The following is a 72,089-nucleotide window of genomic DNA, read 5'->3' as shown; positions in this document are numbered from 1 at the left end:
ACCCATAAATGGATCATTTTAGCTTGCATACCTTAGAACCATCTTGGGATTCAAAACCCCTAGGTTGTTCTATGAAAATGTTTTCATCAATGTTTCCATTAAAAAAAGTTGTTTTGACATCTATTTGCTAAATCTCATAATCATAGTATGCAGCTATGGCTAATAAAATTCTAATTGATTTAAGCATGGCAATAGGCGAGAAAGTATCCTTATAGTCGATTCCTTACCTTTAGCAAAACCCTTTCGCAACTAGCCTTGCTTTATAGGTTTCTACCTTTCCATCAGAACCAATTTTCTTCTTGAAAATGCATTTATTCCCTATAGGTACAGTACCTTCAGGTGGGTCAATAAGGTCCCAAACTTTGTTCTTATACATGGAATCAATTTCGAATTTCATAGGTTCAATCCATTTTAAAGAGTCTATATCTAATATAGCTTCTTCATAGGTAAGAGGATCATCTCCATGGTCTATTTCTTCATGAGTAAACAACTCTTGTTCATCTTCATTATCGACACCATATTTTGGCCGATCCCCGAAAACAATAAACTTTGAAACCGATCCCCTGCACTGAGTCTCCCTTTGCCAGCCAATCACATTTTTGATCTCTCCTCAAAAGGAATCGAATCAATACTAAGTCCCCATATCATTTAAAGCCTCACCAATCTCTCAAACCAATTGTCAAGTCTCCTAACCAGTCAATTACATTTCCGATCTCTATTGTCAAACGAAATTAAACCAACATCAGGCCTTCATGCCACCATTCTTATTGCCGATCTCCCTTTTAAAAGTTTGGGGATAATCATCTGATAAAGTTAAGGTTTCAATCCGTTTAATGATGATTCCGATCTTAAGTGTTCAAATCAAGTTCCCAATTTTAATCAAGTCCCGTTTAGCATTTGTTCTCAGCTGATCTCATGCTTACAATGTTTTCCGACCTTTTACACTTGGATTAATAATCACTTTTAGTTGTTGTAAAATGTTCAGACAATCAAGTGCTTATTCAATTCAGATACTTTCCGATCCCATCCATTCATTGAACAAAAAAGGAATTTCATTTCATTTCAAATTAAAATTTATACAAGTCATTCGGCTGGAGGATCACCCCCAGCCTGTTCTACATTTTGTTCGCTTCCTCTCTCACCTTCAGCCTCCTTCTCGCTATCCTCTTCATCTTGGGGATCCAGGTCCACCATCCAGGAGAAGTCCTCCTCGGGATAACGCTTTCTGAGCTCAGCCAAGAGATCACCATGAGCGTTCACATAAGCACCGGCCTCCCTTGTCACTGCCTCTTCTTCTTTTGCTTTAAGCTTCTCAGTGAGGCGAGCGACTTCAGCAGCTCGGAACACCTGAACCTCTTCAAGAACATGAGCCTGCTCGGCCAGCTTATCCTCGTAGAATTTCATCCGCCCCTCAATTTCAGATATGTAGTTTTGGGCGGACGAAAGTTGAGATCGGAGGGAAGCAGCTTCCTGACCCACCTTCTCGACATCCTGCCTCAAGCGGTGAGCCTTCTCCCGGATAATATGTTGGTTCACCAGACTCTCCACGCTCAGGCTCATAGTTTGTGTCAGGATATCGTCGAGGCTGTTCGGGGTTAGCCTATCTCGGTCCTCCCGAAGGCAGATGGAGGACCCCAAGACCTTAGCAAAACCCGGGTTCTCTCGAACCGTGTGGTTCTTCTCTAGCGAGTGGATCAGGATTTGGGCGCCGCGGGAAAGGGTCCTCACAGGTGGTTGGGAAGGACCCCCTTCCGCACTCGAAGCAACTGGAGGGGGTGGTGGCGGCTCTTCTTGACGAGGAGGAGACCGGACCACTTCTATGTCGGGGATCGGCTATCCCGAGGGTTGAGACGAGCCTCCTTGCATCTCCCCGGGACCATGCCTGGGCGTCCGAAGCAGCTCGGAACGCTTCATCTCCCCCACCTTTCGGGAGACCTCTCTCTTCCGCTTCCGGCTCTCCTTAGAAGCCTCACCGCTTGCCATACCTGCACAGATAAAAGGTCAGTGAGATCACCAAGGCCCAAAGATCAGAGATATAGAAAGTACCGAAGCCGAGGTCAGAGAGCTGAAGCCCGCATTCTTGGCCGGTGACCAACTGCATAGTCCAATGATGTAGTTCGGCTGTCACTGCATCTAAACAAGAGAATTTCTGTCTGGCCGCTTGATCTTTCAGTTCCATCACCATTAGGCCCTCTTCTCTATTTAGGGTGATGCGCTTCGAAATTAACGGGCCTTGATGCAGCCAGCTGCGTGGGAAACCCTCAAAGCTGTTCTGAATTTTGCTCCTCAGAATAAAGAAGCGATTCTTCCAATTCTTCAGGAGGAGGCGGATCGGTAAAAAGCCCACAATGTGGCTTCGCCTGGAAGAACCAATACTCATCGTCCTTTCGATGAGTTAGCCTATGTAGTTCGGCGAACACCTTAGCTGTAGGACTGAGTCCTTTGGCTCGGCAAAGGCCTCTAAAGACCACTAGGATTCGCCATGAGTTCTTGTGAACATGGGCTATGCACACTTGGTGAAATTTTAGAACTTCCTTGAAGAAGTCGTCAAGAGGGAACCGCAGCCCGGCTTTTAATTGCTCTTCGTATACCATGATCATATCATTCTCTTCGAAGAAGTGATCGGCTTGAAGATCATCGTGACACTTAATGAGTTCGTATGAATCGGCTGAATGTTATACTCTTGGCTGAACGACTGCAGGTCGGTTTCTTGAAGAATTGATGGCAGCTCGTCCATGGGGAGCTTTTTCTCCCCAAGAATGTGTTTGCCTCGAGGGTGCCGCTGATCGCAGTGGAATAGAGGTCCTAGGAGGTTCAGACGCTCGCTTATTCCGACTACCTCTACCTCATCTGACGACCACGAGACCTGAACGGAAGGGGGGCTTGCCGCTCTCTGACCCTCGGCGCCGCTCATTTTCAAAGAAAAGAGGAAATTTAAACTAAAAGAAATATCAAAACCCTTACTGGAGTGTGATCGGGGCGCCGCGGGAAAGGGTCCTCACAGGTGGTTGGGAAGGACCCCCTTCCGCACTCGGCAACCGAGGGGGGTGGTGGCGGCTCTTCTTGACGAGGAGGAGACCGGACCACTTCTATGTCGGGGATCGGCTATCCCGAGGGTTGAGACGAGCCTCCTTGCATCTCCCCGGGACCATGCCTGGGCGTCCGAAGCAGCTCGGAACGCTTCATCTCCCCCACCTTTTGGGAGACCTCTCTCTTCCGCTTCCGGCTCTCCTTAGAAGCCTCACCGCTTGCCATACCTGCACAGATAAAAGGTCAGTGAGATCACCAAGGCCCAAAGATCAGAGATATAGAAAGTACCGAAGCCGAGGTCAGAGAGCTGAAGCCCGCATTCTTGGCCGGTGACCAACTGCATAGTCCAATGATGTAGTTCGGCTGTCACTGCATCTAAACAAGAGAATTTCTGTCTGGCTGCTTGATCTTTCAGTTCCATCACCATTAGGCCCTCTTCTCTATTCAGGGTGATGCGCTCAAATTAACTGCCTTGATGCGCCAACCGTGGGAAACCCTCAAAGCTGTTCTGAATTTTGCTCCTCATAATAAAGAAGCGATTCTTCCAATTCTTCAGGGAGGAGGGCAGATCGGTAAAAAGCCCACAATGTGGCTTCGCCTGGAAGAACCAATACTCATCGTCCTTTCGATGAGTTAGCCTATGTAGTTCGGCGAACACCTTAGCTGTAGGACTGAGTCCTTTGGCTCGGCAAAGGCCTCTAAAGACCACTAGGATTCGCCATGAGTTCGGGTGAACATGGGCTATGCACACTTGGTGAAATTTTAGAACTTCCTTGAAGAAGTCGTCAAGAGGGAACCGCAGCCCGGCTTTTAATTGCTCTTCGTATACCATGATCATATCATTCTCTTCGAAGAAGTGATCGGCTTGAAGATCATCGTGACACTTAATGAGTTCGTATGAATCGGCTGAATGTTATACTCTTGGCTGAACGACTGCAGGTCGGTTTCTTGAAGAATTGATGGCAGCTCGTCCATGGGGAGCTTTTCTCTCCCTGAAGAATGTGTTTGCCTCGAGGGTGCTGCTTGACTGCAGGCTGGAATAGAGGTCCTAGGAGGTTCAGATCGCCCGCTTATTCCGACTACCTCTACCTCATCTGACGACCACGAGACCTAAACAGAAGGGGGGCTTGCCGCTCTCTGACCCTCGGCGCCGCTCATTTTCAAAGAAAAGAGGAAATTTAAACTAAAAGAAATATCAAAACCCTTACTGGAGTGTGATCGGGGCGCCGCGGGAAAGGGTCCTCACAGGTGGTTGGGAAGGACCCCCTTCCGCACTCGAAGCAACTGGAGGGGGTGGTGGCGGCTCTTCTTGACGAGGAGGAGACCGGACCACTTCTATGTCGGGGATCGGCTATCCCGAGGGTTGAGACGAGCCTCCTTGCATCTCCCCGGGACCATGCCAAGGCGTCCGGGCGCTTAACGCTTCATCTCCCCACCTTCGGAGACCTCTCTTCCGCTCCGCCTCCCAGAAGCCTCACCGCTTGCCATACCTGCACAGATAAAAGGTCAGTGAGATCACCAAGGCCCAAAGATCAGAGATATAGAAAGTACCGAAGCCGAGGTCAGAGAGCTGAAGCCCGCATTCTTGGCCGGTGACCAACTGCATAGTCCAATGATGTAGTTCGGCTGTCACTGCATCTAAACAAGAGAATTTCTGTCTGGCCGCTTGATCTTTCAGTTCCATCACCATTAGGCCCTCTTCTCTATTCAGGGTGATGCGCTTCGAAATTAACGGGCCTTGATGCAGCCAGCTGCGTGGGAAACCCTCAAAGCTGTTCTGAATTTTGCTCCTCAGAATAAAGAAGCGATTCTTCCAATTCTTCAGGGAGGAGGGCAGATCGGTAAAAAGCCCACAATGTGGCTTCGCCTGGAAGAACCAATACTCATCGTCCTTTCGATGAGTTAGCCTATGTAGTTCGGCGAACACCTTAGCTGTAGGACTGAGTCCTTTGGCTCGGCAAAGGCCTCTAAAGACCACTAGGATTCGCCATGAGTTCGGGTGAACATGGGCTATGCACACTTGGTGAAATTTTAGAACTTCCTTGAAGAAGTCGTCAAGAGGGAACCGCAGCCCGGCTTTTAATTGCTCTTCGTATACCATGATCATATCATTCTCTTCGAAGAAGTGATCGGCTTGAAGATCATCGTGACACTTAATGAGTTCGTATGAATCGGCTGAATGTTATACTCTTGGCTGAACGACTGCAGGTCGGTTTCTTGAAGAATTGATGGCAGCTCGTCCATGGGGAGCTTTTCTCTCCCTGAAGAATGTGTTTGCCTCGAGGGTGCTGCTTGACTGCAGGCTGGAATAGAGGTCCTAGGAGGTTCAGATCGCCCGCTTATTCCGACTACCTCTACCTCATCTGACGACCACGAGACCTGAACGGAAGGGGGGCTTGCCGCTCTCTGACCCTCGACGCCGCTCATTTTTAAAGAAAAGAGGAAATTTAAACTAAAAGAAATATCAAAACCCTTACTGGAGTGTGATCGGTGTCGGAAGAACTTGAAAAAATGAGAGGATTTTGGAATCGCTCGCGAAAGGCTGAAAATGACATAAGGGGACAACTAGCGGACTCATCCCCTATTTATACTAGTTTGAGCATTTAATGCTCATGGTGTCCCAAGCGGCGCATCAGTTAGTGGGATTCACCAGCTTTTTCTGACACATCTCACGAATATTCCAGAAATTCCGTAATAAGGAAAGATCGGCTAGTTAGAGATCGGTGAATTAAGGTGGATGTTTGGAAGTGCGGATCGGTTAAGGGCTGTTCAGTTAGGAACCGGATCGGATAAACACATCAGTGATCGGAAAATAATCAATGCAATAATAATAAAAATGATAGTTGTCAAAATAAAATTTTATTTCCGAAAGTTCAGATTACATCATTTGGGCGATCTCTAGAGATCGGATTACATTAAAAGTCGGATTACATCATTTGGGCGATCTCTAGAGATCGGATTACATTAAAGGTCTGATTACATCACCAAGGCGATCTTTAGAGATCAGTGGAACATCCTATCTAATAAAGGCCTATGTCAAAGCCTAGTCTCGTGGCTGAATCAAAAGATTTGTCCGGCCATAGACAGCTGATAGACGTACAGCTCAGATGGGGTGATTATGACTCTCATGAGGATGGAGAGTCATCTCCGCTGTCATCGACCAGAACCGAGCTGTAGTCGGGACGCCCAATGGGGTGAGGAGCCAAATGAACTTCAGGGGGCAGTCACCGATGTTAGGAGGGAAATTAGCATTCTTCTCGCCCGAAATCCGTTCGTCGATCATATCGATCGAACTATTCGAGATCGACACGATCGAGGTCCTCGATCCAGGTAGGCAAATTAGTCCAGTTCTCTCACTGTCATCAGAGGTAGCCATAATAATTCTCTGATCACTGTGATCATAAATTTTCAGTCGAGGAATAAAGAGGATAATCGGAAAAAGATCAAAAGCAACTATCATGGCCGGGATTATTTTCGGAGTGGTTAGAACAGGAGATGTGAGAAGGAAAGAGGAGAAAATCAAATACGGAGGGGTTTCCCATTGAAGGCATATATATAGGGAAAGTCTGAGCATTTATTGCGAGCAGAAAATGAAGAGGATGCCTCGGAAATCGAAGGAATAAATTCTTTGACTGAATCGGACCGGATAAAGGAGAAGACCGGAGTAGGAGAGGTCGGAAGAGGGGAGCCCGGCATGAGAGATCGAAAAAGGATCGTGTTAAAAAGATCGGAAGGGAGGGGAGGTCGGAAAACAAAGGGAATAAGACAACTTCTGCTAACTGTCGTCATAATCAGAGCCGAGGTAGTTAAAGCATTGCAAACAAGATCTCCACTGCACGCCTCAGAATCACCCACATTACTGACAGTTGCCATAGTATGTCATGACAGTGCTGTATATCCCAATCTCCACCGTTGATCTTGCTTGTAAAGACAAGTCCAGAGCCCTTGGATCAAAGAACAAGACGACAAGACCGGCGCTCTTTATTCTCAGCCTTCGGATCGCCCTTGACAAGAAAATTCTGAGCCGTCATATTAGAAAGGAGAAAAGACAAATATGCAGAAAAGGATCTCGGTCGTTCGTTTTGATTCTCTTTAATTCCCAACCATCAGATCGTGTCCTTTAAAATCCAAACCTTCCATTCCCTCAAAGGGAATCCTGACCCTTCATTGGGAGCACACGTTCCCTATAAATACCTGCATGAAAACTGTTGAAAAAAAGGAAGAAAAAGGGTGGTGATTATAGTGGAAAGGCTCTGAAAATTGATTCAGTCTTGCTACTCTGCTATTTTTAAGCTAGAAAGACTTTAGAAACCAGTTTTCTAAAGTATTTTCTTTGAAGAAATATTGGACACTGAAACTATTGATTTTCAGTTTGTTCATTGCTCTGCGACACCCTTTCTTAAGTTTCAATTCTGTCTTCACCACCTTTATATCCACTTTTATTTTCTGAAGCTCAATCTCATTCATTATCATTCCGGTTTGATTACATGCTAACTAGGCATTCGTCATTTCAAGGCAAGCATTAGTCTCCAGACTATTAGCCCGAAACTCTGCAACATTCGTGACTCCATAGTTAGTTCAATAGGTTCAACTTCCTGCAAGTGAGTGTCTGAACCGTTGCCTCATCCAGTGTTTGCTTTTATTTTCTTTTTACGCTCGTAATTTTCGTTAAAGTTTGTTTTATGTTAGAAGGTCCCACGTGGGTGGTTATTCTCGAGTTTATCTTTGATATCAGTTCATGTTATTTATTTGTTCTTGGATTTTTATTATTATCTCCTAATGTAGGTGTTCTGTTTACGAGTAACGTACAGATAGTTTGATAAAACGTTGGTAACAGTGTCTTAACATAAGAGTTTTTTTAAATAAACATTCGGATAATAAATCAGAGAGTTATGAAGGTGAACTACTAGACTAGCTCGAGAATATGACTGGGTAAGGTGGGGGGAGGTCGAAGTAAAATCAAGTTTTGGAATAGCAAATGAAATAGAGCAAATGTTGCCTGCCGAAAGGTATTTGTAAGGCGATCACATAGGAGGTCGGTAAAATTCAGTCTGGTATCCCCTATCTAGTCACGAGGTACCAATGAGATAAAAGATGTCTTATTCAGGTCCCCGGTATCTTTGAATGCCGGAACCCTTAGTCTTAGACTCTTATGATGTGTAGATGTAATCAGATTTCAAGAGGTCGAAAAAGTCCTTATCCAACTCTCATTCAAGTAAAAGAGATCGAAGAAGAGTTCTTATCCGATTCTCAATCAAAAAAAAAACTTTAATAAATATCTAAAAGAGATTGGAGGAGAGTTCTTATCTGATTCTCAATCCAAAAAAACTTTAATAAATATCTAAAAGAGATCGGAGGAGAGTTCTTATCCGATTCTCAATCCAAAAAAACTTTAATAAATATCTAAAAGAGATCGGAGGAGAGTTCTTATCCGATTCTCAATCCAAAAAAACTTTAATAAATATCTAAAAGAGATTAGAGGAGAGTTCTTATCCGATTCTCAATCCAAAAAAAAAAAAAAAACTTTAATAAATATCTAAAGGAGATCGGAGGAGAGTTCTTATCCGATTCTCAACCAAAATTTTAATAAATATTTAAAAGAGATCGGAGGAGAGTTCTTATCTAATTCTCAATCCAAAAATTCTAATAAATATTTAAAAGAGATCGGAGGAGAGTTTTTATCCGATTCTCAATCAAAAATTCTCATAAATATCTAAAAGAGATCGGAGGAGAGTTCTTATCCTATCTCCAATCAAAATTTTAATCTAAAAGGGATCGGAGGAGAGTTCTTATCCGATTCTCAAATCGAATATGCAAAATAACCCCTTAAACAAAACCAATACGTAACAGCAGCTCACTAAGGGTCGTCTCATTTATTTATGTATCTCGGTAACCCGAATTAGTGAAAAATCAAATATTCCCTTTTACCAAAAGGATTAACATCTCCGTTCGAACCTCCTAACTATTGATTTTAATTTATAAAGAGCTTAAAGTTAAATCTGCTCACCCTCATTGAGGAACGAGGTGGGGTGCCTAACACCTTTCCCACCCGTTTACGAACCCCAAACCTAGAATCTCTGTTTTTGAAGTGGTTTCATTTTAACTTATTTTCACAAATGGTTTTCTTTAATTTCCCTTAAAATTAAAGTGGCGACTCCTCACTCTTTCCCACTTTAGTGAGTGTTCGTCCAGGCAACTGCAAAAACACCTTGCGACATTCATGAAGAAAACCATATCTCTCTGGTGGGTGAGATATCCTGGTCTATCTGCGAGGAATTAATATAGATGTTTCATCAATAGGTGTAGGTTAACTAGATGGATCTATATCCATTTGATCTATTGGTTGGTCAAAATTCTCAAATTCTAACTCTATTTACCTTCCTTTGCCACCTTCTTGAATAAACTATTGTTCAAGAAATATGGCATCTCTGCTTACCACAACCTTTTGTGATGTATACAAATAAAAATAATATCCAAAACTTTCTTTTGGATATCCAACAAATTGACCTTTTTTTTATCTGGTTTTCAATTTATTAGTGTTCAGCTTTTTAATATAAACTAGATAACCCTAAATCTTAACATGCTTGAGACTCAGTTTTCTTCCATGCCATATCTTATAAAGTGTGAAAGATATTGATTTTGATGGAATCCTATTCAGAATATGGAAAGTTGATTCTAATGTAAATCCCCAAAAGGAGATTGGCATATCAGTATAGCTCATCATACTGCGTACCATATCTAATAGGGTATGATTTCTCCTTTCAGATACACCATTCAGTTGTGGCATTCCTGGAGTAGTCAGTTGAGAGACAATGCCATGCTCTTTCAAGTATTCATCAAATTCAATACTTAAATATTCACCTCCATGATCTGATTGAAGAGTTTTAATACTTTTTCCTGTTTGATTTTCAACTTCACATATAAATTCTTTGAACTTTTCAAAGGATTCATGTTAATATTTCATCAAATACAAATACCCAAACCTTGATTTATCATCAGTAAAGGTAATAAAGTAATGAAAACCGCCTCTAGCCATTTCCTTAAATGGACCACTTACATTACTATGTATAAGTTCCAAAATATTTTCAGCTCTTAACCCTTGTCCACTAAAAGGTGATTTAGTCATTTTTCCTTCAAGGCAGGATTCACAAGTTAGAGTTGGTTCAGAACCCAATGAGGATAAAATTCCTATTTTCTCCAGCTTTGCAATCCTATATTTTGCAATATGACCTAATCTGAAGTGTCAAATATATTTTGAACTTGAGTTGATTTTCATCATGGCATTACATTCATTTATATTGCTTACATTAGATTTGTATTTAACATTATTATCTAAATAATGAAGTCCATCATGCATATAACCCGAGCCAACATATTTATTTCTAAAATAAATATTGCAAACATCATTTGTGAACTAAAATTCATAGCCATTTCTAGTCAAACTAGCTATAGAAATGATGTTCTTAAAAGCATTAGGTACATGTAAAACATTATTTAAATTCAAAATATGTCCATTCATGTATAATGATTTAGATCCTATGGCTAAAGCTTCAACAGTTGAGCCATTGCCAACCCGGAGTCTAATATCTCATGACTGCAAGCTGCTACTACTTACTAGTTCCTGCATATCAAAAGTAATATGAGAACTAGCACCAATATCTAAAACCCAAGCTGTAGATGAACTATGAGTATCATCAGAATCTAAATAACAAGACATAAACATACCTTCTGAAGGTCTATCCTTCTTGTCCTTCAGAAAAGCAAGATACTCTGGGTAGTTCCTTTTCCAGTGCCCATCCTTCTGGCAATGGAAACACTTTCCCTTGCCTTTGTCAGCTTCAGTCTTGCCCTTCTGTTTGGCTATCTTCTTGGAAGGTCTAGGAATTTGAGGTTTCTTATTCTTATTGCCCTTCTTCTTTTTGGACTTTCCAGTAGAAGAAGAAGATGCAATCAAAGCCACCTCTTTTCCTTTATTACCCGATATATTCTTTTGGGCAATAACCAGCATGTTAAGCAACCCAGCCAAAGTACACTCTTGCTTTGTCATATGAAAATTTGTCACAAAATTCCCAAATGACTCAGGCAGGAACTGAAGGATCAGATCCATCTGCAGTTGGAAATCCATGTGAAAATCAAGATGTTCTAGCTGCTCAATAAGCCGAATCATCTTGTGGACATGATCTCCTACATTCTGTCCCTCAGACAGCCTCATGTGGAATAGCTGTCTAGATATCTCATACTTAGCATTCCTGCTGTGCTCACCATACAACTCTTACAGGTGAAGGAGGATCTCACTTGCATTCTGCATATTTTCATGCTGCTTTTGTAACTCATTAGTCATAGAAGCAAGCATGTAAGATTTGGCTCTCATATCATGCTCCTTCCACTTGTCCAAAGTGTCTAGTTCCTCTTGAGTGGCCTCTAGAAGTAAGGGACCAGGAACCTTTGAGTCTAAAACATATCCAATATATTCTAAATTCTGGACAAGTTTTAAATTTCTGAGCCAATCAGAAAGATTATGTCTCGTCAAACTATTGTGATCAAGTATGCTCGCAAGGATATTGGATGGTGGTTGTTGTTGTGTGCTCATTATTATCAGAAAAATTAACTGCAAAAAATAACTAGATTAATTAGTAAATATATCAAGTAATTAATCAAAATGATTATGGTTTTTTAATTAAATTGGTCCTCCTACTAACTTGGCGAATCCTACACTTCCAAAGTAGGAAACGAAAATCCTAGTTGGATGGATTTCTAGTGGGTGATTAAATTCTTATAGTCTTATTGATCATCCTCAGGCACATTCATTATTGGAATTACAATAAACTATAAGTGAGCAACTCCTTGCCTATCACATCTCATGTGAGGCTCAATCATTTATTTAGCCCCTAATACTTAAAATCTCAAGCACATCCATTATTGATTTATCTTGCATTAGTTAAGTTGATCCCATTGAGCCAGTAAACATGCAAATAATTTTAATGTCCTCAAAAACTATGGGCCTTAAAATACACAACAATTACATAATGTCCCCAAAAACTAAGCCCAAACTCCAAACACACCTTTGGGGCGTGTTTCACAATCATGCCGCCCCTTTTGAGCATCCAACCAGGTTTGAATCAATCCAAATTTGATCCAATCACACAATTAAACCTCATATACAATCTTAATGGCAAATATAGTGGCTCTGATACCAATTGAAGGAGTGGAAACGTGATTATTGGGCATTAAAACCTTGAATTTCAAAAATTATTTCTAAGGTTACCATACCAAGTTTCTTATGAACCTAATCAATTTTCAATGCCCAATTTCATACCAAAACATATTTTAGCATGCATTAAAATTTCATTTGCCATTAAAGATTATGAATTAACATTTAATTCAATTAAACCCTAACTAAAAGAGGGCTTTTTAGATACTAACCTCTTGATGCACAATTAATGCAATCTTAGGATGTTCTTAGAACTCCAAATGTTGTCCCTCTAGTTTGTCCACCACAAGCACACACCAAAGTAGCAATGGCAGCCCTAGATTGGCTTCTCAAGCCTTGTTAATCAATTTTGAGATGGGGTTTATGCTTTGTAAAGGTTGAATGAATGTATTGCGTGTTAGAAACACTTTTGAATAATTTAATTCAAGAGGAAATCTAAGTTTTTCCCTTTGAATCAATTGAGAAATTAAAGAGGAGAAGAGAACTCCATGTTGCCATCCAACATGAAGAGAGGAAGAAGTGAGTGGCTTATTTTTTCTTTATAACCTTTCTTTATATACTTAGGTCAAACCCTAACTCCCTTGCCCCATGTCATCACAAGATCCCATCTTGTTATTATTTGATTTAATCCTATGAAGCTAAGTGTCAAGCTCTATTTAGATCATGACATGTGGTCTTTCATCATAAGAAGACAAGTGGCAAGATCATATAATGTTATGTGTTACTATCTCATGGTGCCATATGTCACCATATGAAAAGACCAATTTGCCCTTACTCTTTAATTTGAGTTCTCAACCCAAAATTATAATTTCTCCTCTTTAAATCAATTTATATCAAATATAAATTAATTAATTAATTAATCTCCATTAATTAATTTCTCATAATTAAATTCATATTTAATCAAATTAAATAAAAATTTAATTTATACTATACATCCAATAACCTAGATTTGGTTTCAAGTCATGCTAGGGACTTTGCAATCTTATTGCAAATCAAACCTTTTTAATTAATTAATTAAACTCTTTAATTAATTAATTAAATCACATTTTAAATGGTGATTAGCTTGTATAGATATGTGACTTACTAGGCTTATTACTTATTGGCAATGAGAAATGATATTAACTCTTAATATCATTAGAACTCTTTCATATCATAAGTGATTTCTCTAAATCATTTCAGGCGTCTCATAGACCATGGTTGACACCTAGCATAGTATGTCATGGCCACCAATCATTAATAAGGAATACCTTAAATGAACCTTTAATCATATATTATCATGCACTAGAATCTCTCCGTTACAAAATTCCAATTCGAGCTGGAGTCATGGTTAATGTCAAACCCCTTTTGCTATGAACATTATGTTCTCTTTTAATTTCAGTTCTTGATTAATTAGATTTTCTTGTCAGAAACTCTTTTTTGACTAAATCTGTTTGTCTTGGCCAGGAACTTGAAACATCAAGAACAATTAAATGAATATAGGATTTTATCCTTATTTACTTAAGGTAACGGATTTCATTTTGATTAACACCTATCTCCATATATAACTAGTAGGAGCTAACACACGCCCATTTACCCATACACAGTACAAGTATGAAAGAAGTATCAAACTCAAACCACCTATATACAAGATAATTGTGTTATCTTAAGTCTAAAGATTATATGCACTGATATGATATATGACAATGCATTAACAAGAGTAAACTCTATGTGCTTGTCATAAGCATCACTAGTTCGACCTACTTATCATGTATAAGTGCCTATCATGTTTGTTATGTGGCATGAGACTCACCACTCTATCTTATTTATATCTCATATAAATACCTTGGGAACAAATATGATTACAATCTTTCTGGATAAGTCATGTCCTTTGTGAAGTATCCTCGATTGTGAACCAATTTATGATACTTTGTGTGAGAAATATTGTCACTCATATTCTTAACAACTTAAGAATAGAATTTCTAACAAAACATTAATGGAACTTTTCTATTATACATAAATATATTATGTAAACGGAAAAGTAAAATTGCCTTTTATTAATAAGATATGTACAAGATACATACAAAATGATATGCTCTAGGTACTACTAACAAGGAGCAAAAATTTTTATCAACATTTGGACCTTGTAAATATGGTGTTCATAAGCATGGCAAGTGGAAGAAGTAGGGTGCATGCCTAGAATGTAAGTGTTGTGCTCTATTGGATTAAGAGGATTGGGCTTAATTAGGGTGAAGAAGGCCAAGCCTAAATAGGAAATTTTAACTCTAATTTAATATGGCATGTTTGGAAAGTTGAACATTAGAAAAAGGGAAAAATATTTGGCCTTTATTGTCATAAAATTAATGGGTCTCTTTTCATCCATTATTTATTCACTCTTGTAAACTCATATATGGGAGATTTTAGTGTTTTTTATGACTTTTATGTTCCTATATGGGTTGGGAGTCAATTTGGCATGTTTGACAAATAAGATTCTCCTAGATGAAGATGGATTTTAACCATCCAATATAAAGGAAGAATTTTGATGATATTTTAGGGTTTCTTAAAGGATTTGGATTAATTTTGATTCTTATCCTTTAAAAGAGTTTTAAGCTGAAAATCCATCCTTTCCTAAAAACTATACTATATTCAAGAAGATATCAAGATCTTTTCAAATCTAGTTGAAAGAGGATTTCTTACACTTTGTCCATGCATGTGTGGCTTCTACAATATGATTGGTTGGAAGATTGACTTTTTATTATTTTAGATTTATGTTTTATTTTTATGTTTTCAGAATTATAATTATATTTGTTAGTAGTATGCCCTAGAGCCATGCTTGTAATATTGAATATTGTAAATATTTATTCTCATTAATGGCAATTTTATTTCATTTAAATTAAATTATTTATATTTATTTGATTAAGTCCTTTAGTAACTTGTCAGAAATTCTATTCTTAAGAGTTAAGAATATGAATGACGAAACTATCTAACACAAGTAATATAAATTATGGTTCACAATTGAGGATACTTTATTGAACATGATCTATCCGGTTAAACTGTCACCTCTATCTATTTTCATGGATTAGTATAAAATGCTAATAAAAATGGAATGACGAGTATCATGCCATTTGACATTATGATCTGTGACAAGCATAGTGGGCACTTATAAGATAAATAGGTCGAACTAGTGGTGCTTAAATGATAAATAAATGAAATTTTCTCTTGTTCATATATTATCATCTAAATCAAATCAGCGTACATAACCCCTTGACATGAGATGACATGATTATCTTGTGTATAGGAAATTTGAGTTTGATACCACTTCATTACTTATACAATGTATGGGTATACCAGCGTGTGTTGGCTCTGACTAGTTATATATAAAGATAGGTGTTCAATCAAGATGAGATTTGTTACCCTAAGTAAATTGGGATAAAGTCCTATGCTATCTAAATTATTCTTGATAAAGAAAGTTCTTGACCAGTACAGTATAACTAAGTCAAAAAATAATTTATGATTTTAAGTCTTATAAAATTAAGAATTAGAATTAAGATGAGGACATATGATCCAAAATAATTAAGGTTGACATAAACTGTGATCCTAGCTAGGATCGAGACTTTATAATAAACAGATTTTAGTGGATAGAATGTATGATCAAGGTTTTAAGAAATTGGATGATTTATTTCATCACTGATTTGGGTGATCATGATACACTATCATAGGTGTCAACCATGATTTTTGAGAACCAAGAGTAGAGAGAAAATTTTACTCTGGATATGAAAATAGTTCCAATGGTATTAAAGAGTTAATATCATATTTTCATTGCTAATTAGTCATGAACCTAGGAAGTCACACACAATAGAGCTTAAGTGATCAAGATGATATTAATTTGAATAATTAATTAATTTAGTTAATTAATTAGATTAATGAATTAGATTGCAAAATCTCTAGCATGACTTGAAATCAAATTCAAGTACATGGGTAATAACAAGAAAATTGGCTAAAATTTAAAGTGTTAAATATGAGCTTAAAATTAAAGGAGTTTAATTAAGGAGTTTAATTATTATGTGAAGAGCTAATATAACTTATGAAGCCATGAGAGACAATGTGGCTTAGTGGAATATGTAGAGTTTTGGCATGTAATGCCATGTGTCAACACGAGATGTTGACACATCATTAAGTTGACTTGATAAGTGGAAGACAAATGGCAAAAAGTCTTGACCTCATGTCAATTTTGTCTCCTTAGTGGAGAAAGTGTCCACCAACCCTTAGTAGTTTAGGGATATGGAAATTCCTAAACTATAAAAAGGGCTAACTCACATGCAAAAAGTTAAGCTTTTAGAGATTTCTTCTTTTTCCTTTTTCTCACAAAAGAGCGAAGTACTCCTCTTCACCACTTTTATTTTAATCAATCTTTAAGGAAATTAGAATTTGTCACTTTAGAGATTGAAGATTTTACCTATTTACCTAAGCAAATATCCCAAGAAATAAAATACCCACCTTGTATCTTATTGGTTGAACAAGGAAAAAGCACAAAGGAGGGATTTTCAGTTTGAAGGGTTGGACAATTCTTGATCATCGAAACTCGTGTGGATGGATTAGAGGACCTACGCTTGGAGGTCTACTTATCGAAGGGTGGAATAGTGATTTAGCACCTTTTAAGTAAGAAATTACTAAACTTATTTTAGGGTCTTTCTTATCTTTTGGTTCTTAATTCCAAAATGGGCTTGAAGATCAATTGAGGTTACAGGAGTTGTAACCATTTCTTATGCTTGTTGATGTTAAACAATAGTAATAAAATGGATTGCATGAGATGCATGCTGTGTAGGTTAATAATTTTTAAAATTGCCTAATATACGTGGGTACTGTGTTTTTGCACCTTTAAAATTTTTCTAAGGAGATGTAGTACCAATAGGTTTATATTATGTTTTCCTATTAGGATTTCATGTAATAAGTGCCTATATAAAAGCCTCTCATTATATACTTTGTTCTTTAGTTTTCAGTTTAGTTTATTAAGCAATAAAGTGCTGCTTTTTCCTTCTTATTTGTTTCAAGTGTGGTCAATTTCCATGAAACTTCTCAATCTTTGATTGTGGCATCTACCTTTGTTGATTAAGCTTCTTTCGTGGCATCTTATACTTATCAAAAGGACTTAAATTACAAGTCTTGCTAGATGTCTTTATGACGTGTCAATCACTTATCAAAGGAGTTTTTCAAGCTTATCTTGTCTTATTTCTACCTCTCTTATTTTCTTATTTTATTCTTTTTTTTAAGTCTTATTTGTTCATGTTTAATCTTGTTTCGTTTATCCATTCCTACCTTAAAGTTCTACTTTAATTCATATTTTATTTTTCCTTTAGTGTTTAGCTACCAAAATGATAGTCTTAATTCACAATATTCTTTTGGCAAATCATATTCTAATCACTCAAAATTAACCATAAAATCCTTAAATAAATTAAAAGAAAGGAGAATGAAGCTTATCTCGCTTATAGTTAAGGGAGGAGTTTTGTCCATATTGTTAGTAGTATGCCCTAGAGCATATCATTTAGTATGTATCTTGTACATATTTTTATTAATAAAAGGCTTTTTCACTTTTTCGTTTACATAATATATTTATGTGTAATAGAAAAGGTCCATTGATATTTTATTAGAAATATTATTCTTAAGTTATTAAGAATATGAGTGACATTATTTCTAGCACAAAGTATCATAAATAGGTTCACAATCGAGGATACTTTATAATAAGGACATGACTTATCCAGAAATATTGTATTCATGTTTGTCCCTAAGTTATTTATATGAGATATAAATAAGATGGAATGGTGAGTCTCATGCCATATGACAAACATGATAGGTACTTATAAATGATAAGTAGGCCGAACCAGTGACACTTATGATAAGCACATGGAGTTTACTCTTATCAATATTTTGTCATAAATCATATCAGTGCATATAATCTTTAGACCTGAGATAGCACAGTTATCTTGTATATAGGTAGTTTAAGTTTGATACTACTTTTATACTTATACTGTGTATAGGTATATGGGCATATGGTGGCTCCTACTAGTTATATATGGAGGTAGGTGTTGATCAAGATGGAATCTGTTCCTCTAAGTAAATAAAGATAAAATCCTATGTTCATTTAATTGTTCTTGATGTTTTAAGTTCCTGGCCAGGACAGATAGATTTATTCAAAAAAGAGTTTCTGATGAGAAAATCTTTTTAATAAAGAACTAGAATTAAAAGAGAACATAATATTCATAGCAAAAGGAGTTTGACATAAACCATGACTCCAGCTTGAGTTGGGATTTTGTAACAGAGAGATTCTAGTGCATGGTAATATATGATTATAGGTTCATTTAAGGTAAACCTTATTACTAATTGGGTGGTCATGGCATGCTATGCTAGGTGTTAACCATGGTCTATGAGGTGCATAAAATGATTCAGAGAAATCATTTATGGTAAGAAAGAGTTCTGATGATATTAAGAGTTGATATCATATCTCATTACCAATTAGTGATGAGCCTAATAAGTCATACACATACACAAGTTATCACCTAATTAAATATGATTTAATTAATTAATTAAAGAGTTTAATTGATTAATTAAATAGGTTTGGTTTGCAATTAGATTGCAAAGTCCCTAGCATGACTTAAAACCAAATCTAGATTATTGGATGTATAGTACAAGTTAAATTTATATTTAAAGTGTTTAAATATGAATTTAATTAATGAGAAATTAATTAATAGAGATTAATTAATTAATTTATATTTGATATAAATTAATTAGAAGAAGAGAAATAATTATTTTGGATTAAGAACTCAAAATTAAGGCACAGGGGCATTTTGGTCATTTCGCAGTGTGACACGTGGCACCATGAGATGATGACACATGGCATTACACATAAGCTTAACAAATGTCTTTTAATCATGTAAGATGATTAAAATTAAGATTAAATATAGGTTTGACACTTGGCACAATGTGATTGGGTCACTTAAACCTAGAGCTAATCAAAGGGTGACATGTGGCAAGGGTTTAATGTGTTAACCTAGCTATATAAGTGTTGTTATGAGAAAAATAAAATGCAACCAGCAGCCACACTCCTTTGTCATGCCATTTTGAAGCTCTCCCTCTCTTCCTCTTCATCTCTCATCAATTCAAAGAGATTAGCCATCAATCTCTTGAATTAAAAATACTAGAAATTGTTTCTAGTGTCCTGTTTATATCTCTAATCTCTTAAAAGGCAGAACTTGAATTTCTAATTAATAGAAAAAGCTTTAGAAGCTGTTCAAGGGCTGTCATAGGTGTTCTTGGTGTGGACAAGCTAGAGGGACAACATTTGGTGTCCTGAAGACGAATCTCAAAGGCGCAAATACGCTGCAGTACATCAAGAGATTAGTGTAATCGTTCTTGATTTAATCTAGGGTTCTAAAATTAATCTGATTAATTTTAAAATCTTAAATGGCAAATACAGATCCAAAAACATATTGAAAGAGTTTTAATATGTTGTTTATCATTGAAATCAAATAGTTAAAAATAAATCTTGCATGATGCATGTGACCCTAGGCAAAAATTTTTAAATTCAATGGTATAAACTTGTGTTTTTCACGCTTCCGTTCCTTCAATTGGTATCAGAGCCACTATATTTGCCATTTAGATTGTTGATTATATGATTTAATTGTGTGTTATTGATCATGAGATGATTTATCCATTGCTGGTTGTAATGGAGGTGTGGCGGCATGCTTGAAAAACACTATCAGTGGTGCACATGGTTTGGCTTCCATGGGTGGTTCAAGGTTTGGCTTTTAATTTTACAATTGTTGTATGATTTAAGGCCTATTCTTTGACTAATTAAAGTGTTTAATTAGTAGTTTTAATCACACAATTAAATTTTGATTCAAATCAGAATTTTAAAAATTGTTTGAATGTGATTCAAATCTAAATTTTAAAAGTTGTTTGAATGTGATTCAAATCTGAATTTTTAAAGTTGTTTGAATCATATTTAAATCTGATTTTTTAAAGTTGTTTGAATAATATTCAGTTCTGAATTTTTAAAAATTGTTTGAAAGTGATTCAAATATGATTTTTTAAAAATTGTTTGAATATGATTCAAATTTGAATTTTTAAGGTTGTTTGAATGTGATTCAAATCTGAATTTTTAAATTTATTTGAATCATATTTAAATCTGGATTTTTAAGTTGAATATGAGATATTTAATTTAATTTAAGTATGTATATTTTATTTAATTGTTAAATAGAGATATGCATGATGGATAATCATGGACTATAAAAGACCAATGTGATTGAATTTATTTCTTTTATGTTTCTTTGGGATTGTAAATTAATTAATTTATTTTAATTTATTTTGGGCATGTATTATTAAGTTTGTAATAATTTTTGGGTTGTAATTTCATTTATTTAATTTCTTGTAAATTCACCTTGGTATGCCAAGGATTACTATGTAATAATGGATTGCAAGAAGTTCAAGGAGGTCAAGAGCATTGGTGGGACCAGTGAGAGGAATTCAAGATCAAGTGTTGATTATGTACTCCTTCAGCAACTCTTGTAAAATGAATGAATGAAATGCACCTAGGAATGCCCTAATTCAATTCTTGGTGGCTCAGAATTGAATCCCTTAGAAAGTCCATGATCATACCATATTTACTGCTTATACATGAATGCATGAGATGTATGGGAATGTATGCAATTATATGGTATATGCATGCTAAATGGATAATGTGCAAAGTGAGACCTTAATAGTAATTAGGATGACAATAAAATCTTCTAAACAAATGATTAAGTTGGAAATGCTATAATTATAGTAATTATAACATGGGCCCTCCATTGGGGCAATTATTTTAAGAAATTTTAAATAATTGTATAAGATGCAATTAATTTAAGAGATTTTCTTAAGAATAATTATTAAGCATAAGATGTTGTAAATATGTAAATGGTTTGGTGGCCAATATTGGATGTACCTGAGGACATTAACATTATTTGCATAATTACTGGCTCAATAGGATTAACTTAACTAATGTAAGATAAGTCAATAATGGATGTACCTGAGATTTTGAGCATTAAGGGCTAGGTAAAAAATTGAACCTCACATGAGATGTGATGGACAAGGAGTTGCTCACTTATAGTTTATTGTAATTCCAATAATGGATGTACCTGAGGATGATCAATAGAATTATAAGAATTCAATCACCCACTAGAAATCTATCCAACTAGGATTTCCGTTTTCTACTTTGGAAGTGTTAGATTCGCTAAGTTAGTGGGAGGACTAATTTGATTAAAAGACCATAATCATTTTGATTAATTACATGATACATTTACTAATTAATCTGGTTATTTTCTGTAGTTAATTTTCTGATAAAAATGAGCACAGAACAACCACAATCCAATATCCTTGCAAGCATACTTGATCGCAATAGGTTGACAGGACCTAATCTTTCTGATTGGCTAAGAAATTTAAAACTTGTTCTGAACCTTGAACATATAGGATATCTTCTAAACTCAAATGTTCCTAGTCCCTTACCTCCAGAGGCCACTTAAGAGGAACATGAAACTTTGGACAAGTGGAAGGAGCATGATATGAGAGCTAAGTATTACATGCTTGCTTCTATGAGTAATGAGTTACAGAAGCAGCATGAGAACATGCAGAGTGCGAGTGAGATCCTCCTTCACCTACAAGAGTTGTATGGTGAGCATAGTAGGAATGCTAGGTATGAGATATCTAGGCAGCTGTTCCGCATGAGGATGTCTGAGGGACAGAATTTTGGGGATCATATCCACAAGATGATTAGGCTGATTGAGCAGTTGGAACATCTTGACTTCAACATGGATTTCCAACTACAGACGAATTTGAACCTTCAGTCCCTTCCTGAGTCTTTCGGGAATTTTGTGACAAATTTCCATATGACTTAACAGGAATGCACCTTAGCTGGTTTACTCAACATGCTGGTTATTGCCCAAAAGAATATGCCAGGCAATAAAGGAAAAGAGGTAGCTTTGATTGCATCTACTTCTACTGGAAAGTCCAACAAGAAGATGGGCAATAAGAAAAAGAAACCTCAGATTCCTGGTCCTTCTAAGAAAATAGCTAAAAAGAAAGGGAAGACTAAAGCTGAAGGAGGCAAAGGAAAGTGTTTTCACTGCCAGAAAGATGGGCACTGGAAAAGGTACTGCCCAGAGTATCTTGCTTCTCTGAAGGACAAGAAGGATACACCTTCGGAAGGTATGTCCATATCTTGTTATTTAGACTCTGATGATACTCATAGTTCATCTACAGCTTGGGTTTTAAATACTGGTGCCAGTTCTCACATTTCTAATGATATGCAGGAACTAGCAAGTAGTAGCAGCTTGCGTTCTCAAGATGTTAGAGTCCGGATTGGCAATGGCTTAACTGTTGAAGCTTTAGCCATAGGATCTAAATCTTTTTACATATTTGGACATGTTTTGTGTTTGGATAATATTTCATATGTACCTTATGCTTTTAAGAACATCATTTCTATATCTAGTTTGACTAGAAATGGCTATGAATTTCAGTTCACAGATGATGTTTACAATATTTATTTTGAAAATAAATATGTTCGTTCGGGTTATATGAATGATGGTCTTTATTATTTGGATAATAATGACAAACACAAATTGAATGCAAGTGATCTAAAAGAATGCAATGCCATGGTAAAAACCAACTCAAGTTCAAAATATATTTGGCACTTAAGGTTATGTCATGTTGCAGAAGATAGGATTGCAAAATTAGAGAAAATGAGGATTTTATCCTCATTGGGCTCTGAGCCTACTCCTACTTGTGAATCTTGCCTTCAGGGCAAAATGACTAGATCACCCTTTATTGGACAAGGGCTAAGAGCTGAAAATATTTTGGAGCTAATGCATAGTGATGTATGTGGTCCATTTAAGGAAATGGCTAGAGGCGGTTTTTATTATTTTATTACCTTTACTGATGATAAATCAAGGTTTGGGTATTTGTATTTTATGAAATACAAACATAAATCCTTTGAAAAGTTTAAAAAATTTAAATATGAAGTAGAAAATTAAATAGGAAATAGTATTAAAGCTCTTCGATCAGATCGTGGAGGTGAATAATTGAGTACTGAATTTTATGAATACTTGAGAGAGCACGCCATTGTTTCCCAGCTGACTCCTCCAAGAACGCCACGGCTGAATGGTGTATCTGAAAGGAGAAATCGTACCCTATTGGATATGGTACGTAGTATGATGAGCTATACTGATATGCCAATCTCCTTTTGGGGATTTGCATTAGAAACAGCTTTGTATATTCTGAATAGGATTCCATCAAAATCAGTTTCTTCCACACCTTATGAGATATGGCATGGAAGAAAACCAAATCATAAGCATGTTAAGATTTGGGGTTGTCCAGCTTATATCAAAAAGCTGAACACTGATAAATTGGAAACCAGATCAGAAAAAGGTCGATTTGTTAGATATCCAAAAGATAGTTTTGGATATTATTTTTATTTGCCTACTTCACAAAAGCTTGTGATTAGTAGAGATGCCACATTTCTTGAACAATAGTTTGTTCAAGAAAGAGGCAAAGGAAGGCAAATAGAGTTGGAATTGGAGAATTCTGACCAATCAACAGATCAAATGGAAATAGATCCATCTAGTCAACCTATACCCATTGATGAAACATCTACAGCTGTTCCTTGTAGAACAACAAGGGTATCTCACCCACCAGAGAGATATGGTTTCCTTTATGAAGAAGAACAAGAGTTGTCTACTCATGAAGAAGTAGATCATGGAGATGATCCACTCACCAATGAAGAAGCTATATCAGATATAGACTCTTCAAAATGGATTGATGCTAAGAAATCCGAGATTGATTCCATGTATAAGAATCAAGTTTGGGATCTTATTGACCCACCTGAAGGTATTGTACCTATAGGGAACAAATGAGTTTTCAAGAAGAAAATTGGTTTTGATGGAAAAGTAGAGACCTATAAGGCAAGGCTAGTAGCGAAAAGGTTTCACCAAAGGCAAGGAATCGACTATGAGGAGACTTTCTCTCCTGTTGCTATACTTAAATCAATTAGGATTCTATTAGCAATAGCTGCATACTATGATTATGAGATTTGGCAGATGGATGTCAAAACAGCTTTTCTCAATGGATACATTGAAGAAAACATTTTTTATGGAACAACCTAGGGGTTTTGAATCCCAAGATGGTTCCAAGGTATGCAAGCTAAAGCGATCCATTTATGGGTTGAAGCAAGCTTCAAGGAGTTGGAACATCCGTTTTGATGAAGCCATTAAATCCTTTGGTTTTATCAAAAATGAGGATGAGCCATGTGTATATAAGAAGGTTAGTGACAGTGCTATCACTTTCCTTGTCTTATATGTGGATGACATACTATTGATGGGTAATGACATAGGTATGTTGACAACTGTAAAGATATGGTTGTCAAATACATTCTCCATGAAAGACTTAGGGGAGGCAACCTATATTCTTGGGATTCGCATCTATAGAGATAGAGCGAAAAGAATAATTGGTTTATCCCAAAGTCTATACTTGAAAAAGGTGTTAAAGAGGTTTAACATGCTTGATTCCAAGAGAGGATTATTACCAGTGAGACATGGTATCCATCTTTCTAAAGAGATGTCTCCAAAGACAACTGAAGAAAGAGATAAGATGGTCAGGATTCCATATGCTTCGGCTATTGGAAGTTTAATGTATACAATATTGTGTACTAGGCCGGATATCACATATGCTGTTAGTTTGACTAGCAGGTATCAATCCAATCCAGATTTGGAACACTAGATAGCTATCAAGAATATCCTTAAGTACTTGAGAAGAACTAAGGATTTATTCTTGATATATGGAGGTGGAGACTTGCAATTGGATGGTTATACTGATTCTGATTTCCAATCAGATATCGATGATAGAAAGTCTACATCTGGATATGTGTTCATTTGTAATGGAGGTGCAGTCAGTTGGAAGAGTTCCAAACAGAGCACGACTGTAGATTCCACTACAGAGGCTGAGTATATTGTTGTATCAGATGCTGCAAAAGAAGCTGTTTGGATAAAGAAGTTCATGACAGAACTTGTAGTAGTTCCTTCCATTGAGTCAGCAGTTCCACTACACTGTGACAATAATGGAGCAGTCATACAGGCTAAGGAACCAAGGTCTCACCAAAAATCCAAACACATAGAAAGGCGCTACCACATTATCAGAGAAATAGTTGGGCGAGGCGATGTATCCATGCAGAAAATAGCATCAGCTAAAAATCCAGCTGATCCATTCACTAAGCCTATGTCACAGACTCAGCTAGACCGACATCTTGAGAAGATAGGTCTAAGATATTGTAATGAATGGCTCTAGTGCTAATGGGAGATTGTTAGTAGTATGCCCTAGAGCATATCATTTAGTATATATCTTGTACATATTTTATTAATAAAAGGCTTTTTCACTTTTCCGTTTACATAATATATTTATGTGTAATAGAAAAAGTCCATTGATATTTTGTTAGAAATATTATTCTTAAGTTGTTAAGAATATGAATGACATTATTTCTAGCACAAAGTATCATAAATAGGTTCACAATCGAGGATACTTCATAATAAGGACATGACTTATCCAGAAAGATTGTATTCATGTTTGTTCCCAAGTTATTTATATGAGATATAAATAAGATGGAATGGTGAGTCTCATGCCATATGACAAGCATGATAGGTACTTATAAATGATAAGTAAGCCGAACCAGTGACACTTATGACAAGCACATGGAGTTTACTCTTGTCAATGTTTTGTCATAAATCATATCAGTGCATATAATCTTTAGACCTGAGATAGCACAGTTATCTTGTATATAGGTAGTTTAAGTTTGATACTACTTTCATACTTATACTGTGTATGGGTATATGGGCATATGGTGGCTCCTACTAGTTATATATGGAGGTAGGTGTTGATCAAGATGGAATCTGTTCCTCTAAGTAAATGAGATAAAATCCTATGTTCATTTAATTGTTCTTGATGTTTCAAGTTCCTGGCCAGGATAGATAGATTTATTCAGAAAAGAGTTTCTGATGAGAAAATCCTTTTAATCAAGAACTGAAATTTAAAAGAGAACGTAATATTCATAGCAAAAGGAGTTTGACATAAACCATGACTCCAGCTTGAGTTGGGATTTTGTAACAAAGAGATTCTAGTGCATGGTATCATATGATTATAGGTTCATTTAAGGTAAACCTTATTACTAATTGGGTGGCCATGGCATACTATGCTAGGTGTTAACCATGGTCTATGAGGTGCATAAAATGATTTAGAGAAATCATTTATGGTAAGAAAGAGTTCTGATGATATTAAGAGTTGATATCATATCTCATTGCCAATTAGTGATGAGTCTTGTCGCAAGGTGTTTTGCGGTCACCTGGACGAACCCTCACCGAAGTGGGAAAGAGTGAGGAGTCGCCACTTTAATTTTGACGGAAATTAAAGAAAATCATTTGTGAAAATAAATTAAAATGAAACCACTTCAAGAACAGAGATTCTAGGTTCAGGGTCCGTAAACCGGTGAGAAAGGTGTTAGGCACCCCACCTCGTCCCTCATTGAGGGTAAGCAGATTTAACTTCAAGCTCTTTATAAACTAAAATTAATAGTTAGGAGGGTTCGAATGGAAATGTTAATCCTTTCGATAAAAAGGAATTTTTGATTTTTCACTAATTCAGATTACCCAGATACATAAGTAAATGAGACAACCTTAGTGAATTGGTGTTGTGTTGCGGTTTTCGTTTGTGGGATTACTTTGCATATTTGTTGGAATTCAATTTGAGAATCGGATAAGAACTCTCCTCCGATCTCTTTTAGATTAAAATTTCAATTGGAGATCGGATAAGAACTCTCCTCCGATCTCTTTTAAATAATTATTAAAATTTTTAGGCTTTGAGAATCGGATAAGAACTCTCCTCCGATCTCCTTTGAATATTTATTAAAATTTTTGGTTGAGAATCAGATAAGAACTCTCCTCCGATCTCTTTTGGATATTTGTTAAAAATTTTAGATTGAGAATCGGATAAGAACTCTCCTCCGACCTCTTTTAGATATTTGTTAAAATTTTTAAGCTTGAGAATCGGATAAGAACTCTCCTCTGATCTCTTTTACTTGAGTGGGAGTCGGATAAGGACTTTTCCGACCTCTTGGAATCTTACATATCGTGAGAGTCTAAGGCTAAGAGTTCTGGCATTCAAAGATGCCGGGGACCTGAATAAGGCTTCTTTTGACTCATTGGTACCCCATGACTGGACAAGGGGTACAGACCGAATTTTACCAACCTCCTATGTAGTCGCCTTAACAGCACCTTTTGGCAAGCAATACCCGATCTGTCCCATTCTCTTATCTAAGGCTTGGTTTTACTCTGCCTAGTGACGTCTTACCCAATCGTCTTTTGTGTTATTCTAGTGATTCGACTCCACTATTTTCCTGACTTATTATTCAGACCCTTTATTATTTTAAAGAGACTTTTAAGATACAGTTACCTACATTTTACCCAACCACTTATACGCTACTCGAGATTAGGACACTTATATTTAGAAGTAACAAAGATTAACAAAAAGAATGGACTGATTAACAAAGAAGCAAACTCGAGAATAACCCTCTTCGCGCTTTTTTTTTAACGCAACATAAACTTGGTGAAAATTACAAACATAAAAACAAAGGAAATACGTAAAATAAAAAGGAGCACTTGAATAAAGCAGCGATATAAGCACTCACCTGTAGGGAGCCGAATCTATTAAACTAACTACAGAATCACAAAACGTAATAGGACTGTGGGCTGATAGCCTGAGGGCTAAGGTTCGCCTTGAAATGAAGGATGCTTCTCTAAAATGCAGTCAGGTCAAAATAATAACCGAGTTTGAATGAAGTTGAGCTTGGACAATGGGAATGGAAATAAAGATAACAAAGAACTGAAAGTGAGAGTGTCACAGGATAATGAACGAACTGAAAATGGAGAGTTTCAGTATTCAAAAATCCCTTTGCAAGAAAATACTTCGGAAAACTGGTTTCAAAAGTTTTTCTTATGAAAGCTCAAAAATAGCAGAGTAATGAACTGAATTGAGTTTCAGAGTCCTTCCGCTATAGTCACTACCCTTTTTTTTTTCGTCCCCTTTGAACAGTTTTCATGCAGGTATTTATAGGAACCGGGTGCTCTCCATGACGGGTCAAGATTTATTTGGAGGGAGATGGAAGGTTAAGATTTTAAAGGACATGATCTGAGGCTCGGGAATTAAAGAGAATCAGAACGAACGGCTGAGACCCCTTTCAGAATATTTGTCCTTTCTCTCTTCTAATCTGACGGCCCAAAATTTTCTTGTCAAGGGCGATCCGAGGGCTGGGAGTGAAAGGCGCTGGTCTTGTCGTCTTCTTCTTTAATCCAAAGGTTCCGGGCTCGTCCTTACAAGTAAGATCAACGGTGGAAATTGGGATGTACAGCACTGTTATGACATACTCTGGCACATGTCAGTAATGCGGGCGATTCTGGGGTGTGCGGTGGAGATTTCGTCTGCGACGCTTTAACTACCTCGGCTCTGATTATGACGACAGTTAGCGAAAGTTGTCTTATTCCCTTTGTTTTCCGACCTCCCCTCTCTTCCGATCTTTCTAACATGATCCTTTTCCGATCTCTCATGCCAGGCTTCGCTCTTCCGACCTCTCCAACTCCGATCTTCTCCTTCATCCGGTCTGGTTCAGTCAAAGCATTTATTCCTTCGATTTCCGAGGCATCTGCTTCATTTTCTGCTCGCAATAAATGCTCGGATTTTTCCTATATATATACCTTCAAACGGGAAGCCCCCCGCATTTGATTTTCTCCTCGTCTTTCTCACATTTCCTGTTCTAACTGCTCTGGTAGTAGTCCCGGCCATGATAGTGGCTTTTGATCTTTTTCCAATTATTCTTTTTATTCCCCAACTGAAAATTTACGATTCCAGTGATCGGGAAATTATGATAACCTTATTTGATGACAGTGAGAGAACCGGACTAACTTATCGACCTGGATCGAGGACTTCGATTGTGTCGATCTCGAATCGTTCGACCGATATAATCGGCGAACTGACTTCAGGCGAGAAGACTGCTAATATTCCCCTTAACATTGGTGACTGCGCCTTGGAGTTCACTTGGCTTCTCACCACATTGGGTGTCCCAACAGCGGCTCGGTTCCGAGCAATAACATTGATGATGACCTCTCTCATCCTCATGAGAGTCATAATCCCCCCATCTGAGCTGTACATCAGTCCGATGTCGATGGCTGGCCTAACACATCTTTTGATTCAGCCACGAGACTAGGCTTTGACATAGGTCTTTATTAGATGGGATGTACTGCCGATCTCTAGAGATCGCCCAAACGATGTAATTTGACTTTCAATGTAATCCGATCTCTAGAGATTGCCCAAATGATGTAATCCGACCTTTAATGTAACCTGATCTCTGGAGATCGCCCAAATAATGTAATCCGACCTTTAATGTAACCCGATCTCTGGAGATCGCCTAAATGATGTAATTTGCCCTTTTTGTAAATAAAATTTATTTTCTCAATTATCATTTTTATTATTATTGCATTGATTATTTTTCGATCTCTGATGTGTTCATCCGATCCGGTTCCCGACTGAACAACCCTTAACCGATCCGCCTTAATTCACCGATCTGTAACTAGCCGATCTCTTTTATTATGGAATTTTTGGAATATTCGTGAGACGTGTCAGAGAAGCTGGCGAGTCCCGCTAACCGATGCACCGCCTGGAACACTGTGAGCATTAAATGCTCAGACGGGTATAAATAGGGGATGGGTCAGCCAGTTGCTCTCTTATGTCATTTTCAGCATCCCGCGAGCGATTCCAAAATTCTCTCAATTTCTCAAGTTCTTCCGACACCGATCAAGCTCCGGTAAGGGTTTTGATCCTTCATTTAGTTTAAATTCTCTATTTCCTTTGAAGATGAGTGGCGCCGAGGGTCAGAGAGCGGCAAGCCCCCCTTCCGTTCAGATCTCGTGGTCGTCTGATGAAGTGGAGGTGGTCGGACCAAGTGTGCGACCTGAACCTCCTAGGGCCTCTGTTCCAGCTCGGGGGCAAGGAGCACCATCAAGGCATGTACATTCTTCAGGAAGATAAAATCTTCCCATGGACGAACTGCCATCAATCCTTCAAGAAACCAGCCTGCAGTCGTTCAGCCAAGAGTATAACATTCGGCCTGATTCATACGAGTTGATTAAATGTCACGGCGATCTTCGTGCCGATCACTTCTTCGAGGAGAACGATATGATCATGGTATACGAAGAATAATTAAAAGTCGGGCTGCGGTTCCCTCTTGACGACTTCTTCAAGGAAGTTTTAAAATTTCACCAAGTGTGCATCACCCAAGTTCACCCGAACTTGTGGCGGATTCTAGTAGCCTTCAGAGGCCTCTGCCGAGCTAAGGTACTCAGTCCTACAGCTAAGGTGTTCGCCGAACTGCATAGGTTAAGTCGTCGAAAGGACGACGAGTATTGGTTCTTCCAGGCGAAGCCACATTGTGGGCTCTTTACCGATCTGCCCTCCTCCCTGAAGAATTGGAAGAATCGCTTCTTTATTCTGAGGAGCAAAATTCCGAATGGCTTTGAGGGTTTCCCTCGCAGCTGGCTACACCAGGGCCCCTTGCTTTCGAAGCGCATCACCCTAAATAGGGAAGAAGGCCTGATGGTGATGGAACTGAAAGATCAGGCGGCCAGAGAGAAGTTCTCTTGTTTGGATGCAGTGATAGCCGAACTGCATCACTGGATAATGAAGTTGATTACTCGCGAAGATCGCGGGCTTCAGCTCTCTGACCTCGGCATCGGTATTTTCTATATCTCTGATCTTTGGGCCTTAGCGATCTTAATGACCTCTTCTTTGTGCAAGTATGGCAAGCGGCGAGGCTTCCAAAACGAGCCGAAAGCGGAAGAGGGAGGTCTCCCGGAAAGTGCGGGAGATGAAGCGCTCCGAGCTGCTTCAAATGCCCAGCCATGATCCCAGAGAGATGCAAGGAAGCTCGTCTCAACCCTCAGGACCGCCGGTCATAGAAGTGGTCCGGTCTCCTCCTCACCAAGAAGAGCCACCTCCACCTCCTCCAGTCGCTTCAAGTGCGGAAGGGGGTCCTTCCCAACCTCCTGTGGGGACCCTTTCCCATGGCACTCAAGTTCTGATCCACTCGCTGGAGAAGAACCGGACTGTTCAGGAAAATTCGGGCTTGGACAAGGTCCTGGGGGCCTCGATCTGCCTTTAAGAGGATCGGGATAGGTTATCCCCGAACAATCTTGATGACATCCTGACCCGAACAATGAGCCTGAACGTGGAGAGTTTGGTGAACCAGCACATAGTCTGGGAGAAGGCTCATCGTCTGAGTAAGGAGGTGGAGAAGATGGGTCACAAAGTGGCTTCCTTCTGATCCCAACTTTCATCCGCTCAGAACTACATATCTAAAATTGAGGGGCGAATGAAGTTCTACGAGGATAAGCTGGCCGAGCAAGCTCAAGTTCTGGCCGAGCGAGCTCATGTCCTTGAAGAAGTTCGGGCGCTCCAAGCTGGTGAAGTTGCCCACCTCACTGAGGAGCTCAAAGCAAAAGAAGAAGAGGCGGTGACAAGGGAGGCTGGCGCTTATGTGAACGCTCATAGGGATCTCTTAGCCGAGCTCAGAAAGCGATATCCCGAGGAGGACTTCTCTTGGATGGTAGATCTGGCTCCCCAGGACGAGGGTGAGGATAGTGAGGAGGAGTCTGAGGGTGAGAGAGGAAGTGAACAAAATGTAGATCAGGCTGGGGGTGATCCTCCAGCCGAATGATTTGTATAAACTTGAAATGAAGTGAAAGTTCCCCTTTTATTTAATGAATGGATGTGATCGGAAAGTCTCTAAATTGCATAAGCACTTGATTGTCTCAGCATATTAAAACAACAATTAAAAGTGATTATTAATCTAAGTGTAAGAGGTCGGAAAACACAATAAGCATGAGATCGGCTGGGAACCAACGCTAAACGGGACTTGATTAAAATTGGAAATTTGACTTGAACACTTAAGATCGGAATCATCATTAAACCGGATCGAAACTTTAACTTTATTATTCCCAAACTTTTAAATAAGAGATCGGCAATAGGACTGGTGGCATGAAGGCCTAATGTTTGTTCAATCTCGTTTGACAAGAAAGATCGGAAATATAATTGACTGACCAGGGGACTTGACAATTGGTTTGAGAGATCAGTGAGGCTTTAAATGATATGGGGACTTAGTATTGATTTGATTCCTTCTGAGGAGAGATCAAAAATGTGGTTAGTTGGCAAAGGGAGACTCAGTGTTAGGGATCAGTTTCAAAGTTTATTGATTTCGGGGATCGGCTAAAATATGGTGTCGACAGCTGTCCCTCTTTACATAATTCCTACTGGAAAAAATTTCCGTGTTGGGATTATGTAAAGATTTAGACCCATATTTTGGACGATTAAAATTTGAAATTTGAAATTAAAGTCACGAAACTAAAACCCACTTGGGTCGGCACCCTGAGGTTGGTAACAGGAAATTAAAATGCTAGAAAAATAAAATCAACTTAGATCAAGGAACCAGAGGTTGATTAACAGGAAATTTAAAATGCAGGAAAATTAAAATCAACTTAGATTGATTAACAGGAAATTTAAGATGCAGGAAAATTAAAATCAAGTTAGATCAAGGAACCAGAGGTTGATTGACAGGAAATTTAAATGCAGGAGAATTAAAATCAACTTAGATCAAGGAACCAAAAGTTGATTGACAGGAAATTTAAATGCAGGAAAATTAAAATCAACTTAGATCAAAGAACCAGAGGTTGATTAACAGAAAATTTAAATGCAGGAGAATTAAAATCAACTTAGATCAAGGAACCAGAGGTTGATTGACAGGAAATTTAAATGCAGGAAAATTAAAATCAACTTAGATCAAGGAACCAGAGGTTGATTAACAGAAAATTTAAATGCAGGAAAATTAAAATCAACTTAGATCAAGGAACCAGAGGTTGATTAACAGGAAATTTAAAATGCAGGAAAATTAAAATCAACTTAGATCAAGGAACCAGAGGTTGATTGACAGGAAATTTAAATGCAAGAAAATTAAAATCAACTTAGATCAAGGAACCAGAGGTTGATTGACAGGAAATTTAAATGCAGGAAAATTAAAATCAACTTATATCAAGGAACCAGAGGTTGATTAACAGAAAATTTAAATGCAAAAAAATTAAAATCAACTTAGATCAAGGATTATTTCAAGTACTCTGAAGCCTTATGCCATGATGGTTTCTTTCCATTCTTGGTTTCATGCTCCTTTCCTTATTTCTCCCTTTTGGTTCTCGGGATGCCCTTTCGGGTTTTCACCCCTAGATTTTTGTTTTTTTTGTTTTTTTTTTTTTGGCTCGCTCTTTCAGGATGCCCTTTCGGGTTTTCATTCTTCACTCATTTTACAGAAAGCGCCCTTCGAGGGTTTTCGCCTTCTTTCACACATTTTGCTAGGAGTGCCCTTTCGGGTTTTCAGCCCTACTCGTTTTTTTTTTTTTTTTTTTAGGCATAGTATCTCTTGACGGTGTCGGCATTCATAGGTCTTGGAAATTCTTCACCGTTCATGTGGGTCAAGATCAAGGCCCCACCAGAAAATGCCTTTTTAACCACATAGGGTCCCTCGTAGGTTGGTGACCATTTACTCCGGGGATCGTTTTGATTCTGAAGTACTTTCTTCAGGACTAGGTCCCCTGGTTGAAATTCACGTGGGTGAACCCCTTTGTTAAATGCCCTGGCCATTCTTCTTTGGTATAACTGCCCGTGACATGCCGCCGCTAGCCTCTTATCATCTAGCAAGTTTAATTGGTCCAACCTTAACTGGATCCATTCCGACTCATCAATCCCTAATTCCTTCAGAATTCTTAGAGAAGGAATTTCTACCTCAATAGGTAGTATAGCTTCCATCCCGTAAACCAGTGAGTATGGGGTTGCCCCAGTTGATGTCCTTACAGAAGTCCGGTATGCATGAAGGGCGTAGGGAAGCATATCATGCCAATCCTTATAAGTGACTGTCATCTTTCGGATTATTCTCTTGAGATTTTTGTTTGCGGCTTCCACTGCTCCATTCATCTGGAGACGGTATGGTGAGGAATTGAGATGTCGGATTCTGTATTGATCACATAATTTCTGAATCTTCGGACCATTCAAATTCTTGGCGTTGTCAATGACGATTTCATTGGGGAGGCTGTGCCGGCAGATGATATTATTTCTGAGGAATTTGAGAAATTTGTTCTGTGTAATGTGAGCATATGATGTTGCTTCGACCCATTTAGAAAAATAGTTTATAGCCACCAGGATAAATCTATGCCCATTGGATGCCTTAGGGTTGATGGGGCCAATCACATCGATGCCCCACATTGCGAAAGGCCATGGTGAAACGAGGTTGAACAATTGGTTAGGCGGAACATTTATCGGATCCGCGTAGATTTGACATTTATGGCACTTTTGGAATAGTCGACGCAGTCCTTTTCCATGGTAGTCCAAAAATACCCTCGTCTCATGATTTGCTTAGCCATCATATGCCCATTGGCATGGGTTGCACAGTTTCCCTCATGAGTCTCGAAAAGGATTCTCTTCGCCTCTTTTGCATCCACACATCTCAACAATTCGCCGTTGGAGCTCCTTTTGTATAGGGTTTCTCCCCTGGGGAAGTATCCCACTACTAATCTCTGAATCATCCTCTTTTCGTTTTTGCTTGCCCCTGAGGGAAATTCTCTGGTTCTGATGTAAAGCAAGATGTCATGGTACCAAGGTTTACCATCAGGTTCTTCTTCTATCATGAAGCAGTAAGCTGGCTCACTCCTTGCTTTAATCTTTAATACCTGAGTCGTCTGCCATTCTTCCATTTGAGCCATAACAGCCAGGGTGGCTAAGGCGTCTGCAAATTGATTCTTGTCTCGACTAAGGTGAGTGAAAGAGATTTCTTCGAACTTCTTAATCAACTCCAGTAAGTACTTCTGATATGGGATTAGCTTCGGATCCTTAGTTTGCCATTCTCCCTTGACTTGATAAATGATCAGGGCTGAGTCTCCATATACCTCCAACTTCCTGACTTTCATTTCGATGGCAACTTGTAAACCCATCACACAAGCTGCGACGTTGTTGGTGCAGTCAAATCTCAACTTGATAGCTATCAGGAAGTGTTTTCCATCCAGGGATACCAATACAGCTCCGATTCCATTATCGGACAAATTGACAGCTCCGTCAAAATACATTTCCCATACATCAGCTGGCTCTTCTTCTCCGCAGTCCACTTTGTTAATATGCTCATCGGGGAACTCAAAATCCAGAGCTTCATAATCCTGGATAGGGTTTTCTGCTAGGAGATCGGCGATCGTGCTACCTTTGACTGCTTTCCGGGTCATATAAACAATGTCATATTGGGAGAGTATGACCTGCCATTTGGCTATCCTTCCTGGCACGAATGGGCTTTCGAATACATACTTAATAGGATCCATCCTGGAGATGAGCCATGTCTTGTGATTCAACATGTAGTGTTTGAGGCGATTTGCTGTCCAGGCTAACGCGCAGCAAGTTTTTTCTAAGAAAGAGTACCTCGACTCACAATCATTGAACTTTTTGCTCAGGTAATAAATAGCCCTATCCTTTCAGCCGGTATCATCATGTTGCCCCAAAACACATCCCATTGAGCTTTGTTGGACTGCCATATACAGAATCAGAGGCCTTCCCGCCACCGATGGAACCAATACTGGTGGGTTTGACAGGTACTGCTTGATTTTCTCAAAAGCCTCTTGACAAACTGAATCCCATTGAGTGGTGTTGTTCTTTCGGAGTAATCTAAAAATAGGCTCAGCTTTAGTGGTGAGATTGGAAATAAACCTTGATATGTAGTTCAACTTCCCTAGAAAACTACGCACCTCCCTTTCTGTTTTTAGGGATGGCATCTCTTGAATGGCTCGAACTTTGTCCGGATCAACTTCTATTCCCTTCTCGCTCACTATGAATCCCAAAACTTTCCCAGATCTAACTCCGAATATGCATTTGGCAGGGTTCAGTTTCAACTGATATTTCTTGAGTCTCTCGAATACTTTCCTCATCACCTGCACATGGCTCTCTTCTCCCCTGGATTTGATGATCATATCATCCACATACACCTCCACTTCTTTATGCATCATATCGTGGAATAATGTAACCATAGCGCGTTGGTAGGTCGCCCCAGCATTCTTTAACCCGAAAGGCATGACCCGATAACAAAATACCCTCCATTGAGTGATAAAAGCAGTTTTCTCCTTGTCTTCCTCATCCATTGGGATTTGATTGTACCCTGATGCCCCATCGATACACGAACACCTGCCCAATCCTGCTGCATTGTCTACTAACACATCAATGTGAGGAAGAGGGAAATCATCTTTCAAGCTCGCTTTATTAAGATCCCTGTAATCAACGCACACCCTAACTCTCCCATCCTTCTTCATTACACGGGACAACGTTAGCTATTCATTGGGGATATTTGACTACTTCCAGAAACCCAGCATCATACTATTTCTTGACCTCATCCCTAACTTTGAGCAGTGTGTCAGGATTCATTCTTCTTAATTTCTGCTTTACCGGGATTATCCTCGAAATTAGGGGAATTTTGTGCGTTACTATATGAGGGTCCAAACCAATCATATCATCATAGCTCCAGGAAAACACTTCTAGGAATTCTTTGAGCAAACTGATCATATCTCCCAATTCTTCACTTTCCACAACCTTAAGTTCCCTTTTTACTTCTTCCGTGCCTAAGTTTATGGTGTGCGTTTCGTCTCCACAAGGCACTAGGGAAGGTTCATCTCTTTCATCCCTTTCCTCTGTGAGTTCCACCTCAGAATCATTTGAAGTAATGGCAGTTATGGGGATTTCAAAATTAACCAGAGGAATTTCTGAGTCTATTGAATTATTAGGTGCTAATTGATGAATGGTCCTGAATGAACGAAAATGGAATATATTATAAGAATGATTTTCAAAAGGAAAGAAAAAGGGAATTGGATATAAAATGGGCTATTAATTCATTAACATTTATGACATAAGAAAAGGGTCCATTTACAATATTACACTTGCCACCATGGACAAAATGATCAAGTGTAGATAACCAGAAGTACTTTACTCGAAATTAAGTACAGGGATGTCCTCTGCTGTCCAGTTGTCCAGTTCTTGCCCTTCAGCCATTGGCGAGACCAGAGCCTCATACAAGGAATCCAAGTGGATGACATCGATGGATAGTTCATCGGGTGATTCTTCAACCTCTGCCGGATTTTCAATGACCGGTTTAGTGAATACCTCCGTGATTCTCGGGACTACTTTCATTCTCCCAAGTTTCCGGTCAAATCTTTGATCCTGAAGTCTGTTCCTCATCCAGAATTGCCCATCCATGAGGGCGTCCTCCTCATAACCCAAACCGCAACGGCCTACCTTCTGGATAGCCGGTATAGGTTCAACAATCCCTTGCAATGCGGCGCCTAACCCTTTGCCCTCTTCATACCCGTTCTTTGACATTACCTTGGCTACCATAGCCATAGCCCCTTCATTTCTTGAGATGGTTTCTTGTAATTCGAGGGCCTGGAAGGAGCTTTCCAACGACTCCTCAGCAGCTTCCACATAAGGAAGTGATTATGGCTTGGTGACCAATATGGCTTCTTCCCCTCTTACAGTGATGATTTTGCCGTCCATAATGTACTTTATCTTCTGGTGCAAAGTCGAAGGAATGGCATTCACTGAATAGATCCAAGGCCTCCCCAGCAACATAGTGTATGCGGGCTCAATGTTCATTACTTGGAACATGACGTTGAAAGTGCATGCACCAATTTGGAGTGGCAAGTCGATGTCCCCCAGCACCTCTCTCCTTGTACCGTCAAAGGCTCTTACAACCATAGCACTTTGACATATATTGGAACGGTCAACCGGTAGCCTAGCCAAAGTGGCATTAGGCAGTACATTGAGCGCGGATCCATTATCAATAAGGACCTAGGCTACTATATAACCTTTACATTTCACCGTCACATGCAGAGCTTTAGTGTGCGTTAAGCCTGCAGAGTCTATCTCTTCTTTAGAAAATGTGACAAAACTGGATGCCTGAATTTGTCCCACTATCTTCTCGAACTGCCCCGGTGTGATGTCGGGGTTCACAAAGGCCTAATCCAGAATTTTCTGCAGGGCTTGACGATGTACCTCTAAGCTCAAAATTAGTGACAATAGTGAAATCCGGGCAGGTGTATTCCTTAATTGCTCAACCATGTCATATTCACTCTGCTTCATTATTTGAAGCAACAGCTCCTCTTCTTCGTTCGACCCAGTGGGTTCTCCTCCCTCCATTCTCTCAACCTCCTCTCCTGTATTCTCTTGGGGCTCTCCCATTTTTACTTTACCTCTCTTCTTTTCTTTTTCTTCATACCCATAACATCTCCCACTTCGAGTTATAAACTCGACTTCTTGCTCAGGTGGGGAGGATTTTGTGGCAGTGACGGACTAAGGATTAGCTTGGGGAGTAGTACTGCTGGTAGGTCCGGCATAAGTCATCTTGAAATGCTCATGAGGAGTGAAGCATGGTTTTGGAGGTGCCGAAGGTGAAGCAAGATTAGGAGCCGATGTACTGCTTGATGCTCCTTGGGTGAAAACTTGTTATAATTCCAAGGTATGGCATGGGTGTTTGTGACAGGAAGCTGAGGCGGGGTTCGTATGATTGTCACTGGAGGTGAGGATACTGGGGGTGAGAAAGAAATTCTGTGATTATGGGTGGAGGCGTTTTGGCCGAGTCGGGCTGTATTTACTCCTTCCTCCATTTTGGACCTTGCCTGGCATCTCAGAACTTTGAGGAACAATAAGTTCTGGGCCTCTTGCTTAAATTCTTCACAATTTTGCAGCTCATGGCCAGCTGCTTCTCCATGATAGGGGCATCCCATTTCAACCTCAGGTTCTGGGGCTTAAGGGTGGAGGTAACCTTCCCATACTGTCATTCTAAAAATTTCCTGAAAGTGAGGAATCAGCTCGTCTACCTCTGGTGCCAACCCCTCTCCGTCTGACTCTATCATGTTTACACCATTGCCCGTATTATGATTGGGCAACGGGTTTGAGGTAACATTGGGGAGGGAACCATTTCCCTCAATCTTCAACCACCCATTCCTGATTAAGGCGTGCACTCTCCCTCTGAGTGCCCCGCAATTGTCAATCGAGTGCCCCTGCACCCCTCCATGATACTCACACCGGGCAGTGGCATCATACCACCTGGGGTATGGTGGCTGAATTGGGTCAAGGGGAATGGGTACTATCTGGTTTATACCGACGAGATATCGGTATATTAAGCTGAGTGGCAGGGGCAGAGGTGGATCAGGATTTCTTGGTGGTCTCGAGTTGTTTTGAAATGGTCTAGGTTGAGTAGGTGGAGGAGGCGATCTGGGTTGGTAATTTGTAGGTGGTGGATACTGTGGGCTTGGGTGAGGATAATTTGGGAAAGGGGGTGGAATGTTTGTAATGGTTTGGCCATGAGAGGGAGGATATGGCCTGTAGTTATTTGGAGGTAATGAAGATTGGGTGTTCTGACGGGTGATGGAATGCACATCACCCTCTTTCTTCTTGCTGAAACTGGCAGTTTTCTTCATAGGATTCTCAGTCAACTCCTGCAATCGTCCCATCCTTAAATTAGCTTCTATCCTCTCACCAGCTTGGATAATATCTAAGAAGCTATTGGAAGTGTTTCCAATCATTAGGTTGAAGTATGGAGCCTTCAACGTCTCAATGAACAAGGAGCATAGTTCATTGTTGGTCACTGGAGGATAAACTTCTGCAGCCTTCTCCCTCCATCTTCGGGCATATTCCTTGAAGCTTTCCCTGTCTCTCTGTACTAGGTTTTGGAGGTCTCTCCTTGTAGGGGCCACATCGCAGTTAAATTTATACTGTTTCAAGAAAGCATCTGCCAAATCTTTCCAGGAGCGCAGTTTGCTCCTGTCCAACTGAATGCACCACCTCAGGGCTGCCTCGGAGAGGCTCCCATGGAAGAAGTGAACTAGAAGTCTGTCGTCTTCTGTCAAGGCGGACATTTTAGCTATGTAGGTGGCCAAGTGAATGCGGGGATCTGAGTTCCCGGTGTATTTGTTGAAGTCCGAGACCTTGAACTTAGGTGGCACCACCACATCAGGCACCAATCTAATTGATGCCACATCGACTGAACCATACATGTTCAGCCCCTCTATAGCTCTCAATCCCTCTTCCAGAGCGGATAGCTTCTCGTTTTCTCTCATCTTATTTTCCCCTCCTGCTGCAACAGGTACTCCCCCAGTTGGGAAATGAGGGGCGGAATGAATTGGAGGGATCAGGACTAAAGGGGATGGTTCGGCATTTGAGATAGCCGGATAATAGGAGAAAGGTGATTCATTATTCAGTGGGATCGGGTTAACAGTGATTGTTGGATCCGGGATTGATGGCTGGAAAGTGAAAGAGGTTGAAGCATGGTGAGAATCAACCGTTGTAGGAGGTGGGGGAGGTAGAGGTAAGTTAGGGTCTGGAGCAGGCTTATTATGGGACATTTCCCTTATTAGTCTCATGAGCTCCGAGACTTGGTCTTTCAATTCGGAAACCTGTCCTTGTAGGTTCTGGACTTGTTCCTGATCTTCTATTATCTTCTTTGTTCGTGATCTTGTTAAGTACACTCGTTTGGGTTGAACTGTGTGTCTGGTCAGACTTGCTTTGTTTGAAGCAATGTTGATTTTCTGTAGGGAAATGAAAAAAAGTTTTTAATGAATTTTGAATTTCGTAAAAAAACTAAAGGTCCTGATTCGGACAAAGGATACAGTGGCATTTGGGAGCCAAAATGAAATCTGCAGAAGGATGATTGCATCAATTTTATCATGGCATCGTTCGATAGTCTGACTGTGAATGACTGGATTGAATGCGCATCTATGATACCTGTCCATATGGCACATCCAATTTTTCACATAACCCTAGCGAGGGGGTTCCTACGGGAGTTATACTATTCATTCACAATTTTGCTAAACAATGGCCCAAAAATTATTCTATTAACTGAATAATTCGTACACAGCATTCTTTACATCGGCCTAGGCTCAGGGAGGTTCTTTATAATGTAATGACATTTTCTGAGATACTCATATAACTTTTCTTCTTGTCTGGCAGGGTTGAACACTTTCAGAGCATACTCGGATTCAGGTAGGAGTTCTTGTTTTCCCTGTGCTATCATTCTCTCTAGCTGGTCAACATTCTCTTTTCAGTCCCTGATAGAGAGCAGCTTGTCCTTCTTTTTCCTTCCTTTCCTTAGCACATTCCTTCAGAATATCGTTGATAAGCAGTGCTTGTTCCTTCAGTTCAAGCTTTTTCTTTTTGCTTTCTTGTTTATACTCTTCCATAAGTATCTCCTGATATTTCATTTTCTCCTGAAGCTTGCTATTCTGTACTTCTGCTTCTTTTATTATAGCTTGGAGAGAGCTTTTTTCCTTTTCCCACTGTATCTCTTGCTCTTCGAACCCCATCTTTTCGGTCCTTGCCTCTTCCCTGAGCCTTCTTACTTTTCTTTTGAGGATCTGCTGTTGGTCCTCCAACTGTTTTATTTGTTCTTGCAGTTGCGAGTTTTTGGTGTTTGCCTTTTGTAGGGAGTCGGCTAAACGATCACCATCTTCTTCTGAAAGGACGTTTCGGCGAGGGTTGCTGTCTTCGAATTTTGTTGGATCTGCAGTCAAGTGTTCTTGATCCCTTCAGCCCTCCATTTAAGATAATCGCCTGTGGCACTCGGGCCTTTAGGCGACCTCTCCATCAGAGTGATGTTCTCCCAAGATCTGCGAGCTATTTTCAACCCTTCCTCTTCCTTAAGCTCATGGTAGAAATGACCTTGGTGGTATTCTTCAATGTTGATTCTGAACTGTGTTGAGCCAAATTGTCTCATTACTAATGCCGGAGTGTAACTTGTGTATCCAGTCACTCCGATTAGGGATACTGATTGATTACCCCCCGTGCCGACCAAAATGGATTGACCCGACGTCCATAATTTCCTCCAGCAGTAGTTATGGCTGTTGAAGCTCAAAATCCATTTTTGCCACTGCGGCTCATCCTTCGGGCTAATTACTAATCTGGTCACTTTCTCGATGAGAGGCTGGTCAAGGTACCAAGTTAATCCCTTCATCTCCACAGGACACATATGACTGATGATCCAGAGGTGCAACAATTGAGAACAACATTTAATGGATCCCTTGCCTTGTTGTCTGCAATAAGTAAGGGTCAAGAGAGTCTCGGCAAGAATTGCCGGTACTGGATTGACCTTCTATTTCTCTACTGCCCAGAACATTTCCATAATGCCGCAGGTTATGATTCTGGAAGGTCTAGGGAATAAGATCAGGCCGTAGATTGCTAAAGCGAGCATCAATAAAGCTTGATCCCACTGTTCATCTTGGATGCATTGATCCAACCACTTCTTGAGATAAGTCTAGTACCATCCATGCGTGTTCCCTTTAACAGTTTCCCTCGCCTTTGCTTCTTCTGGTGGAATCCCCAACATATGTGCGAACCGTTTCCAGGTCTGCCTATGCTCGAGGTGTAGGTAAATCCGATTCTGCGCCGCATAAGGAATTTCTAGCAATGCTTGATATTCTTCCATAGTGGGAGCAGTATCGATATCGTTGAAAGAAAACACCCTATACTTAGGATTCCAAACTATCAACATGGCCTTTAATGCCGGGACTTGAACTTTCACCCGTATCAAGGTTGCAATCCTCCTATACCTCTCCTCAAATCGTGCTTTGACTTGATCGGGAAATGACTTCCAACCATTAGCCAGACCCTCGAGACTGTTCATTCTGACCTCAATTTTGCTCAGGTCCAATGGAGGTAATGAGCTAGTATCACTTTGTGGAGGCACTGGACTATGAGGCGGTTCAGGCCATGGTTTAGCATTCTGTTCTGATTTAAGAACTTCTTCTGTCGACTGACTCGAGGATGCCATATTAAAAATGATGCTTATCCTTTTACAGACCTTATTTTGGTGATGCCTGCAGGAAGGACTTGTTAGCAGGATAAATTCAGGTAGTCTTGAATTATACTGTTGGCTGAGTGACACCTACACATTTATCAAAGTAGGAAAGTATGTAGGTTTTCTTAACAGTATGATTCAAGATTACCCTTAAAAATAAGAACAAAATAAACACAAGCGGAATAGGGTAAGAGTAAGTATGCCCCTTTTGTCCTAAAATAATGAGAGTCCTAATACCGGCTAGGTGCTACCTAATTGGATAGTTCTATCTTATAAGGTAGCTTGCTACGGCTTTCAGCTATCGTGACAGTTTAGCTTAAGGTCTAATTTTCTAAAAGCCACAGGTTCCCAAATTGCCCCTACTGTAAATAGTAGAGCCCCATTCTATCCCCCATGATACTGTCGGGAAAGTTTCATGGGTATCACAGTAGATAGAACGAGTTTCAATCTGAGCAGAAGCCTTCACGGATACTAACGGGGTAAAACCCATGGGTACCACTACATGACCCCCTTCTACTTTCCTAAAATGGTAAGAAAGCCCAGGTATAGGGTTGAAGTGTGTGAGGACATTATGTGAGTGTTCAGTGTGTGAAGGGACACCTTTACCTCTTCCCAATACAGGGGGATTTTTATTTTTCCTTTTTAGATGGAGAATGCTGTAGGATATAAAACAAAAATAAACAAAGCGGTTAGAGGAAATAACAAACATTAATAGACTAAGGTTTTCAAATTTCGTAAATTGTACCTATTTAAATATAATTCTAGCTTATAGGAACATAAAATTAAATCTGCTTTTGGACTTCTGGGCCGGGGTTGAAGAAAAGTCCCGAATATCCCCAGCGGAGTCGCCAAGCTGTCGCAAGGTGTTTTGCGGTCGCCTGAACGAACACTCACCGAAGTGGGAAAGAGTGAGGAGTCGCCACTTTAATTTTGAGGGAAATTAAAGAAAACCATTTTTGAAAATAAATTAAAATGAAACCACTTCAAGAACAAAGATTCTAGGTTCGGGGTCCGTAAACGGGTGGGGAAGGTGTTAGGCACCCCACCTCGTCCCTCAATGAGGGTAAGCAGATTTAACTTCAAGCTCTTTATAAACTAAAATTAATAGTTAGGAGGTTCGAACGGAGATGTTAATCCTCTTGGCAAAAGGGAATATTTGATTTTTCACCAATTCGGGCTGCCCAGATACACGAATAAATGCGATGACCCTTAGTGAGTTGCTGTTGCGTATTAGTTTTATTTTAGGGGGGGGGGTGTCATTTTACGTATTTGTTAAAATTTGATTTGAGAATCGGATAAGAACTCTCCTCTGATCTCCTTTAAATGTTTATGAAAATTTTGGTTGAGAATCGGATAAGAACTCTCATCCAATCTCTTTTAAATATTTATGAAAATTTTGGGTTTGAGAATCGGATAAGAACTCTCCTCCGATCTCTTTTAAATATTTATGAAAATTTTGGGTTTGAGAATCGGATAAGAACTCTCCTCCGATCTCTTTTAAATATTTATGAAAATTTTGGGTTTGAAAATCGGATAAGAACTCTCCTCCGATCTCTTTTAAATTTTTATGAAAATTTTGGGTTTGAGAATCGGATAAGAACTCTCCTCCGATCTCTTTTATTTTAATGGGAGTCGGATAAGGACTTTTCCGACCTCTCGAAATTTGATTACAGCTACACATCACAAGAGGCTAAGACTAAGGGTTCTGGTATTCAAAGATGCTGGGGATTGGAATAAGGCTTCTTGGTACCTCATGACTGGACAGGGGATACCAGACTGAATTTTACCGACATCCTAGGTGGTCGCCTTACCAGTACCTTTTGATACCCAATCTGTTCCATTTATTTATCTGAGATTTGGTTTTATTCCGCCTTATGGCGTCTTACCCAATCGTCTTCTGTGTTAGCCTAGTGATTCAACTTTACTATTTTCCCGACTTATTATTCAGACCTTCTATTTTAAAAAAAGCCACTTAAGATACAGTTACCTACATTTTATCCAACTACTTATATGCTACTCGAGATTAGGACACTTGCATTTAGAAGTAACAAAGATTAACAAAAAGAATGGACTGATTAACAAAGAAGTAAACTCGGGGATAACCTTCTTCGCATTTTTTAACACAATATAAACTTGGTAAAAATTACAAACACAAAAATAAAGGAAATACGTAAAATAAAAACGAGCACTTGATAAAGCAGCGATATAAGCACTCACCTGTAGGGAGCCGAATCTACTGAACTAACTACTGAATCACAAAACGTAATAGGATTGCGGGCTGATAGCCTGAGGACTAAGGTTCGCCTTGAAAAGAAGGATACTTTGCTAAAATGCAATAAGGTCAAAATAATAACCGAGTTTGAATGAAGTTGAGCTTGGACAACGGGAATGGAAATAAAGATAACAAAGACAAAGTGAGAGTGTCACAGGATAATGAACGAACTGAAAATGGAGAGTTTCAGTATTCAAAAATCCCTTCGCAAGAAAAAACTTCAGAAAACAGGTTTCAAAAGTTTTTCTTATGAAAGCTCAAAAATAGCAGAGTAACGAACTGAATTAAGTTTCAGAGTCCTTCCGCTATAGTCACTACCCTTTTTTTTCATCCCCCTTTGAACAGTTTTCATGCAGGTATCTATAAGAACTGGGTGCTCTCCATGAAGGGTCAGGATTTATTTGGAGGGAGATGGAAGGTTAAGATTTTAAAGGACATGATCTGAAGCTCGGGAATTAAAGAGAATCAGAACGAACGGCTAAGACCCCTTTCAAAATTTTTGTCCTTTCTCTCTTCTAATCTGACGGCCCAAAATTTTCTTGTCAAGGGCGATCCGAGGGCTGGGAGTGAAAGGCGCTGGTCTTGTCATCTTCTTCTTTGATCCAAGGGCTCCGGGCTCGTCCTTACAAGTAAGATCAACGGTGGAAATTGGGATGTACAGCACTGTCATGACATACTCTGGCACATGTCAGTAATGCGGGCGATTCTGGGGTGTGCGGTGGAGATTTCGTCTGCGACGCTTTAACTACCTCGGCTCTGATTATGACGACAGTTAGCGAAAGTTGTCTTATTCCCTTTGTTTTCCGACCTCCCCTCCCTTCCGATCTTTCTAACACGATCCTTTTCCGATCTCTCATGCCGGGCTCCGCTCTTCCGACCTCTCCAACTCCGATCTTCTCTTTCATCCGGTCTGGTTTAGTTAAAGCATTTATTCCTTCGATTTTCGAGGCATTTGTTTCATTTTCTGCTCGCAATAAATGCTCGGATTTTCCCTATATATATACCTTCAACCGGGAAGCCCCTCGCATTTGATTTTCTCCTCTTCCTTCTCACGTTTCCTATTCTAACTGCTCCGGCAATAGTCCCGGCCATGATAGTGGCTTTTGATCTTTTTCTGATTGTTCTTTTTATTCCCCGACTGAAAATTTATGATCCCGGTGATCGGGAAATTATGATAACCTTATTTGATGACAGTGAGAGAACTGGACTAACTTACTGACCTGGATCGAGGACTTCGATCGTGTCGATCTCGAATCATTCGACCGATATAATCGGCGAACTGACTTCGGGTGAGAAGACTGCTAATATTCCCCTTAACATTGGTGACTGCGCCTTGGAGTTCATTTGGCTTCTCACCACATTGGGTGTCCCGACAGCGGCTCGGTTCCGAGCAATAACATTGATCACGACCTCTCTCATCCTCATGAGAGTCATAATCCCCCCATCTGAGCTGTACATCTGTCCGATGTCGATGGCTGGCCTAACACATCTTTTGATTCAGCCACGAGACTAGGCTTTGACATAGGTCTTTATTAGATGGGATGTACTGCCGATCTCTAGAGGTCGCCCAAATGATGTAATTTGACTTTCAATGTAATCTGATCTCTAGAGACCGCCCAAATAATATAATCCGGCCTTTAATGTAACCCGATCTCTGGAGATCGCCCAAATGATGTAATTTACCCTTTTTGTAAATAAAATTTATTTTCTCAATTATCATTTTTATTATTATTGCATTGATTATTTTTCGATCTCTGATGTGTTTATCCGATCTGGTTCCCGACTGAACAACCCTTAACCGATCCGCCTTAATTCACCGATCTGTAACTAGCCGATCTCTTTTATTATGGAATTTCTGGAATATTCGTGAGATGTGTCAAAAAATCTGGCGAGTCCCGTTAACCGATGCACCGCCTGGAACACTGTGAGCATTAAATGCTCAGACGGGTATAAATAGGGGATGGGTCAGCCAGTTGCTCTCTTATGTCATTTTCAGCATCCCGCGAGCGATTCCAAAATTCTCTCGATTTCTCAAGTTCTTCCGACACCGATCAAGCTCCGGTAAGGGTTTTGATCCTTCTTTTAGTTTAAATTCTCTATTTCCTTTGAAGATGAGTGGCGCCGAGGGTCAGAGAGCAGCAAGCCCCCCTTCCGTTTAGATCTCATGGTCGTCTGATGAAGTGGAGGTGGTCGGACCAAGTGTGCGACCTAAACCTCCTAGGGCCTCTGTTCCAGCTCGGGGGCAAGGAGCACCATCAAGGCATGTACATTCTTCAGGGAGAGAAAATCTTCTCATGGACGAACTGCCGTCAATCCTTCAAGAAACCGACCTGCAGTCGTTCAGCCAAGAGTATAACATTCGGCCTGATTCATACAAGCTGATTAAGTGTCACGGCGATCTTCGTGCCGATCACTTCTTCGAGGAGAACGATATGATCATGGTATATGAAGAACAATTGAAAGCTGGGCTGCGGTTCTCTCTTGACAACTTCTTCAAGGAAGTTTTAAAATTTCACCAAGTGTGCATCGCCCAAGTTCACCCGAACTCGTGGCAGATTCTAGTAGCCTTCAGAGGCCTCTGCCGAGCTAAGGGACTCAGTCCTACAGCTAAGGTGTTCACCGAATTGCATAGGTTAACTCGTCGAAAGGACGACGAGTATTGGTTCTTCCAGGCGAAGCCACATTGTGGGCTCTTTACCGATCTGCCCTCCTCCCTGAAGAATTGGAATTCTGAGGAGCAAAATTCCGAACGGCTTTGAGGGTTTCCCTCGCAGCTGGCTGCACCAGGGCCCCTTGCTTCCGAAGTGCATCACCCTAAATAGGGAAGAAGGCCTGATGGTGATGGAACTGAAAGATTAGGTGGCCAGAGAGAAGTTCTCTTGTTTGGATGCGATGTGGCCAATCGCATCAACTGGACAATGGAGTTGATTACTGGCGAAGATCGCGGGCTTCAGCTCTCTGACCTCGGCATCGGTATTTTCTATATCTCTGATCTTTGGGCCTTAGTGATCTCACTGACCTCTTCTTTGTACAGGTATGGCAAGCGACGAGGCTTCCAAGGAGAGCCGAAAGCAGAAGAGGAAGGTCTCCCGGAAAGTGCGGGAGATGAAGCGCTCCAAGCTGCTTCAAACGCCCAGCCATGATCCCGGAGAGATGCAAGGAGGCTCGTCTCAACCCTCGGGACCACTAGTCATAGAAGTGGTCCGGTCTCCTCCTCACCAAGAAGAGCCGCCTCCACCTCCTCCAGTCGCTTCGAGTGCGGAAGGGAGTCCTTCCCAACCTCTTGTGAGGACCCTTTCACTTAGTGCTCAAGTTCTGATCCATTCGCTGGAGAAGAACCAGACTGTTCGGGAAAATTCGGGCTTGGCCAAGGTCTTGGGGGCCTTGATCTGCCTTCAAGAGGATCGGGATAGGTTATCCTCGAACAATCTTGATGACATCCTGACCCGGACAATGAGCCTGAATGTGGAGAGTTTGGTGAACCAGCACATAGTCCGGGAGAAGGCTCACCGTCTAAGTAAGGAGGTGGAGAAGATGGGTCACGAAGTGGCTTCCCTCCGATCCCAACTTTCATCCGCTCAAAACTACATATCTGAAATTGAGGGGCGAATGAAGTTCTATGAGGATAAGCTAGCCGAGCAACCTCAAGTTCTGGCCGAGCGAGCTCATGTCCTTGAAGAAGTTCGGGCGCTCCGAGCTGGTGAAGTTGCCCACCTCACTGAGGAGCTCAAAGCAAAAGAAGAAGAGGCAATGACAAGGGAGGCCAGCGCTTATGTGAACGCTCATAGGGATCTCTTAGCCGAGCTTAGAAAGCGATATCCCGAGGAGGACTTCTCTTGGATGGTAGATCTGGCTCCCCAGGACGAGGGTGAGGATAGTGAGGAGGAGGCTGAGGGTGAGAGAGGAAGTGAACAAAATGTAGATCAGGCTGGGGGTGATCCTCCAGCCGAATGACTTGTATAAACTTGAAATGAAATGAAGGTTCCCCTTTTGTTTAATGAATGGATGTGATCGGAAAGTCTCTAAATTGCATAAGCACTTGATTGTCTGAGCATATTAAACAACAACTAAAAGTGATTATTAATCCAAGTGTAAGAGGTTAGAAAACACAATAAGCATGAGATCGGCTGGGAGCCAACGCTAAATGGGACTTGATTAAAATTAGAAATTTGACTTGAACACTTAAGATCGGGATCATCATTAAACCGGATCGAAACCTTAACTTTATTATTCCCAAATTTTTAAATAAGAGATCGACAATAGGACTGGTGGCACGAAGGCCTAATGTTTGTTCAATCTCGTTTGATAAGAAAGATCGGAAATATAATTGACTGACCAGGGAACTTGACAATTGGTTTGAGAGATCGGTGAGGCTTTAAATGATATGGGGACTTAGTATTGATTCGATTCCTTCTGAGGAGAGATCGGATATGTGATTGGCTGGCAAAGGGAGACTGTGTGTTGGGGATCGGCTTCAAAGTTTATTGATTTCGGGGATCGGCCAAAATATGGTGTCGACAAGTCTAGTAAGTCACACACATATACAAGTTATCACCTAATTAAATATGATTTAATTAATTAATTAAAGAGTTTAATTGATTAATTAAATAGGTTTGGTTTGCAATTAGATTATAAAGTCCCTAGCATGACTTGAAACCAAATCTAGATTATTGGATGTATAATATAAGTTAAATTTATATTTAAAGTGTTTAAATATGAATTTAATTAATGAGAAATTAATTAATAGAGATTAATTAATTAATTTATATTTGATATAAATTAATTAGAAGAAGAGAAATAATTATTTTGGGTTAAGAACTCAAAATTAAGGCACAAGGGCATTTTGGTCATTTCGTAGTGTGACACATGGCACCATGAGATGGTGACACATGGCATTACACATAAGCTTGACAAATGTCTTTTAATTATGTAAGATGATTAAAATTAAGATTAAATATAGGTTTGACACTTAGCACAATGTGATTGGGTCACTTAAACCTAGAGCTAATCAAAGGGTGACATGTGGCAAGGGTTTAATGTGTTAACCTAGCTATATAAGTGTTGTTATGAGAAAAATAAAATGCAACCAGCAGCCACACTCCTTTGTCACGCCATTTTGAAGCTCTCCCTCTCTTCCTCTTCATCTCTCATCAATTCAAAGAGATTAGCCATCAATCTCCTGAATTAAAAATACTAGAAATTATTTCTAGTGTCCTGTTTACATCTCTAATCTCTTAAAAGGCAGAACTTGAATTTCTAATTAATAGAAAAAGCTTTAGAAGCTGTTCAAGGGCTGCCATAGATGTTCTTGGTGTAGACAAGCTAGAGGGATAACATTTGGTGTCCTGAAGACGAATCTCAAAGGCGCAAATATGCTGCAGTGTATCAAGACGTTAGTGTAATCATTCTTGATTTAATCTAGGGTTCTAAAATTAATCTGATTAATTTTAAAATCTTAAATGGCAAATATAGATCCAAAAACATATTAAAAGAGTTTTAATATGTTGTTTATCATTGAAATTAAATAGTTAAAAATAAATCTTGCATGATGCATGTGACCCTAGGCAAAAATTTTTGAATTCAATGGTATAAACTTGTGTTTTTCACGCTTCTGTTCCTTCACATTTCTTATCCCAACCATTTAAGAGGGCAAAGGAAAGGTGCTCATACCCTTTTTAGAGGTTTAGGGTGATTTTCCTTTATTTGGAAGCTACATTATAAAGTTTTAGGGTAAAAGGAGGATGAAACTGAAAGGAGAGGAGAGAAATGGGAGAGCACTAAAGAGTTTTGATATTTTTGGTTTTTATGCTTGATTCTAGGGAACTTTAGTGGCCGAAGGTATATGGGTAGGCAATTTATAATTAAACCTCTATTTTAATTGGTATCTCTCCCAAATTCAACTTTCTAGGGGTTTTTGCGATTTGGGACTTCAGTGAATGTTTCGTCTTCAAATATTTATTCTGACTAGTATCTAAGGGCTATTACTAGTATCAGAAAACTAAGTGGCAAATCGATGAGATTGGGTTGAGAAGGTTTGTTGATCAAAGTTGGCATCATGGAGGGAAGATTTGAGGGTTAAGGCAGGAGGAGCAAGGAGAAGACATCATGGCTCATCATTGATGGGATTTAAATAGAAAGTAAAGGATTAAAAAATGACAAAAAAGAGAAGGGAAGAGAAAATTGGGTTTTCTACTATTTTAGTGGGCAGCTCAATAAGAGAGGGGAAGATAAGGTAAATAAGATTCGAAAAGATATATAGATAGGGAGCAAAGAGACAAATAAAGAGGAGATAGGGGAAGGCAAATAATTAATTATATAAAGTAATTAACTATGGTATAATAGTCATTTTATGAAAATAAGTTTAAATAAGCCCTTAAACTTTCCATCAAAGTCCAAATAAACCCAAATTTAACTTTATCCTAGTAAGTCCTTGACCTTTTCAATTAAGCTCATTTTAATGCATCCTCTAACACAATAAAGTGTGTGCATTACATGCCATGAAACAAAGAGTGAGAGATTGTTTTTTAATATAATAATGTTGATGAAAGTCAAAATCTTATTATTTCTTTTAACATAATATGTCGACATGTAGAAGTAGTCATTCATTGTGTGGAATCTTAGTACCATAAGATTAATGTTTGTCTTCCACAATCCTCACCATGGCATCTCCTTTGCTAGCTTCATTAGCATTGACTCCTTTACATTGATAATCATAGTTGTGTTTGGCGGGTTGCTAACTTACTAGTGCAAACACGTAGGGTAGTAGAGGAGTTGATGAAACAATCCAAAATAGAAGCTACAATGGTCAAACTCTAACTTTAACTGATATATTTATTGGGACACTTGTGCACGTAAAGGTATGAATAGCTTATGTACAAAAGAAGTTTTGAAAAAAAGTAAACTAATATAGTTTCTCTATGAAGCTCTCAATGAGGTTGCTAATAGCCTAGTAAATGTAGGCTCTTTCACTTCTAGCTTTTTCTTAATCTCCTCTTTTGCAACCTTTACAGCTTCTTCCTCAACAGCAAATTCTACATTTAGCGTTAGCACTTAAATATTGATCCCCAACCAATTGATAAGAACATGAATGTTATACAAATCTTTTATAGCAATATAACTACCCCACTTGCATTGTGCTAATCAACTCCTTCTGTCCCTTCAATGCATTTTCATAGTTCTTTCATAGGAATTAATCCATTTCCTCATTGAGCTTGATGGGATTATTGTTACAATAGCAAGGAAAACAAATTAAGCTATCAAATAGTAAAAATGCTAACCACAAAAGGAGAGTGCTAAATTTTAATTTGAAAGCCTTAAAACTGACCAAAAACAAAGAAAACCCAGAGAAAGAGAAAGAGAAAGAGTGGTATAACCATAAAGATTAATGAGGTTTTGTATTTTATCCTTATTAAACAATTTGGCAATCATATATGACAACATGGCAGAAACACTTATAAATTGCTCAGCTTCGGACTGGATATGCTGCCTCCATTTTGTATCTTCATTTAGGCTCAACACATAGTAGAAAGCCTCAATATTCTTTACGACAAAGATGACTATGTTGATAGCCTTTAAGACTATTACCTACGATGGCGGAAAGGAAGCCCAATTCAAAGCAGTTGAAGCTAAAGCTAAAGTGAGTAAAGGAATTTCTTTAAGCAAGAATTCATTTCAAGTAAACCAATTTGTCCTTTCTTTTATTCTAGATTAAACTAAAAGCTAAGGTTCTTGCTTTTGAAAGCAAGGGAAAAATATGTTCAATTATAAGGAGAGGCGATTGATTACAACTCGATTGAAAGTAAAGGAGTGGGCCATTTGAGATTCGAAAACAAAGAAACAAGCGAACGACAAGAATTGACCTATTTATATATGGTAAAAGGCTTATTTGGACCCTTAAAGTTATGCCAAATAGTCATAAAAGTTCTTAAATTATTTCAAAGTCTAATTAAGCTCTTTAACAAAAAAATATCAAATAAGTCTTTCAAAAATTTAAAAATAAATCAAATAAGTCTTTAAGAATAAATAAGTCCTTTAACTTTTAAAAATAGATAAAAAACGATTAAATAATAATTTGCCCCTAATATAAATCTAGCAAAGGCCGTGCATGAAGATCTCCAATGCATAGGTCCTCATCAGCAATCAGTGTATTTGAATTACAACATTTTGGTGGATATCTGTTTTATCATGGAGTAGATTGATAAGTTATTCTTTACCGAATAGTTCAAAAATCTTCTCTATATAAACTATTACGAAGATGATAAACCCATAGTGAAACTTTTTGACTTATTTGGTAAATAACAGTTTGTTAATCTACCATAGGATGCAGCAGATGTTCACTATGATGTTGCAAATTAGATACGTAAGATTGCTAATGTGTAGCCCGTGCATTGAGAATTCTTTTTATTTGACTTTAGCTATATTTATATTAGAAGCAAATTATAATTGATTTTTTTTTATCTATTTTTAAAAGTTAAACAACTTATTTATCTCTAAAATAATAAAAGCTTATTTGATATATTTTTAAAATTTGAAGTACTTGCTTTATTTTTTTAAAAAAGAAATTGAAAAATTTATTTAGATCTCAAAATATTTTAAAATTTTATATAATTATTAGCCCATATTTTGATAGCCAAAATAGGCCTTTTACCTTTATATATTATAAAAATTAAAATCTATTTTAAAATTATTTTCTTTGTGCGTGCATCACAAATGCTTGGTTTCTGACAAAAGCTGGACTTGCATGAACTTAATTAGATAGTTATGAGTTCATTTAGACAAAAAGTTTAATTTAGACTTATTTAAATTTTAATGAAAAATTCAGGGGTCTATTTAAATTATTCTCGCTATTTTATACCCATTTAAACCTCTCTACCCCTCTGATACCCACAATTTATTAAAAAAAAAAAAAATCCTTCAAACCACAATTATGATTTCAAAGTGTCTACTTGGTATTATTATCCTAACTATTATTAGGAAAAATAATTTATTAAATATATTAATTAAAAAATAATTTAAAATTAAATTTAATATATTTTAATAATAAAATATTATTTTTTAATAATATATAAAGTGATGCTTTTTCTTAAAAAGTGATTTTTTGATTTGTAACTTTCAATGTCAATAGTACCTTTGAGCATTTTTTTTTTCTTACTAAATAATTTTGTAAAACTTCTTAAAAGATAAAACACTTTTAAAACAAACATGTTCCCTGTAATTCGGAAAAAGAAAATTAAGACTAATAAATAATTATTTTGTAATTAATAAAACACCAAATCATCTAATTCACTTTAAATTAAGATCATGTCAATAAAGATAACCTCTATTAATAAATTTGATTATTCAATTTGATAAATTTAAGTAATACAGTTAAAATATTATATATTTTAGTCCAGTTCATTTAGTGCTTAATTTAGGATTATGTCTAAGTAATTAAAAGCAAAATACATCACTCTCACCTGTCGACGTCAATGGGAAAGACAAATAGGGGGAGCAAACAAAGGGGCCTCTCTCTCTCTCTCTCTCTCTCTCTCTCTCTCTCTCCCTCCGACGATAATATAACATTTAACAAGGTCAAAACAAACCGTCTATGTCTCCCCGACCTTCCCTGTATAAATCAATTTCCAAAGAAAACAGTCATAAGGAAAGAGATCACCGACAAAAATTGCAACAGAAGGGAAACCAACTTCAAGAGAGAACCAGAACCTTATTATTATTATTATTATTATTATTATTATTATTATTTTTTCACCTTTTCCCAAGAACTTTAGTTCTTGAATGGTTGCTTCTTGAACTTGTTATCCTTTAGTACCATTAGTAATGTGATTATTGATCTACATTAAGAAAAGAATTCCTATAATTGGAAATTTGGTTGCATTTCAGCTTCCTTGGCTAGGTTTTCCATAAGCATCAGCATTTAAAGACCATGAACAAAAAAGTTTTTCTGTCAATTTGTTGTGGTGGCTAGGCTGGTACTGGTAGGGACCTGCAAGACACTAATAGTCCATAAGGTAGGTGTGGATCAGTGGATTAGGAGCTAAAGAAAGAAAAATAAATAACGGGTTTTTGCAGAATTTACCAGTAACCCCAAAAAAAAAATGTTGATGATGATCTAAACCCTTAACATATATCCTTGGATTGAAGATCAGATTAGCAATTGCAAATTTGTTGCTGTCCTGAAGCCAAAATTAGGTTTATTCATTACTTTTTAACAGGCAGATTCTTGCAGGCTAAGCGGGAAGAAGGACAAAAAAAGGAGAGAGAGAGAGAGAGAGAAGGGTATAAGGGTAAGTGAACAAAGAACAGAGCTGGCTATAATAATGTGTAAAATGAAAAGCATATTTTCTCTCTCTTATTGAAAGAGACCATCATCCCACCACAATCCAACAAAAGCCTAAAAATAAGGTACTAGCAACAACTGCTATAACAACAAAGCATCAGAAAACAGCCTCATCCCATTTTTCTCTTTGCATTGCTTTTCCAGCAAAGCCTAACTACAAAGGCCGCAACCCATTCTCATTGATTTCACCATCGAACTTCTCTCTCTGTAAAGAAGGCACATTCTCTCTACACAGAGCCTAAATAACAAAGAAGGTAGAAACATGGAAACTCCACGCACCCCCCCCTTCCATCAAAAACAAAGAAGAGTCACACCACCCAACTCTCTCTCTCTCTCTCTCTCTCCAATGGCCCAGCTGTACCAAAATTTTTGTTAGAAGTAAAACAAAAAAGAAAAGAAGAGAGGAGATGGTAGTAGATGTCTTCAAATGTTGTCCTCCAACCAAACCCACCTCACAAAAAACTTTCTTTAACACAACAAATAAATATGAAGGATGCCAGAAATACCCTTCTGCAACCCCCCCAAAAAATCCCATCTTCATCACTGTCTCAACTCTCAAAAGAAACATTTTTTTCACCGAATTATGTGGGCTTCTTTGGGTTTTCTTTGTCTTGGTCAGAGTTTCACAGAGAAAACAGGAAAGCGAGAACCTTCCCATCTCTCTCTTTCTTGTTTCTCTCCCTGTCTCTCTCTAACCTCTTCTTTCCTTTCCTTTTATTGTTTCTTTCCTATCTCTTTCTTCTTTCTCATAGAACTCTCTTTCTTTCTTCATTTCTCTCTCTTTATCTCTATTTCTCTCCTCCTCCCGGTCCAGCTCCCTGTTTTTGCCTTGGGGGTAGTTCTGTTTATTTCTGATTCGATCTGATGATGAAGAGGATGAAGGGTGTTTCTGCTGCTTTGGAGTCTTCTCCTTCTCCATATACAACTCTATATGAGGATCGAAGAACCAGGCTCAAGCATCAAAGTCTTATGCAGGACTATGAGGAGTTGTGCAAGGTAATAGTTTGTTTTGGCTTCCATAGATTTTTGGTTTCTTTAGCGGGGGTTTTTTTTTACTAGATCTGGTTATCTGTTAGATTTCCTTTTGTGGGTTTTGTTCATAATTTTACAGGTTTTCTATATGTTGCGTTTTCCTATGCTTGTTTGGTTCCTGGGAAAAATAAAAATAAGCAGATAAATTTTCAAAATTATGCGCATCGTTGCGCTCATAAGTTTGATGTTTGGTTGTAGAGGAGAACTGGGTAAAAAGGGGAAGAAAAGCGAAACTTTCATTCAGAGTTTACGAGCACTACTCAATAAGCTTATTGGTGTGAGGCTAACTTGAGGGGGAAATTTTTGGGTTTCTGATGTCTTTGCGTGTTCTTTGTTGTTTTCTCTTTTCACTCAACAGCCAAACAGATCAGTTGTTTTGTTATTGGCAAATTTTTAATGCGTTTATCTGGGACTTCTGATTTCGATCTGGATTTGGTTTATGCCTCTTTGTGATTATGTTCGTCTATGTTGATTTATTTGGTTTTTGAGAACTTGCCTTCACCCATATCTACTGTGCGTTTGGCTGGAAATTTTCCATTCGATGGTTACCTGCTTTCAGGATTTCACAGGAAAATCCTTTAGATTTTGCCTGGTTATCCCTGTCTATTTACAGACCTTTTTCACAAATGAATTCCTAGTTTTTGTTCTGTTTGATTTTATATGTTTGCACTTTGTACGTGTTATTCAGTGTTACAGGTTCATGTGGATTGATATGGTTTAAGAAGAACTTGCTTTTATCCTTTTTCCTGTTAGTAGGTTGAAGAATCCACACTATGGGTTCCTAGCTTTGCCCAGAAATTGACTGAAAACCTTCTGCGCCCATGTTTGGAACATAGATTTTTTGTTCTAATGGTTTTAACATTCTTTTTAAATGTGTAGTCTTCAGGCTTTTAACTGGTTAACAATTCGTCTTGTAAGGTTTCAAATTCAATGCCTTCAGCTAGCTGTATATGGACTTATAACTTTAAACACTTAACAGGAAACAGAAGCTCAGAAAAAGAAATTGGAGACGATGAAACAGAAAAAATTGACCCTTTTGTCTGAAATCAGGTACTCTTTATATTTAATTAAGGCTGGATATATTATTATGCCCTCATATATTTTGTGGATTTGCACTTGAGTTGGAATGAGATATAGTTTAAGTTTGAATTAAATGTTTATCTTTTGAATTGTAGGTTTCTGAGGCAACGATACAAGTTTTTGATGCAAAACCAGTCTCAAAACCCTGCTTCTGAACCAAAATATGGACAGAAGCAGAACTTAGTAAATGTTAGTAGAACCGTAAGGAAAGAAAGCAAAGAAAGGAATTACATTGGGAATGATGCTGCTGTGCAGCGCCCGGCTTCACGATTTGATTTAAACAGAAAGGGAAAGTTTTACAGTGAAAGAGAAGCTGCTTTGCAAACCCTTGGTCCAATTTTTGACTTGAGCCAGAAGCAGAGGACGTATATTGGGAAGGAATCTGTATTACGTAATTCAGCTACAATTCCAGACTTGAATATAAAGGAAAGGATTTACAGCGGAAAGGAAGTTTCTGTTAGAAACAATGGTCCTATTTTTGACCTGAACCGGATTTCGGTAATCAATTGGTAACTGTTGTTAATGACATAGCAACAAATTCATGCGTTTCATTTGTAATGAACTAGTTGTATGATTGAAATTTGTTGCAGAGGGAGGAGGAAGAAATACAGGCTAATGGAGAAGTGATAATAGATGAGCCAAAGATATGCTTAGTAAGAGGTGGGAGTGATGAGCAACACAGTGATATGAAGTTATCAGCTTGTAGGAGTGTTGGAAATGGATCAAGCCGGACAGGTAAGAGGAAGATTTCATGGCAGGATCAGGTAGCGTTGAGGGTTTGAGTTCTTATATCGATTGTGATTGAAGAGTATATTTTGGTAAGGTTGGAAATGTTCCCTCGCCTAATCTTGTCATGTTTAACTCATATTTATTTTTCTCTTATCTGTAAAGGAAAAATAGATCCATATATTATAATCATAGATGAATTGATGCTGAGATACCAAATTTGTGTTCATTATTTCTGTTGGTCAGTTTTTCCTGTGCAGTCAAAAGTGCTTACTTAGGAGTATATGGGTCTGGTGCTTTAGGACCCTGCAAGTGAGGTTCCTTTAGCAAGGTGCTTGATTTACCCACTTAAGTATGTGCCTCTTTTGAAGTGCAATGTGCAAGAGGCGATGCCTTGTTAAAATTTCTCTTCTTTGAGGAGTGTATTATGGTTTTGTTTCCTTTGTTTAAAAAGGTTATAGCATTTAACATTTAACATTTCTAGCCTGTGTTCTCTCTGGTTTGGTGGCTTGGCTGCAAGGATTTCCAGCTTTTTCTCCTAACAAAAGCAGCAGGGTATTGAAGAAACTAGTAAAACACAAGAATTGACTATGATTTAGATGAACGGTCAACATAGGTAAGCTAGAAGATATTGACTCTGATTTAGATGAGATGAAGAAGAGATTAAGGTCATCACTATGGTGGTGATGATGAAAATGTTGAGGAGGACTTGAATGAAAATTCTGGAAATGTATGATATACAGCTTGTCCATAGCTATGGATTTAGTTGGTGCCTTGATTTTTTTGGGCATATTATTTTATTAATTATTTTAGAGAATCTGGGTCTTTATTCAGGGGAGCACTCTTTGTGCTTTAGGAGATGGAAGAGGCATATCTCCTTAATTGTGCCTTAAGCTTTTGCAAAAGCCCTGGACTGATCTCTCAGCTTTTGCAGAGCTTTAGGGCGGAGAAATCCAGGAAGTTGTCTTGGAATTACTAATGATAGGTTCCAAATTCTGTCACTGTTCTTGGAATTACTAATGATAGGTTCCAAATTCTGTCACTGTGCTGTTGATTTTATTTTAGCTCAGCAAATCAAAGGAAATTATAGTTCATTCACTGGCATATTCTCTTGTTTGGTGTGGGAAGTGACGTGAGATGGGAGGGCCAAAAACCAATTCCACAAGTAACGCATATAGCTACGTCTTCTGGGTGGGTGGGGAGGATATTCAACCATTGGAATTGTTGACGTTATCACTGATGCTTACAGTGGAAGAACCGTGGCCACTGTCTAGATGAATTTTACCATTGAACCTTCATGTTGAAGAGCAATCACGTTGGGTCATTCTTTTTGGTTTTTGTACTTATCTAATAGAAACTTTTGATTTCGAGCATGGATTCATGGATTTTGGAACTCAAAAAGGTCTGTCACATCAAGTTGGAATAATAATGTAAAAATTAGAACCATGTGATCTGGCTAGAGTATTAATTTCGCAATTGCATGGTTGAAAGCTAAGTTTCCATTGTGAAAAGGAGTCGGTCTTGCTATATGGTACGCGTTTTTAAAAGACCGTATCCATAGGAGTGTTCCATTCTAACCTACAAGGGGGCATAATAATAATTTTGATCATGAAACGTCCGATTTCCAGGGCCAAACGTCAATTGTTTGCTGGCGAATTTCATGAAATTCACCAATCAAAACACAAGGGTTTAATTCACTTAAAATACAGGCAACTGAAAAAGCTAACCTTGAACTTCCAAGTCTATGTACTCTTAAAGGATACCTTCTGAAAGCGGTTTAACTTTGATCGTTAACTTGAAATTGAAGATTGAACTGATCCATCTCCATTGCAACCACACTTTCTGTCATCTTCTCATGGTCTACAAACAGTTTCTGCATCTGCAATCACATTTTCCAGTATCTTCTCATTGTCTGCAACAGTTTCTGTTATTTTCTCATTATCATTGACACTTTCCGTCATCTTCTCATTTTCTTTTTCTGTACCTTTTGCCTTCTCACCAGCTTTAGCATCCATTGTGGTGATCGTTGACACAGCTTCGCTGTTTTGATTAAGTTCTGCCAGCCTGCCTTGATGTTTCTTCCCTTTTCTATGAGCCTCCATCACCACCGCAGAGTAAGCACCAATCTGACACATTTCACACCAGAACTTAAATTTTTTTGCCTTCCTAAGTTCTGCTTTCCTATCCTTTCTCTGCAATTTTGCTGCTCCATTTTTCTTCAAGATTTTTTCATGCACATTTTTCAGCAATTGTAACTTGTCATTTTGGTTCACTGGATCTTGTTTATTCCCTGTTTTCTCGTCTACGTCATTATTACTTTCCTCAACTTGAAGTGATTCCACTTCAACTTTTGCCTCTAGTTTTAAGCTTGCTGTACAGGTAGCAAGCTTAGCTGGCTTTGTAGAGTTCTTTGGCAATGGCATAGATCTTGGGTTTTTGGCCATCTTATTTGCTCTCAATCTAGCTTCCTTAGCCTTGTGCTTCTTGCCTCGGAGATGTTCAATCAAACCTCTTTCACTTGTAGCGCTAACCTGACATAGGGCGCAGCTCCAATCTTCCTTGAGTTTCTTCTTTAAACCAGCATATGGGAGCCCAGCAGCACCTCCTTCAGGTGGTGTTGCAGCCTTCCGCTTTGCTCCACAATGATTTGGATCAGGCTTAGCCTGCGACAGAATACTCAAACACACTACATAACCAGTAGTCATGCAACTATAATTGCAGGATAAATGGTCATTTTCTTACTCAATTCTGAATAAATCAGAGCCAGAAGGGCAGTACTCATAACCATTACTGTATCCAGATATCGCATTTGATTCAATGCTAAGAACTCCAAGATGGTTGTAATTTCAAATAGGAATTAATCATCATTGGCCATTAAAAAAGAATGATCTATTAATGCCCACTAATGCATTTTATTCTCAAAATCAAGCCTTCCAATAACTTTTTCCATCTCTATTACCTTGTTTACTGAAGTTTCAACCATAAAACTAAACTAATCAACAAATTTAACATCAGAACTGAACCAAAGCTTCTTGAAAGAAATGGATTCTGAGGCAACAAACATATAAATTCCATACAATATTTGATAAAATGTCTTAGAACTGTCCTTCAACCAGCCCTTCTCAATTCACTAATTTCTTATCCAATGCAAGGATAAAATCATTATTCAGTAAAACATCTGTCAACAAGGAACCTGAAGCCCTTCCTCCACAACAACCCCAACCCCCCCCCCCCCCCCCCCCTTTTTCCTCCTCCTCTTTTGTTTGTTTCGATTATCTGTTTGCATTGTAACCTATGTTAGAAATGCCAAAGGGACACAGACATGCTTCTCCATGGCAACAATCTGATTAACAGCAACAGGTTGTTCCTCAAATATTCTAGCAACAATTATTTGGACATATAATGCAGACACAACATGTAATGAAATTTTATTAATAATATAACTATTAAGTGACAAAAGCAGCGCACTTCAGAGCATCATCACCCACAGTTTTTGATTGTGTAGTTTTGCAGATTACTACAATGGTCCACACTCAAAAAACAAGATGAATCATTGCTGTTTATGGTGTGCCTTAGCCGCCATTGCTTATGAAATCAATGTGGCATTTAAAGTGTCTTACTGTTCATATTAGTGATTAGTCAATACCAGAACTTTTTCCTTCGCGTTTTGAAAAAAAAAATCACTTGCAACATAAACACAGAAAAGATTTAAAAAAAACTCCCAATAATTTACAATACCATAAAAAAAGGGATAAAACTATTAGATAAATTATTTTGTTTAAGAACTGCTAGCTGCAGTTGCTATCCCTGTCATGATTTTGCTCTTAAGTCCCACCACTATGAGAGCATGAGTGCATCCCACTGCATTACATGGATCAATGAGAGGTGTTGGTGCTAGTCATTACTGGTAGCATTGCAAATACAACTTTAAGACAGTGAAAATATATGTGATTTCATCAAATTGAATCCTTAGCACAAAACTTAAGGATGAAAACCACATTCGAATGTCCCATTCAAAATCTGGCATCACAAACTCCTTATAAAAGCTTGGATCACAAACTCGCCAAAACTTGGACTGTTAAATTGTATAAATTCTATTTTAGCACGCTTTTTTGAATGTTGACTCAAACAAGTCAGGAGCCTTTTTGCAGTTTTACAACCTTCAAATAAAACCAAAGGGGCCAGAGCAATGCATAATGGTTTCTTCAACATGATTGCTTAATTTGGTGGTTTTAAATCCTAGTTTTACTTTGATAATGTCCATATACTTAAAACATAAACACTCAAAATGAAAAAACTTGGGCCTAATTTTCTAGTAATTTTGGTGAAGATTCAAATCAAGCGAAGAGGATCCAGTAAAAATTGTATAACTCAAAAACCAAAGGCCTCATAACCAAAATTGTTAAAGTTTTATGATTGACAACAAGAGCCATATAAATCTTAACTGATTAGAATACAGTTCTAATAGTTTGTGAAAGAAAATCTTCAATGATGTCCATATACTTAACTGATGAAGTAACAAAAGCAAAAGCAGTTGGTAGTACACAGGATTACGGCTATTACACTTAAAATTATGATTCAGACAAATAACATCTCAAGAAATTTCTGCATCAGAATTAAAAAGTAATGGTTTTCACTGTTCAAATTTTTTATTTGTTTCAACTAAATGGCCGTACATAACACAAAACCAGCAGAAGAATTAACTAATAGAATGAACAGGTTAATTATGGCTAACAGTTATACTGACAACTTTAGAATAAAGCCTCTATGTTAAATGAAGCATAGTACTTGTATCATTTTTATATCAGATAAGAATTCTATAAGAATTATATGCATCTAACAGTCACTTTAAAGCACAGTATTTCAAATAACTACAACTATTACTACTACTTTAAAGACAGTCCAAAGCACTTCCAAGAACGTCTGAAATATATTTAAGAGGCATGAGGGGTTTTTCTTATAGGCTGGCAGATGACTAAGTAGAAGATCAAAATAATCAGGGAAAATCACGCTCTCTCTGAGATCAGTATAGCATCTCATGGATTAAATATGCTCATACAATCTATAGAAAATGCTATGACAATGAATTCTAAGATACCCACTGCTTAATGCTTTATGGAATGGGTTTTGAAGCACACAGCTAATTTTAAAAGAGTTTCCAGAGGACAGCACTGCCTCACAGTCCAAAATTTATTACTGACTACATTAGCATTTGTGCATGGGGCTCAAAGTCATGCCTCATTTACTTGAATTGACAACTATCAAATTGTGATACTTGACCTAAGTATATGAGCAAATTCTCTTGAATGAAAATCAAGATAGTTGGGCATCAATGTATTCCCCCAAAACTATCTGGTGTCTGTATTCAAACCAAATCAGAAATGCACTGGTAAAGGTATAGATCTATGTGGAGCCTTTTACACAATTTTACCTTGAAACTCCCTGGGCTTTTATTCATTTATTTGTTACCTTAAGCTCTGTGGCAATTTTTTCACCAATTTTTATGAAAATGCTCCAGGTAAAAAGGTTTACTGTATCCAACTCACAATGAAAATCCACTAAAGGTAAAGCAACAAAAACATATTCCATAAGCTAACATCAGTTGTAGTTAAGCTCAAGTTTTCACACAAGAAACAATAATCTCATCAATCATAACTTTCAAGACAAAATGAATACATAAAAAACTTCATTAATATGAAATTCTTAAATATTTTTTTGAGGCCAAGCACAGCACGAGACGACCTATTATAGTGATGTGCCAGAACAAGATGACAAAGCATGGGGTGATGAAATCCCTAGAACATGGCAGGGTAGGTCATGCATTACATCCATGAGTCAGATCCACTCACATAGTTCCAGCTCATGTGAATTTTTTTAGTATTTTAAATTTTTTTTAGCAGAGAGAAGAAACGAATTCCAAAAATGAAATTCAAACTGCTACAAATGGTACGAAGTAATTATGGACAAAAATGAAATTCTCATTTATTGATAGTCTTGGAACAAACTAGCATACAAAAATGATTGCATAGAAAATTCAATTTTAATTGAGAACATTATTATTCACTATTAGATCATTAGTTGTGAAAAATTTATGAATTATATATTGAGGCAGAACTTTAATCTCTAAAATGGAAAAAGTGACTTTTGACATGGTAATTGCAAATGCAAGAAAAAAAAAGTGATAACTACCAATGAAATAATATACTTGTACATTCAGTAACCAAGCATTGAAAAAGGGGCCACTCTTTTTCTTTCCATTTAAACAAATCTTGAATGCACAATCATCTCCAAAACAATTTTCATATTTGCATGTTGCCTTGGAAAAACATTGATATTGTTGCCATTGATGGGGTGAATATGTCATGTCCCATGACAATAAGCACAAGAATTTATTTTCTTTTGTTTATCCTTTTGTTGCAAGCACAAAACAATATGTTATGAGCAGGCTTCTGAATGTCTCCAAGACCTAGAATAGAAGAAAAAGGAAGAATAGAACAGGAACAGGGAAAAGAAGCAGAATAGGGAAGAAGAAGAGGAAGAACGAGAGAGAGAGAGAGAGAGAGAGAGAGAGAGAGAGAGAGTAATTGTAGTATTATTGAATTCTTCATTTACTGAAATTAGTTACAATATTATTCCTATTTATGCAATATATTCTCTTATACATTCTCACAGCTACCATCCTCTTTATCATAACACAATACAAAAGAATGAGCACTTTGAAGTTATAAGAGATAAGTAGTGATAGGCAGACCTAAGAAGATGAGGGGCCTGGGAAGGTGGGGCCGGGGGTGGTGTGGGGTGGGGGTTGTGTTTGGGGTGGGGCGCAGGTAGTGAGAAATGACTCAGCAACTTTGGATCTTTCTGAAAACATAGCCCTAAATCAATTGGAACATTGTAGCTGATCTTGACAATTTTGGAACTAAGATTTAGTTATCTTTTAGAAGTAACCTCTTTACTCTTTGCATTTACCATGTCAAATGTGATTTCTTTTCTTCTTGGAGATTGACATTCTACCTATATATATATATTACAACTAATAACTTATCAGTGAATAATGATGTGTTTCATTTAAATTAAACTTTATGTGCATCATTTCCTGTGTAAGCATTTTGTTCCAAGACTATGAATAAAAGAGAACATTCAACTTCATTTTCGGAATTCTAAATTTTCTCCATTGGCTAAAAAACCTTTGCAGGCCAGCTGATAAGCATGTCTTATGCCAACACAACTCTATACAATTGGACTGGGTCCATGCCAGTAATCCATGGGCAAAGGTGATGCTAACCTATGCCATGCCAGCCTGTCCTGCCACTGTATAGCATCATGCCTCTAAAGGGGTCACGTCGCATGAAACAGCTCACATCTACTTGTGTGCCTGGCATGGGGGCTAGGATCCAGTGACCCAGCACAAGCTCAATATTGTAGCTATTGACATGCCAAGCAGAATAGGCCCATGTACTGTCTAACCCATTTTACACCTCTGATGTAATCACAGTTAGGGAGCATGTATAAACTATAAAGACCTACTGCATACATATAGGGCAGCCAAGGCAAATGAAATATTAGCACCCAAGATATTAGTAGAGCCATCAATGTACACTACTCTTTCTAAAAATATTAGTACCCAACTTGCAGACACCCAAAAAAAGCAAACCCAAAGAAGTAAGAGAAAAAGACAGCAGAAAAGCTACTAAAAATTTAATATTAGTTGTTAATTTGTTATTCAAACTTGCAGTTTATTTTGATAGTGTTCAAACTAGGAAAACTCATATGAGATCAGGTAATGAAACCTATTAACAGTAAAAATACCAAACTATGTGTATAACAGTCAAATGCATACACTTGCTACTTCATGACCGGAGTATAAGGTACGAAGGAATGAAAGAGACCCCAAGCATATAAGTCCTAGATAGTGTGTAACAGAATATATATGTCCTAGATAGTGTGTACCAGAATAAACCATCTCCAGGAAGAAGAATATGTTTAAAAAAACACAGTTAGTCGAAACTTACCAGTACTATTAGTTTATCCTTATTATCTTCTAATGCAGGCTTAACAACAGGCGCCACCAAAGCTTCTGATACCCTTGGTGACTGCAGCCACCAATCAAACACGCCACGACCATGAAATGCTGAAAGCTCTTCGAGCCGGCGATTGTCAAATTGATTCATGAAAGGGAACCAAGGTCTGGGTTCAAGCCGCATTGTCGGTCTTTCCCCAAAAGTCGAGCCTCCTCCTTCTCCGTCTCCTACTCGCATTGCCATTTCTCTCTCCATCATCAGCTCTCTCCTGACCTCGGCTTGGAGAACACGCCAAGCGATTTCCTTTGCGATTATCTCTTCTCTGATACGCTCCTTCTCGATCTCGCGCTGGAGTGTTTTGTTTCGCATTAACTCGGGGCTTAGTCTCGGATCAATGTTTGGATAGTTTGCTGAGAGGGAGAATCAATGCAAATAAACAATTCACTTTTGCGTTTGGTTCCGGACAAAATTGAAGCACACTGAACTTGTCTTAATTTTCTTAAGAAAATTTTAGCTATTAAACTTAAAAATGAAAGCTATCTTACTCTGTCACAGTTTTCTCAATAGTCAAACAGCACCCCAAAAAAAATATTTTTTTAGATTAAAAAAAAAAGACGTATATTGTTAACAATTTTTTAGTCCATGGAGCCGAGACTTCAAATTTTGGAAATAAAACATCTTATATTAAAAAAAAAAGATTTTTCTTTCACTTTCTCACTGTTTCTCATGAAACAAACAGGAGCTAAGAGAAAGTCGAAGTTGGAATTGGTACGCACCTCCAAATGCTTGTGCAGAGAAGAATCCAATAGTCGATGACGAAGGTAACTGCGCAGGCGATCTGCCGTCTACAGCTCGAAATTTGAATTCCATGGAGCAGTGATGAAATTGAGATAGGGAGAAAGGAGGCTGTTCGGGAGATGGTAAAATCATAAATGGGCGTGAGTAGTACTTGGGTTAAAAAGTTCGAGTACACGAGTCCGGGAGCATAGGGCTGCATGTAACCCTGAAAACCGAAAGAAAACAGACCAAAAATAATGGATTATGGTACTGCTGGTTGGGCTGTGGGTTAAAAAATAAAGAAAATTGAGTTGTTGGTTCGATTTTAGGTTCATCAAAATAAAATTTTGGTTCAACCCAAATTCAATATACTATGATATAAAGCAATCTCAAAACTGTGCCGTTTTTCCACATAGACTATTAATACATTCTCTCCCACGTAAGTCTCATTTCACAGGTGGTTCAAGATTCATTCCTCGACTGTTTTCTCCTCCTACTTCTTCTATGACAAGAGTCAGATTCATTAGTCTCATATCTCATCACATTTCTCTTCCTCTTCATCACTTCTCATCTAGTCTTGATGGTGCTGTGAGACTTCATATATTAAGATTGAGATTTGTGGCTCTAATTAAGATGGAAATGCATTATGAAAGCTGAACAGTTTGGAAGCATGGTTCTCTTCAAAGGGGTTTTTTGAGTTTTATTTGGATAGGTAATTGATTTTGTGTTTTGATTGAAAGATTTTAAAGTTAGATTACTAATTGTTTATGGATTCTTGTGAATGTTGGGATTTATTTATGCAATCAACTTCTTCACCAATTTATTTAAAATTTGTTTTTGGTTTTTCATTGTTTCACAGTAGTTGTGTATCTGGAATATAGAAAAAGCGTCCTATTTTTTCATTTAGATCTTCTTGTTATAGGTTTAAACCGAACAGACAAAGGATCTTTAGAACCGATCGACGCTGGTTCCCAATTTAATTTTCCATCAATGGCGTCAGTTTCTCATTTCTTAAAACTGATATATTCAGTTTGGTTTAGTAATAGACCCTCAAAACAGGGGTGAGCAGATTTCGGTTAAAATTAAAAAATTGAACCGAACTAAATCAATTCGATTCAATCTATTCGATTTTAAAATTTAATCGGTTCGGTTCAGTTTTATATTATAAAAATTTCAGTTATTTTGGTTCGGTTCAATTTTGAAGAGAAAAAAATCGATTAAATCGAACTGAACTGAATAGTAATTTTATATATTCAAATCGAATCGAATCGATTTTTGAATTAATTTATTTTTATGGAGAATTTATGAATTTTATATATATATATAGTTTAATTTCATTGATTAATGGTTATTAGGTTCAAATCAAAATTAAAATTAGATCAAATAACTTGAAAATCAAGTCTAAATTAAAAAATATTAAAAAATTAAAACTAATCGATTTGAACCGAATCAAATCGAAATATAGCAGTTCAATTTGATTTGATTTTTCATTCATTTTAGTTTAGTTCAGTTTCTAAAATATGTAATTTAATTTTTATAATTTAATTCAGTTCGATTCGATTTAAATCAAATGTTCACCCCTACGTCAAACCGTCCAGACCGACTCATATGCATTCTATGCCACAATATAAAATTTAGAAAAAGAGAAATAAATAAAAGACAATTTTATTGAAGCTGTGTGAAGTGCAGACTTTTAACTAGGACATTTAATACGAAGTTGACAAGAGTTTGTTTTTTTTTTTTTTAAAAAAAAGTTAACAAGATGTTAATAAGAATAATCACCAAATATGTTTTTAGCAATGGTAACGGATTAATGCTATCTTATTTTAATAATTAGATTGTAATTATCATTTTTAAAGTTTAAAACCTAAAAAAATAACGTTACAGGGAGGGTAAGACAGTGGAAATCGCTCCTTCCGTCCCTTGTCTCGTAGGAATTTGAAGTCGGGATGGGGACTTCTCTACTGAGGAGCAGAGCGAGTTTCCTCTCAAGAACTTTTTCATTTTTCCTTTAATTTAGTATTATATAATATAAATTTATTTATTAAAAATAAAATATAAGTTTTAAATATAATTTTAATAATATATTTATATTTTTTTCTAACATTATAATATGTAAATTATAAATGCATATAAATATATTCTTTTAAATTAAAATTAATAATATGTTATTGTAGAGAGGGGGTTATGGATATTTGGAGCAAGGAAAAGATTTGTCCTCCTCCTGCATAATATCAAGATCAGTATGGGTTCGAGGAAAATTAATTAGGTTCTATGCAGGTTGGATCAGGTTTGAGAACTTTTGTCATCCCTAATAACTCTAGTTTAGAAATTAAAATTTTTTTAGTAGGGTATTGGAGAAGTGAGATTCAAACTTGGTTTTATCATGTAAGTGATATATTTTTAGCCACTAAACTAAGTAAAATTAGATGAAAATTAGAATTTTATAAAAATTTAATTCAATTGATCTCTTTTTGCTTGATTCTCATATTTAGAATGAAAGAATATAATTTTTTATCTTTAAAAAATTTCATTTTAAAATGAAAAGAAATCGAATATAATCCGTAAGAATTTAATTTAATTCTATTCTTACAAATAATTTATTATGAAGAAAGCTATATATTAAAAAATATAAAATTCACTAAATACATTTCGAATAGTCTAAAATGACTGTATAACAGGACCATAGCCAAGGACAGAGTAAAAAAATTGAGTCAATGAGATCAATAAATTTTTTTTCTCAATTCAAAGAAAAAATATTTTATACAATAATAAACTATCCATTAGACATGTAAATTTTCAATAGACAATAATAATTTAATAAAGAAAGAAAATAATTTCATATAATAATAAATTTTTGGTATAATATTAAATTTACAATTATGTTCAACAAGTTTTTATTTTTTATTTTTTGAAATTGTTGTATGATTGCCTTGTTATCAATGTTATTAAAATACGTCTTTTTCAATATATGTGATTAAAAAATCATTTGATAACTAATTTCCATTCGATTCCACAATCGAGTCTTCCCAGTTTTCATTGTAAAAATTACCCTTCAACACTTGTAGTAATAATAGGTAATATAAATGCCAATTTCATAGGCAAGTAAATTAATAAGTACACTAGATTTTTCTTCATTTGGACTACCTATTGAGTAAGATCGCCAATTTCCTTAACTGTTAAAAAATTTTGCATTATAAATTAATAACAACATTCAAATTTTTGTCAAAAAAAAAATTATTTTGGAAGAAATTTTTTCTTTTAGAAAAATTTGCACCAGCATTCTTTCTTTCACTTTTAAATTGTTGTGGTGTCTTTTGATAGGACAAATTCCTCTTGTCCTTTTCCTACCCTAAAAAGATGTGCATAAATAAATAATTCTTATAAAATAAGAATTGATAATTCAAGATATATGTCAAAATTTAAAAAAAAAAATTAGTTGGTCACCCCCTCACCATAGCATGGCTCTTCATTACATGTATATATCAAAAAAAAATTTTCGTCCCACTCGCTACAATGTGGCTATGCCTTTGACTATAGCTTAGAGATTACGTCTTTACTAGAATGAAGGGAAAGACTTAAGAGATGTTTTCAAAGAGGTTTATCAGTGAGTTCATTCCTTTTAATGTTAAAAACATGAAGTAATATTTGTGAGACTCTAAAATAGGGGGACAAGACGATGTATGAGAATGCTAGGCAATTATTAGTGTTGCATAGATTTACTTTGATTGATGTGATCATTGAGGCTATAAAGGTTACAAGATTTACTAAGGAATGGATGTTAGATACACACCCTTAGTGTCCTTGGATAATTACCCTTTTAATTCAGTTGTGGATATAACACACCCAAATGGAGATGAAATACTAGCATAGGGAGTAGGTAAACAAGTAGGAAAAGAATAAGGGTGAGGAATCATTTAATGGCTTGGGTACTTTTAGTGGCAATGCTCATTTCACTGTAACATCAAATGGTAGTTTAGGGTTTAATAGTCATAAGAATAACAAAAAGGGAAAGAGCATGTTTCGAGGGGGAGACAAGTAATAATTTTAGGTAGAGTGTTATTGGCAGCGGTTAGAGTTTTGGTTTTTGTGGTCCATAATGTGGCATCTGGCATTAGGGAGTTTGTCTTATCAATTCAAAGGGTTGCCACAAAATGTAGACAATTGGGCCATTTCAATAGGGGCAAATACTATTCAATTTGAATCGAAATAACCAGTTAAATCAATTTAATTTGGTAATTTAGTTCAGTTTATATGATAAATTGGTTTGGTTTGGCTTTCATTTTTAAAATTTTATTTTTTCAGTTTGGTTCAGTTTTGAGAAAAAATAATTCGATAAAATTGAACCAAACTAAATCAAATAAAATCTTATTTAAATACCAACACATTATACTCTTTTTCCATAGCTCATTGGTAAATGTTCCTTCTTAAGGATCCCATGGTCCTAGTTTCAATACCCCACTCCCACATCTTCCTTTTTTTTTTTATAATTTTTAAACTTTTACTTAACTTTTAATCTTAACCATCCATTCTTTCAAGCTAATCTCAATCATCCAATTCTTACTCTCATATATAAACCCTAATCTACCATTTTCTTCTCATTT

The 72,089-nt window shown here is 37.9% G+C and overlaps 2 protein-coding genes across 2 annotated transcripts; one reads left to right on the top strand and one right to left on the bottom strand.

Annotated features, from left to right (window-relative positions):
• Positions 1 to 55,880: 55,880 nt before the first annotated feature.
• Positions 55,881 to 58,906, top strand: LOC110640125 (uncharacterized). The gene is made up of 4 exons (XM_021791317.2): positions 55,881 to 56,845; positions 57,861 to 57,931; positions 58,057 to 58,459; positions 58,552 to 58,906. The coding sequence occupies exons 1-4, from the start codon at positions 56,714 to 56,716 to the stop codon at positions 58,741 to 58,743; spliced, it is 798 nt and encodes a 265-aa protein (XP_021647009.1). The 5' UTR covers positions 55,881 to 56,713; the 3' UTR covers positions 58,744 to 58,906.
• A 1,372-nt stretch (positions 58,907 to 60,278) lies between these two features.
• On the bottom strand, positions 60,279 to 67,756 carry LOC110640136 (uncharacterized). Its single transcript, XM_021791328.2, has 3 exons — positions 67,485 to 67,756; positions 66,700 to 67,118; positions 60,279 to 61,350 (listed from the first exon to the last, which is right to left on the bottom strand). Exons 1-3 carry the CDS (start codon positions 67,636 to 67,638, stop codon positions 60,541 to 60,543), a joined length of 1,383 nt encoding a protein of 460 aa, XP_021647020.1. The 5' UTR covers positions 67,639 to 67,756; the 3' UTR covers positions 60,279 to 60,540.
• Positions 67,757 to 72,089: the final 4,333 nt, after the last annotated feature.

Source organism: Hevea brasiliensis, chromosome 17, assembly GCF_030052815.1.
Source record: "Hevea brasiliensis isolate MT/VB/25A 57/8 chromosome 17, ASM3005281v1, whole genome shotgun sequence".
Lineage (NCBI taxonomy): Eukaryota > Viridiplantae > Streptophyta > Magnoliopsida > Malpighiales > Euphorbiaceae > Hevea > Hevea brasiliensis.
Note: the sequence above shows the minus strand (reverse complement) of the source record. Positions and strands in the feature narration are given on the sequence as shown.

Bases quoted from the DNA above. Each gene is read 5' to 3' on its own strand.
- LOC110640125 (XM_021791317.2), top strand. From the start codon at position 56,714: ATGATGAAGAGGATGAAGGGTGTTTCTGCTGCTTTGGAGTCTTCTCCT. The intron at 56,846-57,860 runs GTAATAGTTTGT...AACACTTAACAG, and splicing joins ACTATGAGGAGTTGTGCAAG to GAAACAGAAGCTCAGAAAAA. The intron at 58,460-58,551 runs GTAATCAATTGG...AATTTGTTGCAG, and splicing joins TTGACCTGAACCGGATTTCG to AGGGAGGAGGAAGAAATACA.
- LOC110640136 (XM_021791328.2), bottom strand. From the start codon at position 67,638: ATGATTTTACCATCTCCCGAACAGCCTCCTTTCTCCCTATCTCAATTT. The intron at 67,119-67,484 runs GTGCGTACCAAT...TCTCCCTCTCAG, and splicing joins CTCTGCACAAGCATTTGGAG to CAAACTATCCAAACATTGAT. The intron at 61,351-66,699 runs GTAAGTTTCGAC...ATTCTGTCGCAG, and splicing joins AGGATAAACTAATAGTACTG to GCTAAGCCTGATCCAAATCA.